The sequence below is a fragment of the Elaeis guineensis genome, chromosome 11 (genome assembly GCF_000442705.2).
Source record: "Elaeis guineensis isolate ETL-2024a chromosome 11, EG11, whole genome shotgun sequence".
In the NCBI taxonomy this organism is placed as follows: domain Eukaryota; kingdom Viridiplantae; phylum Streptophyta; class Magnoliopsida; order Arecales; family Arecaceae; genus Elaeis; species Elaeis guineensis.
In genome coordinates, this window is record NC_026003.2 from 116,941,180 (window position 1) to 117,004,639 (window position 63,460).

Sequence of the window (63,460 nt, forward strand, 5' to 3'; positions counted from 1 at the left end):
CTTAGTAAAAGAAGAGCTAATAGATCATAAGCATGAATTATATAACAACTCGAATTACCTTCTTTAGGATGTAGTGAAAATCTTAATATCCGAAAGAGTAATTATAATGATAATAAAAAAATAAAAAAAAAAAATTAGCATAATGGCTCAACATATAGATAAAAAGTAAAGTATTTTCTATTATATAAAATAAAATAATATTTTTATCAAAATAACAAATATAGGAGTAAATTTTAGATAGAAATTTTATACCTTAATCATTATGATATTTTTTTTGATTATATAGAATATCTTCAGCTAAATCAGTCCAGCAAGTTTTTCAAATATGCTCAAGTTTACTCAAATAATTTGATATTAATAAAATAGCAAATAATTTTTTAAGATAAGCTGCACTTGTCCATCAATTTGCTTCCTTGACGCCATCAATATATTTCTTATCATCATCCAATAATCGTAATGCATAGCATGCATCCTTAAAAATTAGGTAAACAACATGGTCAACTGTTCTAATATCTTCATGACATATACAATCCCTTTGGATGTTCAATAATAGCCATAAATAATAATTTTTCCCCCTTTCTGGAGGTATGTGCATGATTCGGCCAATAGCAAAGCCTTGCTTTCTAGGTTTCCATTTGAATAGATTTTTTTATGCACGAATTTTTGAGGAAACTCTGCATATATTAGATTCTTGGCTTCTGAATACTGCTTATTTGCCTCAAATCAAGCTAAGAACATTGATTTTCTAACAGAAGGCTTGTTCAAAATATTTTATAATAGCTCATTATCTTTGAAGATCACTGTTTGTTCATCTAGAAGATGAAAGGATAATCTCATCACAGAAAGATCTTTATAATGGATGTCAAAACTCAAAATTCTCCAAGTAGCCTCACATAGTGAAAGATATATGCAGTCGTAATACATCTTTATCCCATCATAAAACTGTTGACAATCATCGTTGCTTTGAGATTGAAAAAATATTACAGTCACCCTGTCATAACCTTTGTTCACATATTTGAACAAATACTTGATTGATCTATTCTGATTATATAATTCAATATTTATGTGAGCTTTATATTTGAGTAGCAGAGAAAGATTGTAAGGAACCACAAACCTATTGTCCAATGCAACTTTCTTTTTTATAACAATCCTTCCATCATTCCTTCTTCTGTGTAAAGGATAGCCTTCTTCATCAGTTGTTGTCTTTTCAATAAACTTCTTTGGAAAGTGTTTGGAGTAACTTTCATTTTTCATGCACGGGGACTTCACATTTGCTTGACCACATGGTCCATAAATCATATATTTTTTCACTAATTTAAACAACTTTCTATCCATTGTTTTGTCAAAAATTTCAACAGAGATAATCTTATTAATGTTCTTTACATTCACTGATTTATCCTCATCATGCAACCATATCAAAATATGAGCATAAGGCAATCTACATTTCTGAAATTCAATCGTACATACATCTGTCAAGAAATTCATGACAATGTAATGGCAGTTAGAGAGATTCATTGTACTTAAGTCAAGCTATAATATAGAACTATGAATTAATAGGAATAAAATAAAAAAAGAGCAATCTTTCTAAAAATAAAAAATAAAGGATCATATATCTCATATAAAAAATTCATATAAAATTATTTCAATTTTTTTAACCTAGATAAAGTAAATGTAAGAATAAAATAATTAAGCAAATATTTATTACACCTGTGAATTCTTACATACTTTAAGTTTATCAAAAATATGAATATTCTTCAAATCTTTCATCAGCATATCAAGTTTCATCTTGAATACTCGACAAAAGATATCTGGACGATCTTCAAATGTTAAATTTTTTTCTTTCAAGAACCTTTGAATTTCAGATCATTTAGGATTGCAAGTTATAGTGATAAATAAAGAAGAAAAATCAGCCCAATGATAAATTTACAAAGCATCAACAAAATTATTAAACATATATCTTGGACCTCCTGTGAAACTTGCTGGTAAAATAATGCGTATGCCAATAGATGAAGTATTATTATCTTTTCTCAAAATTGCTTCATGAATACCCTTATATATATCCACTCTTAGTTGGTCTTGATTATTTCTAATGAAGTTTAATTTCAACGATTCAATCATTGAATATGCATCAATCATAAATTGTTGAAATAATTTTCTTGAATTCAAGAGAACTGTTGAGTCATTAAGTCTCTTCTGTATTCTATATGAGAAAAACTCCTTCATGGATAATTTTATTTTATTTTTTGATTTTTTACCAACACAATCTCTTAAAGGAATGTCATCCCTAAACCTATCTTCACCATATGAAAATAACAAAGGATATTATAAAGGTAAACAAAGAGGATGTAACTCACTTATACGCTGTAATTGTTTAGATTGGGTCTCAACTATAATGTCGCTCACACCTTCTCGAGTGTCAAAGTCACCAACAATGAGTGCTGCTACTTCACTGACATTTGAAAGATTATATGTTCTCCCATCAGTGCTCTGACTTTTAATCAATCTTAATCTAATTGCTCTTAATTCATCTTCACTTATACGATCCCTAGCAGCTCTATGGGACTGAGCAAAGACATTGAATTCATCAATCATATCTTTTAAGAAATTAACAATCTCAGAATCTAAGTCATTGAGATTATTTCGAGATCTAAAATAACAATAAATATGTAAGATAAATAATTATAAGTAAATAATTAAGAAATATTATTCAAAATAATAAATCAATTTTGTTACAAACTATAGAGTCATACCTAACAGAATTAATCCTGTTTTGAATTTTATTTTCAGTGTCAAAGATATACAATTGAGAAAATTTAGGAGTAGCTCCTTCCTCTGGTAATAAACTTCCTATCAAATGATAATTTTGCCCATACAATAAAAAAAATGTAAGGATCAGAACCATTATTTATGCCAGTCTCTATTTTTCCACCAAAAGATGTAATGAAAATATCATGTTGTAAAATCTAATATTCTGTTGAAAGTGTTTATTCCGTTCATCATTCCCAAACAGAAGATTCAAAAGTAATTTTGGAGCTTCTTTTACATTTGGCAACTGAACCTTTTCATTTAGACAGTATATTGAATATTCAGGTTTAGATGTGTTCATATCTTTTCGTATTCATTCATCATACCACATCATTGTACCATATTTTTTACATATATATGTGGGATCTCCAATATCATGGTATTCTAAAAAAAAATATGATAAAAAAAATAATTTAAAATATAAAAATATAATATTAATGAATAACTTTAATAACATGATGTTTAATATAACTTTAAGACTATAGTGAGCAATTATTACCATTATCATCTTCAGAATTATCACTGGTATCATCATTATTAAAAAAATCAAAATCTATAAATCAAAAAGAAAATAAAAAATAAATATAGACTTAATATTGTTAATTAAGAATGATGTGAAACACATAAGATAACGATAAAGATTGAATAAATTTTTACTTGGAGTGTGTGAATCAGTATCTATTATTTCTTCTATTTTCACTGGATTATCATTTTTTATTGATGGGATATCTGATTCTACTTCGATATTTGATCCGTCTCATGCAGCAGATCCTATCCTTCTCCTACTTTTAGAGATTTACTTTTTAGCTCTTACAGAAATATTAATAATTACAAAGTTATGATTATGACTAAGATATAATATAAATATAAATTAATTAATATAATAAATTTTATTATATTCATGTATTATGCATGTACCTTCTATTCAAATTGACGTCAGATGTAACACTTAAAATTGATGCAATATTTGAACTTTGATTAGGTGCATTGCTCAAAAGTTCAGATGCTAGAGAAATATCTGTTAATTAATCGAGTACATGTTATTTCATATTTTTATTAATTTAATATGAATATATAAAAAAATAATAATGCTAATATCACCTTCATAACCAATCACTGCACCAGTTTGCCTCTTCTTGAAAGATATTCTTTGATGATTTGAAACATAAGTCATAGAAGTTCTATTAGGTATTTTTATATCCATATCCATAGATTGAACACCAGTGTATCTCTCCTTGGAAGATATTCTTTGATGATTTGAAATATTAATCATTGGAGTTCTATTAGATGTTCTCATATCCACATTCATAGACTGAATAATATTGCTTTCTATTATCAAATAAAGATCAAAATTAGGTAAATAGTATATGAACAAAAGAGAAAAAAAATGAAGATAAATATCATGAAGTAATTTTACTGATCATTTGCTTGTTCAGATAAAGATGTTACATTTGCTGATTGTTCACTCATTTATGCATCAATTATTTATAAGCATATTGTTCTTCTACTATGCATCATTTTTTTTCTTCTTTCTCTTATGGCTTTTTTTGCAAAGCTATTAATTTGATCATTGAAAGCTGAAGTATGACACACTAAATTAAGAAAAAATAATTAGTAAGTTTCTTTTTTTATATATAGAAATAAATAAAAATTAATGTTCAATATTAAAAGTTAATTATACAAACTCACTATTAGATATATCTGTAAGAACATAATTTTTTGAAGAAAGTATTTCATTCATATTTATATTTTGCCCCAATGATATCTCCCTACTACGTCTTTCACTCATTATAGCACATCTTTTCAGTCTTGCTTGTTTACCGGCTATTTCATCCATTTTAACATTCGTTCTCTTTATATAACAATAAAAATACTAATAAGTTAATCCATAACATGCAAAAATCACTTATTTGTGCGTTATAACTAAAAGTAAAAAATAACAACTAAAAAAATATCAAAAAGATTTTATAATAAAATTCTTGTATCCTATTTTTCATAGATGAGCAAGCATAGTAGATTAGAATAAATGAAATAAAGTCTGATCTATCTTTAGTTCTTTGTAATTTGATCAGAATGCTTTAATTCTTTGAAGAATATTGCCTTACATACTATGTTCTTGAAAGAATATTTTTGGTTATATATAATTTCAAGTATTAATTTTTGCATCAATTTTGATGGTTTTGATATTCAACATCCCCTTTTTCAATTTTAATTTATTTCTAGCACGTCTCAGATTGAGTAGTTTTTTGAATTACAGATTTTACTTTGTAAGAGTGTAGTATATCATATGGTAAGCATATGATTCAAATATTATTTTTTGATTAAAAAAAGATATGCAGCTTTTCTTACTTTGTGGGGCTCTCTTTTAAGCAATAAGAGAAGCCTATTTTTGTTTCTTAAATAAGAATTATTGTTATGCATTCTATTGCATCCAAGCTAATCATCTAAAAGAAAATGAGTACATACCAAAATTAAATTTTTCTATTTTTAACAAGAAGATAAGTTTCTGATTTTATCTCAGAGTACTAAAGAAGTGTTGATACCAATTATATGCCACCTACTGATATGACTGAATTTTTAAGTACTAACACTTCATAGCCCAACATAATTCTGATTGAGTAAGGCTATATTTCATGATATATTTTACATAGAAGCTAGACACATAAGACCTAGCTCTTATATTTATTATTATCAATATTCTTTTATGCTTAACTAGACTCTACAAATATATATTCTATAGAAATAATTTAATCTTGACAATACACGATACAAAGAGCATTGGAATATGATATTGATCAAAATCATGATCAAGACTATTTGCATCCAAAGTAAGACCAATAACATAACAGAATTTATATGACCCCAGATACTGGTACACATCAAAAAATCATAAACAACAATAGCAAACATGGCAGCAACAATTTATATTTTTTCAAAATATGAAAAGTGCCATATGGAATACTTAAACAGAGTTTACTTAATCTCCAAAAACAAAACATGGACAGAAAATATCTTAAAGACTTGCAAAACAATATCATTATTAGACTTATTTTTTCTTCTTGATAGTCTTCAATACCTTCGTTGAGGAATGCTGGATATTTGTATCTGCTTCTAGTTCAGCTTGGTTTTGTTCCATATGCCTTTTTGTAGGAGTATGATTACCCAATGATGTATAGTCAACATCATAATCATTATTTTGAGAGAATAAATTTAGAAAAAATTATAAAAATAAAATACTAATAATATAAGATATGAACAAATATGACTGTATTTATTAATTAGATAATAAAATAATCTTCAAGACTCTTTCACTGACATCAGTCTGGTCATTCACGCTAAGGCAAGAAGATTCATCATTTGCTTTCTACATAATTCAAAAATTATCAATTAAAGTTCAGTCAAAATCATCTTAATATGTAAAAAATTATTGATAAATTGAATGACAACAAATATACCTCATTCAAATTATAAATTTTAATAAAAGAGTCAATAATCTTTTTATCTATGCAAACTTTTTGCACATGGTAGGTTGTTTCATCAGGATTTTGAAAATTATTGTCTTTGATATGAACCTTGAATAGAACTGTCTTTTCCATTAGTTCATTCAGTTCATCTAGATAGTCATGAAGATCACCACCCTATAGCAACAAAAAAATATATATTACAAAAAATTGATATAATAAAAAATTAAATAACCAAATTACGTCTTATCCTTTCTTCAATACGGCGAATTAAGTCATTCACAGTAAAGCTCATAAGTTTGTCAGCTTCTTTAGAAAATGCAAGAAATGAAGCAATTCTTGTATGATTCATGACAATCATTTATAATTTATACCTGAAAGTAAAAGAATTCTTAAGAGAATTAGCCACTCAAGTATAGACAATAAAATATTAAAAATTATATGGCTAAGGTTTAAAAATAACAATACATTGGTATGGTTGAAGGTCAATGCTTTACACGACTTTTACAATATCATTTTTCAGAGTCCGAAATGATACCGGTTGTGCACTTTGCATTGGGACAACCATTGTACCACCATCTGTAAGTTTTCACTAAATTCTTTATGGTTTTCAAAATAATACATTTTTTCACCTACGAAAATATTTAGCATCCATTAAATTCAAAGTAAAAAAAAAAAACTCAACTCATGTCTTAAAATCATATTAAAATAGATTTGCATAGTCTTTTTTGAGACCTTTTTAGTCTCTTTCAATTCATCAATACTCTTCCTACTTGTCTGGCGTAGAAAATCATCTTCCAATAAGTATGAAGATTGAGAGGACAACTGACTCAAGACATGACTGCTTGCTTGATCCCTAATCGGAATCCTAACAAATGAATTGCAAGCTTATTAAGAAGAATAATAATTTGTTTAAATTAGAAAAAAATATATTAAACTAAAATAAATGGTATATACCTTGCTCTAAACTCAGCCACTTCTGAAATGTTAGTATTTATTAACAACCTTGAACAATATTTAGTGTTTGACACTTTCATTTCACCTATCAATCACTAGAGGTAAATATAATACTCATAATTTTTTTAATTAGCTTATGAAAAATATTAATATTATGAAGCCAAAAAAGAAACATATCGTATTGACGCTTCATCTTTGCAAACTGCAAAATAATAATATAAGATCCAATTTTATATTCTTCAATATATTTTAGAATTTATTCAGAGAATTTTTCTCAAAGAGTGTATTTCACTTTTTCTCCACTACAAAAAAAAAATATAAAATAGGTAAATCTTAAAAAATAAATGTTTAATAAAGATTTTGTGTTAGTGAACTTAATATATCTGAAATCATCAAGCTCAACTATAATATTCTTACTATATACCCCATCCTTATGAAACTCTTTCGATTGCCCAATAGAGGTCCTTAAGCCAATAAAATCTAACAGCAATTTAATAATTAAATTAGAATATATCAAAATAAATAAATAATTTTAAAATAAAATAAAGAAAGATTAATATTTATCAACTAAAAAAGCTTGGTCATTTAGAAAATCTTGAATACTTTTGAACGAAGTAAAATCAAAATCATACATTGAAATTGTTGGATCATCACATGCACGTACAGTTGTAGTAAGCTAAAAATACAAACGATACTCATGGGTACAGAGCTTATATTTTTGTAAGCTAATCGCCACTCCAACATTCGAAATGATCATAACACGACCTTCCTCCACCTTGTCTTCAAACTTGCACACTTGAATGCTCTTTGTAGTAGCTTGAATCCTCCCACCCTAAGACTCAAACATTTTGTTATATACAAATTTTAAACACATATTAATCAAGCAGAATTGAAATTCATAATATTTAAAGCAAAGATCATACCTTCTCATCAACAATAATCATCTTTAGGGTATCACTCAAGGAGGGTTTAAAAAAATTAGATTGTTTCCAAAGACGCACAACCCTAACTTTTAATTTTCAAGTCTTTTGTTGGACATAGATATCTTAGATAAAATCATAATTGCCATCTAAGAGGAGGAGAGTTTAGAATATCATACAATATTCGATGAACATTTAAATATTTGATCGTACTAAATCTAAACATGCTAGCAAAAATTTTATCCAATATATTCACATAAGCAAATTATCGAATCTATTCACATAAGCAATGCAAACATAAACGCTATTAGAAATTAATTGTCATAGGCCAACCAACAGACAGTTGACATACAATTTGTAGAAATACTTGGAGAGCCAAAACAGAGATGCTTACCTGTAACTAGGCGAATCGACAATATACCAACTCTCGTTGATCAAAAAGTGATTGAGGGATGGATTTTGCCTATGCAAAGAAGCATTATAAAAGATCAAAACTCTCAAAACAATACAATCTCAAAAACTCATAACCAGCCATAAACTGGAGCACCACATACAATTTAAGCTGGAAATGGAACCAAGAAGCTCTGATAAACGAACGAATATATATAAACAATGCCAAATGGTTTGTAGCTGGCCGTAGTAAATAGATAATTAGAAGCTTTCCTTTTTTTTTTTTTTTTATTCTTCTTTCATAAAAAAGTTCATTAACTTTTCATGAATAAAAAATTACCAATGCCAAATGATTTGTAGCTGACCGCAGTAAACAGGCAATTAGAAGCTTTCTTTTTTCTTTTATTCTTCTTTCATAAAAAAACCCATTAACTTTCTATGAATAAATTTCACAATGAAAATTGAGGACCCACTTATACTGCCACGATTGTTCTCTCTCTTAGTTATATAGGATACCTCAAGAAGGAGGATAAAAAATTATCGGCTTTTTTTTTTTTTTATTCTTCTTTCATAAAAAAGCTCATTAACTTTTCATGAATAAAAAATTATCAATGCCAAATGATTTTGTCATATCCCCGATCCGAAATTGTGAATCGAGGGTCATGACAACCGCAGCATACTCATAGAAAACTCTTCCCATAAGCATGCAAGGTATCTTATCATACTATTTTAAAACAACAGCGGAATAATTAGATAATAATTTAAATCCAAAATATAACGATCTAAATTTCTTCTTTAATGTCTCAGTAAATTCAACAATGATTCATAGTCCTTACATCAAATTCAATAAGATTTTCAACCGAAAATAAAAGTATAGAGATTCTGCTTTTGATCACTCTTCCATTCATATCTTGTATCATCTTACTTCCTCAACATCTGTAAAAATAGTAAAATAGGAGGTAATGAGCTAGACAGCCCAGTAAGCAATGATCACTTCTCAACAGATTTCATCAGGCATTTAAGTAAATAATCATTTATAGAAAATAAGCATATAGAGTTCATCAATTCGAAATCAATTTCAATTATACAATATAATTCATGCCAAATTCATTTCTTTTTCAAAAATTCAAGTTTCTTTCCAGATTTCAATTTTTTTGTTCTTCAATTCTTTTCGTCAACCATGAGCTATGACCATATTTTTTCTGCAGCAGGATCATAACACCGCGTATCTTCTTGCAGTGAGCTGCGAATCATCTGGCAGCAAAGTCTTTCAGAACCGCTGGTCTCTCTGGCAGTTTGTCGCTGGTCTCTTTGGCGATATGAACCTTCAGGACAAATCAATTACCAACGTATATGTCCCCATTGGCAGGGTCCTTTACATAGTCAGGTTGTCAATTCATAATGTTTCTTATATCATAATTCTTCATATATCATATTTCATATTCTAATTTCGATAATAAAAACATATAATCATGTAGTATCGAAATAAATCAATATAATGCATCATGGAATCAATATGTTCAATCATGCTTCATCATAACATTTCAAATAAGATATTTTCATAACAAAATACCATTCATCCAATTCATGCATCGTTTCACAAATCATGTCAGAAAAATATATTATAATTTATCGATAAATCTAAAAAAAGTAAGATATTACTTACCTCAAACGCATTCCAATAAACCCACATAATTCTATAAATTTTCTTTCAAAAATTTTGTTCGTAGATCATATCGCGATATCCCATGATCAAACATCCACAATCCTATACAGAATCAATTTCAATAATTAGAAAGAATACGAATACCATATTTCAACGGTTTAGATTGGGTCCGATCATCTAATTTCATCTAATCAAAATCTAATTAGGACATAAACGATCCAAAGTTTGACTATCAGATCAAATCGGATAAGAAGTAATAGGACCGAGGTTTCTTCATCGATTTCATAAAATCAAGTGGAGAGAAAAAATCAGGAGAGAGAGAATTCATGAGGTACAATTCGAATTGATCAAGTGACACAATCCAATATTACGATTGGTCCAATATCTCGATTGGTGAAATCAACATGATCAAATCAAGTCATGGCTAGATCGAAATCATGGATGATCAAATCTAAAGATTCATGTCTGATCAAGGTGGGTGCCAGTACGCTGTCTGACAATCATGGATCAGAATTTTTCATTAGAATTAGATCAGGACTATTAAAAAAAATTTCTTCATTCACTAACCTTTTTAGAAAGAGAATCAATCAAGAGAGAGAATATTTTAGAAAGAGAAAATTCTAGAGAGAGAAAATTTTAGAGAGAGAAAACTCATCTTGAATTCTTCAGACAATATGATTCAACAAATCCGATCGATCAGATCAAATCATGCTGAAATTATCATGTGGACAATTCAATAAGATCATGAGAAATAAAATTTAAAAATACCTGATCTGATCAAAGTGGATGTCGGTGTACCGTCCGACGATCACAGATCAAAAATCCATCACGAAGATCATTTAAATTCATCATCATTCTTCTCAAAATTTTAAAAATCTTAGGAGAGAGAAATAATCTAGAGAGAGGATTTTAGAGAGAGAAAGTAGAGAGAGAAAATTTAATTCTAGAGAGAGAAAATACTAGTTCAGGCTGAAGAGAGAGAGAAGAGAGAGAAACTCTCTTTCTCACATTTTATTATTTATATCATTATTTATTAATTTATTTTATTTTTTTTCTTTCTTCTTTTTTTTCTTTTTTTTTTCCTTTTTCTTCACGGAAGAGAGAGGAGAGAAAATCCTATTTATTATATTATTATATTATTATTATTTTATTTTTCTTCTCTCTTTTTTTTTTTTTCTTTTTCTTTTCTTTTTCTTCTTTTTCTTTTCATTTTCTTTTCTTTTCCTTCTTCTTCTTTTCTTTTTCTTTTTCTTTTCCTCCTTCTTCTTCTTCTTTTCTTCTTTCCCGTGGGTTCCTTTGGGCCAAAACAGGAGACCGTGAGGTCCCCTCATTGGAGTTCCGACCAGCGGTGCAGCCGGCGTGGGGCGGCCGTCGGCAGGAGGAGGGCCAAACCGATGGTCGACGGTGACTACCGGCGTCAGAAAAATCGAAGAAAAACGGGCAAAAATAGAGGTTCTTCTGCAACAAAATCCGGCGACTCCGGTCACCGACAAGCGTACACACCAGCACGGAAAGGAAAGGGGAGAAGAGAGGAAGGAGAGGAGGCTTACCTCCGACGTCGGCGAGGCTTTTCCGACGAGCAATTGGACGGCACAGGGACGGTCTTCCATGATGGATTTTCCGGCGATGGCCGTCGACTAGGTTTAGGATTTTCGGTGAAAATGAGAGAGGAGGGATCTCCTCCTTAAATAGGGTCGGAGGGAGCTCGTTTCCGACTCCGATTGGGAGCCGGCGAGAGGAGGGAGAAGACTTCTCCCCTGTTTTCTTTCTTTCTTTTTTTTTTTTTTTTGTTTTGGATTTTGGTGGGCTGAGATTTTTATTCGGGCCGGACCACCACAGGTTTATAGTTGGCCACAGCAAACAAGGCAATTAGAAGCTTCCATTTTTCTTTTATTCTTCTTTCATAAAAAAGCCTATTAACTTTCCATGAATAAATTCCACAATGAAAACTAAGGACCCACTTATACTGCCATGATTGTTCTCTCTCTTAGTTATATAAGATACCTCAAGGAGGAGGATAAAAAAATATCGGCTTCTTTTTTTTTTATTTTTCTTTCATAAAAAGCCGCATTAATTTTTTATGAATAAAATATTATCAATGCTAAATAATTTGTAGCTGGCCACAGTAAACAGGCAATTAGAAGCTTTCCTTTTTATTTTATTCTTCTTTCATTGAAGAGCCCATTAACTTTCTATGAATAAATTTCAAAATGAAAAATTAGGACACATTTGTACCACCATAATTATTCTCTCTCTTAGTTATATAAGATACCTCCAGCGTCAAGAGAACAAAAAAAATATGGACATAACTGTGCATCCTTACTTACCATTATAAATCAATTATCTCAGAATATCACTTGTTAGAAAACTCACAATGCCATTTGTCAAAAGGTCACGAATGCCGTTTATCAAATGCTCAGAAAGTTCACCAACCCGATCCTTCTCTTTATATATCATATTAAATGAGATTGAATTACTTATTAAATAAAATATTTTTCAATTAAAAAAATAAAATATTTGAATTTGAATTTAAATTTTTATCTATTTAATAAATTAATTAATTTTAATTTAAACAGCTTTTGATCTATCCTGTATCCAACTCGTTTTGATTGCCACCGCTTGATCCAGGCCAAGTTAGGGATCAGGGTGGGGGTGCATCGCTGGAATTAATAGCCTATTTGTGATGCGGAAAAAGATGAGAGTAGATGGACACATTATGGGAAGCGGAACCCATCACAATACTACACCTTTTGTATGAGAAAAAACTTTTATATATATATATATATATATATATATATATATATATATATATATATATATATATATATATATGTTGCGGTCAATCCCCTCGTTGTCTGGTCGCCGGAAACGAGCGCCTGCAAAAGAAAGTCCACGCTGATCGGAGGCGGCTCCGGCGGGGACCCTCCGACAGTCAAGTCAGAGAGGAGACTAGGCAATAGTAAAAAAAAGACAAGGAGCTCTACGGGGAGAGGGAGAGAGGTTGGGCGGTCTGGAAGTCAACGTCGTTCGAGGACTTTTGCCCGTCCACCTGCAACTGGACAAGCCGATGGTCGATCTCGTCGAACCTGCGTTCGTAGTCATCGATCCACCGGTGCTGAGAGACCCCAGGAGTGGAGTCTCCAGAGGAGTCCGAGAGAGAGGCGGACGGCGTTCGCGGTCGCTTCTCCTTCCTTGCTCATTCCAGTTGGGAAGGGGAGGGCCGTCGAGACCGACGGGCGTCACGCCATGGGCGCTCCTCCTCCTTCCGGTGGGAGCGGCGTGACAGGGGCTCCGGAGAAGGCGACGGCGATCGGTGCGGGCATCGGTGGCTGCTCCTGGAGGGTATCGGACGTGCCGCCGATTGCTTGCCCGGGGAAGACGGCAGCCGGATCGGTTGTTGCTGAAGGCTTTTGACCGCATCCGTCAGCACGGTCATCTGCCGAACTATTGCCGCGATCTGTTCCTCCACGGTCACTGCGGGATGCGGAGAGCTGGGCTCCGCCCTGGAGGGTGGAGGGGAGGCCTCTTCCCGGTGGGAAGAGCGCCTCGCCGATCCAGTGACCCTCGATCGTTGAGTTCTTGTCTTTGTCATCTCAAATTTCATGGGGATAGTGTACCGTTACGAGAACCCGTAACGTCTGCACCCCCTACCTGGCGCGCCAACCAATCTGTTGCGGCCAATCCCCTCGTCGCCTGGTCGTCGGGAACGAGCGCCTGCAAAAGAAAGTCCACGCTGACCGGAGGCGGCTCCGGCGGGGACCCTCCGACGGTCAAGTCAGAGAGGAGACTAGGCAACAGTAAAAACGGAGATAAGGAGCTCTACGGGGAGAGGGAGAGAGAGAGGGAAAGCCTGAGCCTTTTTTTCTGGAGGAGACCTCTAGCACTGTTGCCTTCCCCGATTTAGAGTAGGAGGTGGTATGACCTCGCCGTCGGTGATGTAGACAACTGGAGAGTTGTCAAATCGTCGGAGGTTGTCACGTCGTTGATAAAGTTGACAGATCCTAGGAATTAATTCTCGTCCTTAGCAGGACAGCGCCCCAGGCTTCCTGACAGGGTAATGACCCCTGGCGTTCGTACGGCGTTTACTTGATGGAACTGCAGCCCATGCCGCTCATCCGGCATCTAGGAGGGCCTGTAGAGGTGGGACGTCAGTCATCCAAACTGATGGTGAGTCGTCGGCGTCCCATCCGATAGGAAGTCGGTGGCGGGGGGTCGGTCCTCAGGCGATCGGAGACGACGTCGGGTCGTTAGGCCGATCCGCTCCGGTCGAGACACAATCGGTAGTCGCTCGCCGTCGGTCGGAGGGAGTCGGTCGGTCGGATGGAGCCGATCGGTATATCCCAACAATATATATATATATATATATATATATATATATATATATAGTGCCGTGTGTTATGATAATGAAAAATAAAGTCATCGATCTTTTTTTTAATAAATCTTTTCTATTTTCAAATCAATTAAGATGTTGTGATTTGTTCGATTCTTAGACTAAGACAGTTTTTATCTCCAGAAATGAGAATGTTAATTTGTAGAGTTTTGTTTATCATTTTTTAGTTATATTATGCTATCCAAGCAAGACTAATTAAGAAGATTAATGTCAGGACTTCCTTGCATGTATGATGGGTCCTTAGGCATGGAGGCCCATGAGCCTTATCTTCGGTGTTTGGAAGAAATTGTCTTGAAGAAATGAAGATTATTTCCACGAAAGTTGCAGGCATTTGTTGAAACTTACGCTAGAGTATCAAAAAGATGATTATTGCTAATTATCATAGACTATCAAAAAGATAATTGCCGTCAAAAAATTTTATGGAACAAAATTATCCTAATTTTTTTATGGAATAAGATACCTGTCCCATCTCATGTTGACAGCAGCTCCGACCAAAAGTCCCATGGATACCCTCCATCTCTTTTCTCCTCTTCTTCTTTTCATTTTATTTTTTTATTTTTTTCATTTTGTTCCTTTTTTCTTTCCAATTTTTTCTTTATATATTTTTTTTTATCTCTTATATTTATTATTCTTTTCTTTTCTATTTCTTTTTTTCTCTTTTTTTCTTTTTTCTTATTTCTGTCTCTTCATTTTTTTCTTCTTCATTTTTTTTCTTTCTTTCCTTTCAGCTTTTTCGTATCTTCATCTTTTATTTCTTTATTTTTTTCCTTTCTTCTTCTTTTTCACATAGATAGATTCAAAGTTTCAACCCTATTTCGATTCCATTTTCTTATAAGAATAAATCGAAATAACTAAAATACATCCCATATTTTTGAGACCTAAAATCTTGATGGCCATGAACTATCCAAAAAGTAGTTATCAAAAGCAATCAAAGAGAAAATTATCTTAGTTGCCACATAGTATCAAAGAGAACTTAGGTTAGTTTATCATTAAATAACATTGATACTAGTTAAATTATTTTGTTGACAAGGTTGTTTGTCATGGACTAATAAGCCATCCGAGCGAGTGAAAAATCTCGTTGAGGATTTGGTGCTCACAGATAGCAATCCAAAGTTTTTCCCAAAGACATGATGGTTATAGATGAAATTGCCGAAGATGGTTGTAGATGAAGTGACCAAAAATATTAAAATATGAGTCACGAACTGAATCATCAAAATATCAAAGGTATCGTTGGTCGAAGAAGCCCACTTAACGTAGTTGTCGAAAACGAGCATTATGGACGAATTTGCTGGAGCAAACTTCAAGTTAGCGTTGAAACAATTGGCTTTGAAGGGGCTCATCAAAGGATAAGAGCATCAATGTCGAACACTGATAGAACCATCAGAGACAACAGCCCTTCTCATGGTGAGAAATGACTTTCCAAAGGTATTTGAGATTCGTGATTGACACCAATTCTGGAAAACTTCACCAAAACAACAGTCCTTACTGAAGCTAAGCTTAGTTTGGCAAGTAGGAGGTGGCAATGTTAAGCTATCCCTATTCTAATTAGATTGGTATTATAGTGACCATAAATCTCCAATATATGCTTGTATACGTTATATTGGTATTACATAAGTTCCAATATACTTTGATGACCATATTAAATAGCCTTTATGAGTTTTTCTTTTGGTGTCCCCTATGGTATGGTTTAAACTAATACCCTTGGTCAATAATATGGTTCAATTGAAACTTGAAATGAGTAACTTGATGAGCCTACACTAGCCATCCTCGATCAACTTGGATTTAATTTGATGTGACAAACATACATGCATGTGTGCATATGTGTGTATGTGAGGGCGTGCGCATGAGTGCTTATTTTATTATGTCTTTATATGTAAATGATATACCATGCACATGGATTGATTCAGTCCCTGGATCTAGGTTACTGAATCTCCTAAATCAAATCCGAAACAATATGATTAGGTTATTTTTTTTTGGAAGAAAAAGATGATTAGGTTATTGAAAATTAAAATCAAAATCATTCTGATTCTATTTCAAAATATAACCAAATAGATCCAATAAGACTGATTTTGTTTGACTCTTAGGTCGACCCAAATCCATATGAACTCTAACAAAAGTAACACAATAGCAAGGAGAATAATTAGATGACATAAACAAGAAAATTCAAAATGGTCAAAAATATGAGATTCACGTAGTAAATGAGATTATACATATTTTAATCCTCTCTAATTTGGGATTAAACTAAAAAGGCCCAGCTTTACCAAGTCAATGTATTGCATAATGCTTGGTGCTTGTGCAGGTCAGGGATGAGATAGATCACATGCTATGGGTCTTACTAAATCACTAGCCATTTTGTAACAGTAAAAAGCATGTGCCAATTGATAACTGGATCTCTCTGGTCCAATCCTAGTAAAACTCCAAGTCTAAGATACTTATACGCACATTACATTAAATATAGAAACCGATTTAACTTGCCACTGTAGGTGAGCTTAATTTGATATCAACAGTGATGGAGTCCTGAGCTTGTGATTGTCAGCTCCCTCCATGTTCAGCACTTAGAGCACATGCTTCCTCCCCGGCCAAAAGACTATTGTTGAAGTCATCACTTAGTGGAGCAAATCGCCTCTATGACATCTGGAAGTTGCTTCGTATCCCCATCGCAATGTTTGTTCGGAACATTTTTTGAGAGGCAAACAACACCGCAGATTGGATAGCATCTCTTATCATCGAGCATACTAATGACTGGATCTGACGTCAAGGCATTGACTACTCATGAGCATCACATGACACTTTATATTCTGATTTTCTGGACTGTACTCACTTTAGAACAATGTGATCACCCGCTTGTATCAAAAAAAAAAAAAAAAGTAAAGCAAATCATCACTTAAATATTGCACTCGTTTGAATTTGTTAATCCTATTATCTTATAGATTCCAAACAAATGACGAGAGAAGTCCATAAGAAACCTATATTTACATTTATATCGGATAACTTCTCTAGTGTTGCTACGCCTCTCCGTGGCTGCCGTGATGTGGTAGGAGTGACCGAACCTAGTGGTGCTGGCTCTCACCATGCTGGAGTAGTTGGTCTACAATCGAAGCACTGCGGACTTGCAAGAAGATTCCACGAATGCCGGAAAAGAAGGTGAGGGTTCTTCGGCTGAAAATCCTCTGATGATTAAATCAGTATCAATCGAAGAAGGAGAACAGTAAAAATAAAAGATAGTGAGAATGCCCCCGAGAAAGAGACCTCCTGTAGCATCGGTCTGAATCTCTTTTATGAGGGGAGGACTGTCGGGTAATTGATCGCCGCTCGTCGGAGATGTGGTTGTCAGAGTCAAAGTAGTGGATATCAGCCGATCCTGACAGGATCAGTCTTTCACGAGTAGAAAAAAACTGTTAATATTGTTGGCTGTCAATTTAGGACATCCCGTGCATGGCTCATGGAGGGCTAGGGTAGAGACCGAGTACAATTGAAGATTGTCTGACAATGTAGATCTCATCGAGCTGCCGACCTGATCCCTTGAGTGGCCGGATAAGAACTAAGATCTGTGGAGCTTTTTGAGGTGCCAGGTGATGTCGTTTGGATCATACGGTTTGAGTTGCCAGGTCATAATACCATATGCTCGCCATATCTTCATGTGTCGGACACATCATCGGCGGACAGAATATGATCCAACACCTAATATTATAAGCAACAATCTTTGTATCAGTACACACTCATTCCAACCCAACATTCTATTTTGGCTTGCACGCTTATTTGGCTCTTTTCTATGTTTAGCAAGTCAACACATATTCATATTTGGCTGGCACTCCTATTTGGTCTTTCTCCTTGTTTAGCTATTCTACATTTGGTTTCTCTTTACTTAGTATATAATCGAGATATTCCTTCTTCTTGTAATTGCTACAATAGCTAGACCTTGTAATCTATATATACTCCTATTGGAGAATAATGAAATGCAAGAATCAGAAATTATCCTCAATAAAGATATTACCTTCTATATGGTATCAGAGCCTTGAAGCTTCAACGAGCATCTCTTCTTCTTCCTCCTTCTGTGCTCTCTCATGGCCACCAGTTCATCTATCTCCACCTCCTCCAATCCCTCTTCTCCTCCTCCACCCAACACAACGACCCCTCTCACCTTTCCATTGGCACAGCATTTTCTATCTATCAAATTAAATGCATCCAATTTTTTGATCTAGAGAAAGCAAATTACTCCCTTCTTAAAGGGTCAAGGCCTGTTTGGGTTCCTTGATGGCTCTCACCCACAGCCCACCGATCCGATTGCCGCTACTGCTTGGCAACAACAAGATGCCCAACTCGTAAGCTTTCTTGTTGCTTCATTATCTGAAGATTTGGTTCTTCTTCTTCTTGACAAAGAGACTAGTTTTGAGTGCTGGACCACTCTTCATGAAGCCTTTGGTTCAGCATCTCCTACCAGGCTCATGTCTCTGCATCTAGAGTTGCAGAATCTACGTCAAAAATCAGATGAGACCGTCACCTCTCTGTCCGACGTGCCAAAGCTGTTGCTGATGAACTTTCTGCCTCTGGTAATGCCCTCAAGCCAACCGAATTTAATCTTCATGTATTGCGTGCTCTATGTGATGATCTACAAGATGCGGTCCCTGGCATTCTCAACCGACACACCCCTCCGACATACACTGAACTTCATGGGCTATTACTTAGCCATGAAAGCATGCGGACATTTAGAAAATTAACTGTTGCTGATGCCACACCTACCAATCCTACCGTCAATACTGCTCAACGATTCATCCATTCTTCTAATGACCCTAGGCCCTTTATTGGCCGTGGCTTTACTCGAGGTCGTGGAGGACGTGGCAAGTTTGGTCGAGATCGTGGTCGTTTTGGTCCACCTGGTGGCCGTGGTTTTCAATGGTGTTCGTTTTGCAATCGTAACAACCACTCTAATGCCATCTGCTTCTATCGCCCTCAGCAACCATATCCATACTTTCTCTCTCCACAACCTAATGCCAATTTCTCATATTTACCATATCCAAATCCAAATCCATCTCAATGTCACCCTAATCCACCACTTCTCCCTACCTCTCACCCCTCCACTGCCCTCACTTGGTACCCAGATACAGGAGCATCTCACCATATCACTCCTGACATTCATTCTATGTCCTCCTATGATGAGTACACTGGTCCTGATCAGATGCATGTAGGTAATGGTAAGGGATTACATATATCACATATTGGTCATGGTTCTTTTTCCTCTCCCTACTCTTCTCTTTCTTTTCAGTTATCTAACATCTTACACGTTCCTTCTATTTCTAAAAATTTACTTTCCGTACAACAGTTTGCAAAAGACAACAATGTCTTTTTTGAATTTCACCCCTCTCATTTTCTTGTGAAGGATCGAACTACCAAGACCATAGTGTTATCCGGTCCGAGTAAAGGAGGATTATACACTCTCCATTCCAGCCCTTCTCTGTTGTTTGCATCTATTCACGTAGCCGAGAGCACCACTCTTGATGGCTAGCACAACCGTTTGGGCCATCCCCATTATCGCTTGCTTTGCTTCATGGTGAAGACCAATAATCTATCCTGCAAGTCTGCACATCTTCGTCCCCTTTGTCCCTCATGTCAATTAGGCAAGTCTAGTAAGTTGCATTTACCTCCGTCCCATCGTCGCAGTCAGTTTCCATTAGATCTTATTTATAGTGATGTTTGGGGTCCTTCTCCTACTCCATCTTTGTTAGGACACCGCTACTACATAATTTTTGTTGATGATCAAAGTAAATATATTTGATTTTATCCATTAATGTGCAAATCTGATGTATTCTCTACTTTCTTACAATTTCAAGCCTTGGTTGAACGGCATTTCTCTCGTACTATTAAATCAATCCAAACTGACTGGGGAGGAGAATTTCGCTCTCTTCCTTAATTTTTTCGTAAAATTGGCATTACCCATCGTGTTGCTGCTCCTCACACCCACGAGCAACAAGAGGCTATCGAACGTCGTCACCGTCATATTACGGAAACCGACCTATCTCTTCTTGCTCATGGATCCGTGCCCATGTCATACTGGCACTATGCCTTTGAAACGGCTATTTTTCTCATTAATAGGATGCCATCTAAAGTCTCTAGTGATGTATCCCCCTTCGAACTCATTCACAACAAACCACCATCCTATGCCTTCCTACGAATTTTTGGATGTCTTTGCTATCCTCTTCTTCGTCCTTACACTCGGCATAAAATGAAGTATCGGTCTCAATCGTGTGTGTTTCTCGGCTATAGTCTCTCTCATAGTGCCTATCGATGTCTCGATTTAAAAATAAATCGTACATATATCGCTAGGCACGTTCGCTTCAACGAAATCTACCTTTCCTTTTCAATCTCAGTCTTCATTAACTTGTCCACCACCATCATCTCCCTCTTCCCCACCTTGGGGCATTACATTACTTCAACCTCTACAAGAGGCCACCCCACTACCATCCGTTCCTCCACCGATTCCACATTCTCCTTTGCATCGTCTGTCCAACTCATCATCGACTACATCCCCCTTTTCTCGGTCTGCCTCAACACCTTCTCCTATGACCGATCCCACTCCAAGCCCTTTTAGCATTAATGACTCTACACCTGTTTGGACCAGATTACTTACTGACCTCTATTGCAATTCCTCATCAGCAAAACCTTCCCTTCCTACGCCTTCCCCCACAACTAGCTCCCAGCAAGACAAAACCTCCCCTGACCCACCTGCCCAACCCACCCGTACACATTTCATGGTACTTCGACCCCGTTCCAACCAGCCATCCGCCCTCACCACCACTATCCTTACCATAGAACCTACTTGCTTTACTCAAGCCTCTAAACACTCTAAGTGGCGTGCTGCAATGACTGAAGAATTTAATGCCTTAATTCACAATGGTACGTGGTCTCTTGTTCCACGTTCATCTCATCAAAAAAATTTAGTCGGGTGTAAATGGGTGTACAGGATCAAGAGAAAAGCTGATGGGTCTCTCGAGCGTTACAAAGCGCGTCTAGTTGCTAAAGGGTTCCATCAGCAACTTGGCCACGACTACAACGAGACATTCAGTTCGGTTATCAAATCTACCGACATTCGGTCTATTCTAAGTATTGCAATCTCTCAAGGTTGGTCCATCTGGCAATTAGATGTTCATAATGCCTTTTTACATGGCAACCTAACAGAAGAAGTCTACATGTCCCAACCGCCAGGGTTTGAGGACCGCGACCATCCAGATTATGTCTGTCATCTCCATAAATCTTTATATGGGTTAAAATAAGCACCCCGTGCCTGGTTTCATCGTCTCTCCCAGTTTCTTCTCCGACTAGGGTTTGTTGCCAGCAAAACTGATCCTTCATTATTTATTTTAAGGATGAGGTCTCATGTCCTCTATGTGCTCATCTATGTTGATGATATTTTGGTAACCAGCAATGACTCCAGTCAGATCTCTCTTCTCCTTCAACAGCTTGCTAAGGAATTTTCTATTAAGGATCTTGGTGATCTTCATTTTTTCTTAGGAATTGAGGTTGTTCGAAACTCTACTAGATTATTATTATCTCAAAACCGCTACATTAAAGATCTTCTTTTAAAGGCAGGCATGGTTGATTGTAAACCTGTTCAGACCCCAATGGCCATGACAAAGGATTCTAATTCAGGGGGTGCTCCCCATCCGGACCCCACACAGTATCGCTCCATTGTTGGGGCTCTTCAGTATGTTACATTGACGCGTCCGGATATTTTCTTTGCAGTGAATAAAGTATGTCAGTTTATGCCGTCTCCTAATACTGATCACTGGATTATGGTCAAATGCATCTTACGGTACCTTCAAGCTACAGCTGATCATGGGTTACACATTCGCCGATCCACCTCTCGCTCTCTCCAAGCTTTCTCGGATGCAGATTGGGCGGGTAGTGGGACTGATAGGCGTTCCACTGGGGGCTATGCAATCTTTTTCGATCCCAACCTCATTTCTTGGGCATCATGTAAACAGAAAACAGTTGCCCGCTCGTCCACAGAGTCTGAATATAAAGCCTTAGCAGATGCATCAGCTGAACTTATCTGGCTTGAGTCATTGTTTCAGGAACTTGGCCATCCCTTACATGGTCCCCCGATTCTATGGTGTGACAATATTGGTGCCACTTATCTGTCGGCCAATCCTGTTTTCCATGCTCGCACGAAGCATGTCGAAATTGATTTTCATTTTGTTCGTGAACGTGTTGCAAGACATCAACTATTTGTTCAGTTCATCTCTACCCAAGATCAGCTTGCCGATATTCTCACCAAACCCTTGGGTACCTCCCGTTTTAGGTTCCTAAGGGACAAGCTGAAGATTCGTGCTCCCGATTCTTCATCTTGAGGGGGTGTATCAGCACACACTCATTCCAACCCAACATTCTATTTTGGCTTGCATGCTTATTTGGCTCTTTTCTATGTTTAGCAAGTCAACACATATTCATATTTGGCTGGCACTCCTATTTGATCTTTCTCCTTGTTTAGCTATTGTACATTTGGTTTCTCTTTACTTAGTATGTAATCGAGATATTCCTTCTTCTTGTAATTGCTACAATAGCTAGACCTTGTAATCTATATATATTCCTATTGGAGAACAATGAAATGCAAGAATCAGAAATTATCCTCAATAAAGATATTACCTTCTATACTTTGTATGCTAGAAAATAAAATTAGATTTTACAACTTCGTCAAAGATAGGTGGAGTTTTCGTGCCATCAAAATCTATTTGAATTGCAACTCTGGCTCAATTTCTTGAGCTCAGTTCAGTTCACAATCTTGTCGCGGTATTATATTTATAATTCTTGCGAACCCGGTTTATTGGAAGAAGAGAGTGAGACTATAGCATTGCATAGCGATCGCAGACAGTTTTTTTTTTTTTTTTTGGATAACGATCGCAGATAGTTAAAATGAGGAACTTACTAAATTTTTTTTTTGGTAAAAATGAAACTTACTAATTACCGTATTGTAGATATGCATGGAGGAACTTACCAATTGCCGCAACGGAGATATGCTGAAAGCTAAACTGAGATACGCTGACGGCTTCTATATAACTCTAAGCTCGAGACCAATTCTTGTCATCCTTCCACCAAACAATTCCTTCTCTACAATATTTTTCTGCTCTTTTCTCCTTTCCATTGGGATCTAGTTGTTCACAGAAAGCATATGAAGAGCTGTTCCCAACTTCCATTCTTTCCATCTAATATTTCGCAATATTGTGTTCTATTGTATGCTATGGCTATTACTTGTTTTAAGATTACATGTTTTTTTTTTTTTTGTTGCTAAAATAAAATGAGAGTTGGAAGGAGGAAATTCGGTGCATCTACCTCCCCTATGTCCGCTGTAACTCAATTCCGGATTACACTATTGGAAACAAAGGCCCATTCTACTGGGATGCCACCTCAATGGCTAAGATTACATGATATTTAGTATTACTTTCTCGTATGAACCAACCAAATTTTGCAGTACCGTTGAATAATGGTTTCACATAGATGCTACTGATCAGAGGAAATGAAACTTTTCATCTTATTTCTACATCACATGGCAGGGAGTGACATGTTTCATCATACCATGGTAGACCGAAAGATAGAGTCCACAAATCTTAATTTTATTGATTGATAATTAATTATCTACTCTTCCAAGTCTTGTATCACATTCGTGACCAACTATCAACATGTTTCACTTTTTGCTTAACGATCAGATGGGGATCCAATAGGAAATGAAATGGATGGACCAACGGTGTGACCCGGGTTCGACCGGGCGCGATTACAGAAACCTTACATAAAAGGGTCATGAGTTGTTTGGGTTAATTGAGTCTCCTCAATACCTACCAGCCTCTTTGATTGGTGTAATACTCAATATTTTCTTGGATTATGTTAGTTGTCTACACACACATACACACACACAGCCTCTTTCCTAGTCTCACTCTTTGGATTTCTTTTTGCTTGCATTCTGAACTGAATATTAGGGGCTTAGAACATGTGGCATCACCTAGGGACAAAAGGATTGCAATGCCAATTTTTGGTGGTCTGGAAAATCATGAAACTATTTTGGCTTTGGAATTTTTGGCTGTATAATCATTTCTTCATATTTAGATTAGGGTTCAGTAAGTGCATTTTTACCTAATTAAAGTTTACTAACCATTCTTGGCCATTATAGGACATTGGTTATGTTCAAGTATATAAACTTGTCATAAGGAAAAACGAATCTTAATTATTTGGGTCTTACCAACATCTTTAGGCCTTCTACTTGGGTCATCGTTAATGAGATGATCAGCATTATTTTATGCCCAATATTATACAATTTGCTCATCGCATTTGCACTTTGTTAGATTTCACTGAGCATGTTTGGTCTTATACAGGATATTGGCCAGGTTCAAATATAAAAACTTCTTATATCGGAGAAATGAGAACTTTTTATAATTTGAGCCTCGCCAATATCTCGAAGCCTTTTGCTTGGTGCTATCTTTAATAGATGCTCTATATTCTTGTCGGGTTAGTGCCGCATGGTTTTTCATTATGTTTAAAAATATAAACTTGTCAGAAGGAAAAAATGAGCTCTTTTATCATTCGAGTCTTACCAATATTTTTAGGCCTCATACTCAGGTCATCTTTGATGAGATGATCGATATTATTTTATGCCCAGTATTATACAATTTGGTCATCATATTTGTACTTTGTTAAAGTTCACTGAACATGCTTGGCCTTATACAGGATGTTGGCCAGGTTCAAATATAAAAACTTCTCATATCGGAAAAAAATGAGAACCTTTTATTATTTGAGCCTCGCCAATATCCTGAAGCCTTTTGCTCACTGCTATCTTTAATAAGGTGCTCAATAATGTTTTCGTGTTAGTACCATGCAGCTTTTTGGTTGGTCTGATAGGCTGGTGATTAAGTATACACTTGGTTAAAATTCACTAAGCAGGTTTGGCCTTATATAGCACATTGATTAGGTTTCATATAAAAATTTTTTTAGAATCTATTTTTTTATGAGTAAATATTATAAAAAAATTGATCAACTTTTTTATTGATCAACTTATCCATATTCTCATACTTTTTAAGATAGATAAGTTATTTTCTCATAGATAGTATTTACCTATGAAATAAGAAAAAATCTTATCTAGCTAAGAGGTGCCTAAATTATTTTTCTATCAACAAAAAAAATAATTATTTTTAATTCATTCCTAATATATTCTTAATCTTATAATAATAATATAATATAATGATATAATATAATATAATATAATATAATATTATATAATATTATATATAATAATATTTATATATTATATTTTATTTTAATATATTATATTATAATATAACATAGAATATTCTATTATAATGTAATATAATATACTATATTATAATACTATAATAATATAAAAATATAATATATTATTATATATAATAATATATATTATATTATATTAGTATAAGATATTAATATAATATATTATAATATACTATAATGTATTATAATAACAATATATAACAATATAATATAATATATTATTATATATAATAATATTTATATAATAAGATAATAATATAATATGTTTTATATATATACTAATATATTATATTATATTATTATATATAATAATATTATTAATATATTAATATATTAAATATATTGTGGTATATTATAATATAATAATATATTATATTATATTATTATGTACTATATTATTATAATATATTATAATAATATTAATATTATAATATTGTAATATGATATATTATGATATAATATATCATATTATACTATTATATATGATAATATTTATATAATACTATAATAATATAAAAATAATATATTATATTATATTATTATATATAATAATATTTATATAATAAAGAGTATTATGAAAAATATGGATAGATCTTAGCAACTTATCCCGAAAATTAGTAATATAAAAGAACATAGGTAACGGATTCTCAAATCATTTTTCAAAACATAAAAAAATATGAACAAATTATTTTTTTGTTTAAATATTATCTAAAAAATATTTATCTAGAAAAATACAGATTTCTGGATAAATCTTTTACCCTCAAAATAACAGGCTCTTAAGTAGATAAGATTTTTCCTTATTTGATGGGTAAATATTACCCATAGAAAAATAATTTACCTATCTTAAAATGTATGAGAACATGCGTAACTTGATTAATGAGAAAGTTGATTAACTTTTCTATAATATTTATCCATAAAAGAACACGTCCTAAAGAAAAAATGAGATATTTTTATCATTTAAGCTTGACTAATATCATTAGATCTTATGCATGGTGATATCTTCAATCATATTAGATCTTGCATGGGCACTTGTTTGCATGGCTCAATCATAGAAACTTCTTGTGAGTGGAATAGTGGTATAAGTAAATTAGAGAAAATCCAAAATCTAAATCGATCTAAACTGAACTAGAGGATTTGATCGGATTTTTGGACTTTGATTTTGGATTTAAAGTCAATTTTTAAAAATTTTGAATTTTGTATTTGAATTTGAATTTAATGTTATAAAATACAAATCCAATCCATAGTTCAAACTATGGGTCCAAACTATATCCAATCCATTTTTCTAGTTTGAACTTTGGATTATATATATATATATATATATATATATACGCACGCGTGCACGTGTCAAGCTTAGTTTCTTTTAAATATGTTATGAAACTTATTATATTTTGACGATGTAATTTTTTTTGAAAATCTAAAACTTAAAATTTTTTTTATGGTAGAACTAAAATTTATATTTTTGAATAATGCTATTATAGCACGGCTTATTGAGAACTTTAGTATTAAAATTTATATTTTTTATTTCTTATCCATTAATTGTTAGACGTAGGATGATATTATAGACTACCTATAAATAATATATGTTTCGAATTTATATAACTTGTTTTTGAATTATGATCTAAATTACAGTCTAATATATATAAAAATCTCAAAATCTAGTCCAATTTAATCCAAACTTTTTAGACTGGATTGGATTAGACTAGTAGAGTATTTAGTTCAATTTTGGATCTAAATTTTTAAATCTAAAATATTTTGAATTGAAGTTGGATTCAAGTATAACCCAATCCAATCCATTTATACCCCTACAGTGAAACTTTAGAAGAAGAGAACTTATATTGATTCATGCTAATTTCCCTGCACTTTCTTCCGATCGATGTTACTAATAACAAGTTGATTTACATTTTTTAGTGCTGCATTTGCCCTCTCCAGCACCATTCAGACATTGATTTGTTTAAACTATAGGAACAAAGTTTAAACTTCTTGTGACTAGAAAAGAAAACTTTTCATCAATAAAGTCATACCAATATCACAATCTTTCTTCCAGTTACCCTAATAATAATAAGATGAAAAGAAACAGAGGAGAGAAATTTCAGAGGGAGAGCAAAACTCTCCCTTTATTTTCTGGAAAGATTTTTCACATTTTAACAAGTGGAAACCACCAGCGCAAAATTTTTCTTTTAGAAATTGAGGAGTTTGTTTCAATAGTTGTTTTCACAGTTCCTCAGCACAGCATTTTAAGAAAGAGAAGTAAAAACAGTGGGAGGCAAGCTTCTCATATATAGGCAAATCAGAAACTCAGAACAGCTTGCAGATAAAACATTATGGACCAAAGGATAAAAAAACACCCATGGAATAAATTAGAAGACACCCTTACAACTGAAGTAATCGCCTTTAATCATAAACTTCTAAAAGAACTCGAAGTCCAGGTACTTGCCTCCAGACTTCATGTCTGCCCCTACCATTCTCTTACTGCTGCTCCCTACTGCTTCTACCACCCCAAACTTCAGTGGCAGCTCAGTTTCAACCGGCCTTGGCACCTCCGGTGGCGTGCTGCACCGAATGAGTGCCCAGTTCACACCCTCAAAGAAGGGATGTTGTTTTATCTCAGTGGCTCCCCTCTTCACTCCCAGACGATGCTGCGGCTCTTTCACTAAAAGACCTCTGATCAAATCTCTACTCGCATAACTGGTTGATGGAGATTCTGGGAATCTAAGTTGCTGACCGACTACATTAAACAATGTCGCCCTGTTGCCTGAGCCTTTGAAAGGTGTCTTGCCATACAAGAGCTCATGCAAGAAGATACCAAAGGTCCACCAGTCAACTGCGCTTCCATGGCCTTCACCTTTGATGATCTCAGGGGCTAGGTACTCATGGGTCCCAACAAAGGACATTGATCGGGCGGTTGTGGGCTCAGCCACAAGCTCAGGCAGGGTGACCTGCTGCCCTAGCTCGGCCCTTGGCTTCCTTGTCTTTTTCTTGCTTTTCTGAGGAAAGAGTTTGGGCATGAAGCATGCAGGCTGAATGCAGACTGATGAAGGCTCGATGCAGGCAGGTTGGATGCAGAATGCACCACCAGCCCGTCTAGAAGGATCAGAGTCCAGAGATGATGTTTTTATGAGGGTAGGTGAGACTGCGCATCTAAGTGAAAGATCAAAATCTGAAAGCATGATGTGACCATCATCACGGACAAGAACATTTTCTGGCTTCAGATCTCTGTAGACGACTCCCAGCATGTGTAGATACTCTAAAGCCAGTAGTACTTCTGCAGCGTAAAATCTGTTCAAATAAGAAAAGGAATCTTAAGTTACATACTATCTTTCAGATATAGAAATTGGTGTATTCATGAAGTGCAGTTAACAAAACAGCAGATGCCCAAGCTTTGAAGACTCGGATGATTCAGATTATAGACATAGCAAATTTTAAGATTTGAAGACTCAGATGGTTCAGGTTGTGCATACAGAAAACATGAATATGAAATTAGTTGCATATATGCTCGTAATGAATAATAACTACAGATAAGTTCACTCTCACTGTAATACTTTATCAACGCCTTGTTCAAAAGAGAGGTCTAGTTCTAGATAGTGGTAATGCAGATGACGCTCAACTTGTTAAAAGGAGACTCGAGTATCCGTATTTTTATTGCAGGTAACTACAAATTAAGAAGAAGAGAAGAAAAGAGAAGGTGACGAAAATAAAAAGGCTTCACAACATCTTGCACAGTTCACCATCTCATTCTATTTTATCTGGGATTAGATATGCACACCTCAACATTAAGACACATGTAAAATAATTTTCATTACAGCTATAAATGAATCACTAAGCATGAAGGATTTCCCACAAACTGTTCAAATAATTTTGTCTGCCTGTGGGTTTGATAGTGCTTAGGGAAGCTAAAGCATCATGAACTGTTTGAGCTCCACCAAGGATTATTTCAAAATTTAATCAACAGCCAAGTTTCTTGCACTATGTATGTTGTATATCATAATTCTAAGGCATGCCAAAAGAAATACTAGAAATGAAAACATGGTCATGTAAACTTTTCATCAATTGTAGGTCAGTGTTACAATATGTTATTCTCAGTAGAGGCTATGACAATCAACTAAAAAGCAATGAGAACTAGTTCACAGGAAAAAAAGTGAGCACATCTTTACTTAAATCTCCTTCTTTACTTCAGTGAGTTCAATAAAGAACTGAGAGGTGATCCTTTGTTGGGAAGGACAAACATGGAATGCGCCAGCTATGTTTGGTCTAGGAGAATGGGATAATCACAAAAGCGGATGTTGATGTTTTGATGATTAGAGGTAAAAAATGCTTTAGCTCATGCGATGCAGAAGATATGAATTAGAATTTAATTCTAAGAAGTAACAGCAGGATGGGCAGTGAAATTGGGGACAAATTTATGGAAGCAACAATCCTCAAAAATGACACAAGAAGAAGCACCTATAAATCGTACAGATCATATGCAAGTGCATTTATGGATGAATTTACCAAAGGGGCAAATCTTGAAAGTGGGAGCGCTTACAAAGCATATAGATGATATGCTATGTCCCTGAATAATGGAAGATAATTCAGTGACTGTTTTTAGTAAAAATATTGATACTTAATTGGTCCAAAATAAATGGAGAAACTATTAGTTAATTCAAAACTTCTGTACAAGTCAATGAGTCATCCTTGACCATGAAAACTTTAAGGAACTAGAATGAGATGCTTAAGTGGTTTTCAGTGCAGGTGCAGCATCAAAGCCACACAATTTCTGCAACTGAGTCAAGCCAATTGTTTGGACAAAAGAGAAGGCCCTCAGAAACTTGCATAAATATAAATTTCTATTTGAGTCTTGAAAACCAGTATAGATAGCATCAGTCAATAAATTGGAATACTTAGGGATCTCCTTTCCATAACTTGTTTACACAAAAAAAACACTATAGAACTGTTCATAAATATATGAGCATCCTAGCACAATGTCCACCATTTTTATGTGGTTAATTTGCTAGGGAACTCAATACATGGACCCTTCCAAAGTATCATTACACAAATTGTAACATGGAATTGTCACCAAAACTGCCAATCACAATTAGATATATGGGTTTCTGATTCCAGTTTTGATGTTTAAATCGTAAAGAAGATGATTACAGAAACTATTAAAAATACAACCGGACAATCTAAACTGGCAGTATGAAAACAATAAACCCCATGATTCAATTACTGGCTGTACCGCAGACCCCATAGATTGAAAGGAATATGGGACCGATCCTCTTAATTATGAAAGTTTTTGCAAGTTCATTAAAAATTTTAGAAAGTTATCCCTTCCTTTTGTTTGGTGTAATTAGACCTGGTTGGTGAAGACATATCCTACTTCCCTCACTAGGATTATTTATTAAAGGTACCTATTGGGGGCAATTCTACTGGTTGAACATGCATTTATGGTCAGAGCTCTGCATACCCTGTCACTGAACAAGACTCATACGGCCCCGGAAAATCAATATAAATCCAGCAAATAAAAACCACAAGGCAGTTTGCATGCTCAAAACCTAACATTGAGAACAAAGTTTGGTAAACAAATTCAGCGAACAACCCCCACTCTGATGTATAAATTAATACACATCACATATATGTGAAGCAGTCTTCCTTAAAAACCCAATGCACAGATTTCAAGAAACCGAAGAAGAGAGCAACAGTTTTCTCCTTTTGATCAATCGGATAGAAAAGCTAAAATAGAACAAGAAAGACCTTATCCAACATGTTATTTCTGCATGTTCTGCTACACTATGTTTTAACTTTGGAACCTTTAATTATATGCATACTCAGAATTGCATGAAATTACTTGAACTTTCGTGTCATATATCAGTACACAGATGAGCAAACTGATAAAGGGGGCATATAGGCAATAACCAATCTTATAAGTTCAGAATGAAGACAACAACTCCTGAATTATTTTTATAATGAAAAGGATGTATTGAAGAGGCATCAAAATGTGCTTTTATGAACAATCCCAAACAGAATCAAAATGATAGGCATCTAACTTCTCAACAGAACAACTAATGAAATAAAAAATAATTAGAGCCAACATCAACTGCAAAAATAATCTTCCTTTTAGGATTTTGCCAAGAAGCAAGAAGGTTGCAATCCAAGCTTGGAACGCATGAAAACAGAGAGTAATATATCCACACCAATTATGCCTTATTGCTTTACCAACAAAAGGCACCAAGGAAAACACTGTGGTTTTCAATGGTCATTGTTGTGCAAAGAACAAAAGGTGAAAGTGGAAGCTCAGAAAGTCAAGATCAATATAAAGAAATTACCGACACAAGTAGATGGGTAATCAATTTGCTAAAACAGTGATTCTTGTCTTAAACTCTACCTTGCTGCATACTCGGAGAAGTGCTTTCCTGGTTGCCGCTGCCTCAATGTGTGCAGATCACCACCTGGACAGAACTCCATGACCAAGCATGAGAACCTGTCAGTCTCAAAATGTGTATACAAAGTCGGCAAGAAGGGGTGATCGAGAAGTTGGAGGATTTCCCTTTCAGTCTGAGCCCTTGTCAACTTCTTCCTGCTTGCCAAGGATGCCTTGTCCATCACTTTCATTGCAAAGTAGCATCTGGTCCCACTCAACTCAGACAGATAAACACTACCAATGTCACCACATCCAAGCCGTTTGAGCAGTCTAAAATGGCTCATCCCCAGTATACCATCCCGAGCCCGAACAGCAAGAATAGCCTTCCATCTTGGGTCGTTACCCTTGTGAGGCTTACTAGCACTTCCTGTAATATTACTCCAGTTACTATCATCACTTATACCACTGCTATCACTCGCTCTACTCATACTAGTTTTCGCACTCTCAAGTGAGTCTCCTCTAACGCTTCCCTTGCCACTTTCACAGTTTCTTTCCACACTAAGCATTCCATCACTAGTAATCCCTTCACTTCTATAAGTGCTCGTGCAGCTGTTCACAACACTCATAGCAGTCACCACACCTGTGCTGTCGATGCTACTGTGAGGACTCACATTGCCACTTGGAGGGAGGGAAGCATCCCACACACACTCCTTCTCTTCGGAGTCCGGAGGTAAGAATGCATTCTCCATGGACTGTGATCCGCGTGGAACAGAGAATGGAGAAGATCCTGTGCCCGATTCGGTGGCCTCTTCAGCCAAACTTTCAACCGGTGAGACAACCGCCGCATTTGGCTTCGTCCCCGAAACTCGGATTGAAAGATCTTCTATAAAGGGACCTTTGACAGTCAAGCCTTTTACCAAGCACCCTGTTTCGGACTTACCTTGGTCTATTGCTACATATACCGTCCTCATGAGGTCTGTATCAATTGGCTCTGGGGGATGACTTGCCCCAGAGAAAGAACCTCGCCCTCCTTCTTCATAAGAGTCGACACTCCTGAAGCTATCAGCCTCAGGTGCTAGTTCCTTCTCTTCTGTCAAAGAACCCTTCCCTTTCCATGCCTTTATGGGTATAGGTGGATCTAAATTCCCAGATTTTTGAACACTAGATACACTTTCTTCACCTCTCAAACTGTTCCCATGGGTACACAATGCCTGATCAACTGCAGGGAGTTGCCCAGACGCCATCTTCGACTCAGAAACCCTTTCCATCTCTGGCAAATATTTACCATCACCCAGCTTCAATCCAATAACGTGCTACCCCTGAGCCCAGAAGCTTGTAATAAACCAATCAAATGGCGGCATATCCGCATCGTGGACTGGACAGCAGGCATCTCGAGATGAAGCTTCTTGTAGATTCGCGAATTAGACTAGCTCATAAATTTCACCAACTTTAAGATTACGTTCATCTCCTCTTGTGCTACAATGGCCCTTTCTCTTCTTTCCACAGACCTAAAAGACCACAAAAAAAGAACACTCATTAGACCAAAGTGCCGGAGCTGCTAGTATCCATCCCCCAACACCAACAGTACAGGCAACATGATTGGAAAGATCTTTCGAAGAACAAGAACAAATCCATAGATCTTTACCAAAATCCCCACCAAGCACCGCAAACCGACATTTTGTAACGGTTAAAACTACAAAATATCAAACAAAGGAAACGAAAATTTATTTTTTCTATAAACTAAAAAAAAAAAAAATCAAACCAACTCCTTGGAACTCTACCAAAAAACCCATGAAAAAAAAAAAAGCGAGATTTTTTTTAAAAAAAGGAAAAAATTTTAGGAATTCAAGAACTACGACATTCTCGCAACTCCTCATCCCGGTTTGAAACACACCCATCCTTCCAATCCACGCCATAATCGAGGGATTAAAAAAAAAAAAAAAAAGAAAGAAACCCTCCAAGGCGGAAATCGCACCCAAAAAAAAACTCCAAGATCTGAAGCCAAACGGAGAAAAAAAGAAAAAAAATCGATCTTTCAGACAACGACGGCCGAATTAGATGCTCTCACCTCCAAATACGAGACGGGAAAGATGCATCGGGAGCGAGCGCAAGGCTAGGGTTTTCGGAGCACAAGCGTGGTTTTCCCACTCGTCCGACCTCCCACTACCTCCTGTCCCTCTCTCTCTCTCTGCGTTCTTCCCTACAGAAAGAAGTAAAGGGAAAGAAGAGTGGCAGAGGACGCGTGAGATCGGAGAGCAGCAGCCAGAATTTTTTTTTTCTTAATTAATTATTATTATTATTATTATTATTTTATTCCTCTCTTTTTCCGCCTTTACTTTTGGGATTGGTCGATTTAACGTTGCTAACCGTAATTAAAGTTTAATTAATCAAGTGGTTTAGCCACGGAGTGAAAGCGACAAGCGTAGGCCATTGGGTGGGCCCGGGGTTGCGCCCCTTCTGCGCTACACCCGCCTACCCTTCGCCATCGCTCATTGGCATCGCGCTGTGCTCATAATACCCACTCGTACGGACCTCGACACGCGCCCTCCCGCCGTTGGATCTCCGTCAGACGTCAGGGCCAGGCTTTGACTAGATGTCTGGGAGGACCTCGACTCGGAGCGAGGAACCGCAGCCGTTGGATTGGATGATGCGGATGATATAAATGGACACGTCAGATAATGATCGGTGGGATCTGCGGGAATTACAATCGTTGGTGGTGTCTGCGGAAGGAGACAAGACGTCGTTTCGTCGTCACAGCCTCATTCTTTCTCTCTCCCAGTGGAGCGGTAACATGCTGTCCCCTTTTGTTGTCTCTGCTTGTTGTGGGAGAGTCCGCATAAAGGTTTCTATGAATACCGCTTATGAGGAGGCGGTCTGATGGTGGCGTGTGCGGTCTCGTAGAAGATGATGTCTGCCACCGTCTTTTGAACCGCTTTCCATTGTCAGAAAAAATTGGGTAGATATAATCTATAATGAGCAAATTTATAAAAAAATATTATATAAATATTTTAAATTAAAAAATTTTATAACCATCTCAATACATCACTATTTAACCACCTCATCATCTATGTAATTATAAAATTTTTTAATTTAAAATACTTATATAATATTTTTTTATTAATTTTATCTACAGCACATATCGTAAATTTAAATTTATTTAAAAATTTCTCATCCATCTTTGACCAGCATGTTGAAGTAAGTCATTTCACTATGATAGCAAATGAATTATATGTTGAGTTGAAAAATTATTTTCATGCAAAATATTAGATATCTAAGGATCCATTTGTTTCAAAAGTCCGGTTAACAAAAAATAAAAAATATATCTTGATTTTAATTAGATATTTCAAACAAGAGAACTGGCAAGGTATATTTTTTATAAAAATAATTTTTTATATTTTATAGAAAAAAACTTTATATAGGATATCTAAAGCTACATTCTGATATTTTTTTTCTAAAAATTACTTGTTTTTTTTGCTTGTAGTCCTTTCATTTATCCATGATATGTGTTCTATATAATTTTTCAAAAAATATATATATTCAATAAATCAGTCAAAAAATATATTATGTTTTTTTATAATTAATTAAATATATATTTTTTTTAATATGATATATATTCATGCAATAATTTTTTATAAGTGGGATAAATTTTTTTTGGTGAATCAAACAAATAGCAAGTAGTTGTTGATGAAGTTAATTTCTAGAATATGGAGGATGATTCTTCATGGCCAATGACGAGGCCTTAAAAAAAAAAAAAAGGTTTGTTTGAATTGTGATATGAAGTGATAATGGTGTTGAATAAGACAATAGCTAGGTTGCGACAAAGAATTAAAAGTATATTTTTATCAATATCTTTCTGGTGGAATAATTATGGGTTTTCATACAGAAATATACTAATAAATTATAGATATCACAAGACTTTAATGCGTAATCAATTATAAACCATGTATCAACATCTCTGCTGGATTAGATTCCATCCATGCTATTGAGACTTGTCATGTCTCATATGGAATCAATTTCCAAAATCAACAGTCAAATTGACTCAAACCCATCCCTCATTGACCACCAAACAGAGTCTATGTTAGGTATATTGGGATCGGTGACTTGTACAATACCTCGATTAAACAAAATACAGTAGGTTATAGCTACGAGCGAGAGCCTTGCCAAACCCACTTGCAGCTCACCCTACGACTATAGGGTTCTACTTGGGCTATTGCAATGATACCTGTAGGTCCTCCGGAGGGCAGGAATTCCGAGAGAATGCTGCATTTGATGTGGATCACAGATGGTCCTATCTATAAGATGACGATGGTAATGATGATAATAATAGTGATACAAATAGGATTTGACAAGATTGGAAAAAGGAAGCATGGCTATCTGGTGATTGAATGATTAGGTTAGATCTTCTTTTTTATTTTTTTCACTAATTTTGTTAGCCTAGGGATCCTCCCATTCAAACCTAGTTCCTTTGTTTTTTCTTTTATAACGGCTAGGAATAGGGGAAGTGACTCACTTTTTCCATTTACCCTAAAAAATTACGAGGGTGGGCATAGTTTTTGAAGCATGTGATGTTGGAATTAGGAAAAGGTTGCTGCTGGTGCGGGCCTCTGTCATGATTCTTTCCACTTTAATCTAATAAAGCCTGGGTTTGGTGGTGGTGGGCTTCATTACCAGTCCACCATACAAAGGTAGGGTCTCATGTCTTTTTCCTTTTTGTCATGTGAATGAAGGGATCATTCACTCTCTTGAAAGTATGCATAGTCTGTGTTCTTTGACCTTGACTTCACAAATTAGCAAATTTGTAGCTTATAATGAGAGAGATCAAGGAAAAATATTACAGGAGCATCCAAATTACGATCGACTGATGCTGAACTAGACCACACTTAAAGTTTTGGCTCCCTAAAATGAACTTTTGATCATAAGTTTTATCTAGATATCAACTGCTCGAGCATTAATATTGTCGGTTTCGGACTTGTAATGCATCAAAGCAGGATAAAAGACACCTAAGGCTGCAAGGGGTACCTCTGAAAGCATAATAATAAACATCAAAGGGCTAAGGCCACTATCTTTCTTTTTTTTCTTTTTTTAAAAGCAACATGAGGACTTTCCAAGGGTAGTCGATCCTAGTATCTACTCTGGTCCAATATCAAGAGCTTTTTCACTCTTCTTTATCCTGCTGCAGCAATAATTAATGATAAAATAACTACTTAGTCTTATCCAATCAACATGAGCTTGATTAAACCAACTGATAACCTGCCCCTTTTTGATATCAAAATTGAATTCATTAGGCTTGGATGCCAAACTGAAACCTAAAATCTAGTTGGCTTAAAAAATTATGCAAGAAAATACATCTGGCTAAGGTATCCAATTGTTCTGATCGAATCCAACGAAAACCAACTAAAAGGCTCATGTCCAGTCAATACAAATCATATGGGCTGGATTTATGTTGCGGTGGTGAATTTATTCCAATTGGTACTTTAGTTTCAGTACAAAGTTAACTTCAAATTTATTCAACATTAATGATTATCAGAGCTCTGATAGTGAAATGAAGCTGTGGATGTCATTGTAAATTTTGTATCCATAAGCAACTTGCTTCCTCTGTTCCACTTGACTGAGAGAGAGAGATTCTCAAATATCCTGCAGGACTGCAGAGTGGATTTTTATTTATTTTTTTTGGTAGGACAGCAAAGGGGATTGCCTGAGACTCCCAGTGAAGGCTGTTTTTTTTTTGGTATAATCAGTGAAGGCTTTTTGATGACGTTGTTGCAGGCTTGCAGCATGGCAGTTGCCTTGATATATATATTCTTTAATGTCCATGTGAGGTGAAGGCCAGATGTGTCTCGATTTCACCTTCATTAGCATTAATTAATGACCCAAATGAGGCATGTACAATTTGTTTATGTGGAGAATCTATAACATAATTTCTTAAATGTTAATTTCTCAGAAAATAATAAACGATAATCCTGGTTTTACATTTTGCTGCAATTTTAACAGGGTTGGAGAACGGACAGATTTTGATAATTGTTCGGAATGTTTAGTTACAGGAACGTCGGTCCCAACTTATAATATCTGACACGGACTTTATCGTTTTGAAATGACTACCCTTTGGTATAATTGCTATATATTATAATTATTTGATTTTTAATAATAAAACGGATGACATGGCCGATCGCTATATTACGGACTACTGAACCAAAATATTCCTTTTGATTTCTTGCATATTTTAATGTTTGGTTCCTATAATTACAAACATACACTGGATTGGTATAATAAATTTAATTTATTAAAAAAAATAACTTTCAACATAATATATAACAGTTCTAAAGACGTCCTACTGAAAATATATCAATATATTAATTATTACGGCGAAAATCCATTTCGAACCGAAGCTGGTGGAGTAAAGTGGCTTTCAATGGTGACGATAATGATCAGATTTGCAAAATAAATTTTGGATTGGAGACGGCTCCGGTGAGATTTTTCAATATTCGAGTTAGCTTTTCGCAACAGATGGAGAAGAGAAGTGCTCGGGAGGGAGAGAGATTATATATTTTTTGAGATCTCTGAATTATCTCTTTTTATAGATAAAATTGAAGTCATGAAAAGAGGAAGAGACTATAAGAGACTTTTTTGCCCTTCATTAGGTCCTTGAAAATCATTCGATGGTCACTCCCATTGATGGTAAGGGTTGACAATCAGGAGCCTTAAGAATAATTTTTTAATAAAATAATATGATCGGACTATAGAAAGGCTTCCTGAAGTCATCATGACAAGCTGCTATCTTTAATGATTCGATCTGTCAGTTGTACAGAGATTTCGGATGGATGCCATCGAATGCGACGATCGAACCGAAGATCTGAAGGAATGGGCCTCAGAGGCCGGTTATATGCCGTCGGGTGGCGAAGTTGGTGCTAATGTCTGAGTCGAAGCCGACCGTCGGTTGAAGGAAGAGGTAATCAGTATGTATAGGAATTGACGATTTGAGGATGATAAAACTGACGAAAAGTCAGGAGGTCCGTGAGTAGGTTGACAGTCGGTGCGAGGGCCGAAGCCGTCATAGGACTCATAGGCCAAGGTGTGTGGTTAGCTCATCCAAAGTCCACTTGCGTCTTTGGATTAGGTGCTGGATTTACACCCCCAATACGAATAATATAATTAAAACGATGAATGAGCTTTGCTTCCATACTTTTTTCTAGGCATCCATTCAGTCCAAATCAATGGTATACATTTACCAGATATACCTCACATTTAAGCAGCTAAAAATTGGGAAGTATCTGTAAAATTTTACGTTGTTTGGGGTGTTTCGTCCAGCATTAGATTCCCAGTAAAGAAGCAATATAAATAAATAAATAAATCAGATTAGAAAATTAGACATAGTAGAGAGAGAAAGAGAAAAAAATTATCGCATGCATCAGGCCGAAGTGAACCAGAGCAAATCTCGAAACATATGCACGATAGATAGCAAGCAAGATGAAATGCAAGGGTAGCATGGCGTGTTATCCACCGTGGCATTTGACGCAGTCTATTTGCACTTGGTGTATGCAATATGGACACTTTGTGGAGGAGGGCATCCTTAAAAGGAATTGAACTTGCAGTTTCCTCAATCTAGTTCAACTAAGGTGTTTGGGATGAAAAAGTAAACACAGAAAGTGAGAAAAAAAAAATATCCTCTTTCAAATTCTAGAGTTGATTAGTTTGTAGCATTCTTTGAAGTGCAATTATCTTGTGCGACTTGTATGGGTGTGTATTTCGTCCCACGTCAATTTATATTGGATAGATCTTGAGTATTTATATGGGATGAAAAAAATCCAAATAACATCTTTCAACTCATCTTTTTGGGATAAGATTTTATGCTGTGCAAATGTTATCAATCTATTAGAGCAAACCTAACTCACAATATATATGAACTAGAGGATACTATAATATAAGACCATTTGAATAGATTACAAGCTGATCATCATATTTATAATTAAATTTATAAAATTTATAATTAAATTTAAATATATTTGGATGCTTAGCCCGATGAAGATACCAGAATTAAATGTAATAGTTATGTAAGGACTCCTATGAGCATGTGTCAGCCCTATATCGATTATGCATCAAATAGTCCTTAATATTTATACGGAATCGAAGAATCTAAATAATATTTTTCGGTTAATCTTCTTTGAATGTGATCATGAGTTGTTACATAATTGATAGGATATGATACAAAAATACCAATTGTACCTTTCTATTTTAGGGGTTTATGTTTGATTTGGTTTAGCCAAGTCAAAACATAAATATAAATAATCACCCTTTTCAAAAAAAATAAAAAAAAAAATAAAAAGAGGTTGGTAACTGTTGCGGCCAATCCCCTCGTCGTCCGATTGTCGGGGTCGCACACCTGCAAAAAAAATTCTCACTGATCGGAGATGCCTCCGGCGGAGATCTTCCGATGGTCAAGTCAAAGAGGAGACTAGACAACAGTAGAACTCAGCGAGAGGGAGAGAGAGCTAGAGAGCTCAAGAGCTTAGAGGCGCTTACCCACGCTTGAGAAAGCTTATCAAGACTGTTGCCTTACCCCATTTTATAGTAGAATGCGGTATGATCCCGCCATTAATGATGCAGACAACTGAAGAGTTATCAAATCGTCGGAGGCTGTCAAATCGGTGTGGGTTGTCAGGACATTAACCCCATGTCTTTAGCAGGACAATGCTCCAGGGCGGCCATACCGCATGTTCTTGACAGGACAACTGCCCATAGCGGTCGCACGTCGTTTGGGCGGGCTGGTCGACTATATGTCGGTATTCGACTGTCGGATCATTGGGTGGTGACTCGGAGACACCGTCGGCTGATCTGGTGTCTTGTGGAAGTCGGACGTCAGCTGCCACCCCCGACAGTGAGTCGGTGATGTGAGTTCGGCCGCTCGATCGATCGAAAATAGTATGGGTCTGTTCGGCCAGCATATCTTCAATCAGATATGATCAGCAGTCATTGTCGGCAGTCATTGTCGGAGTCGTTGTTGGAGTCATCCGTCGGTCCAGTTGGTAGAGTCGGACGTCGGTCGGATCGGTTCGAGGGTAAGTCGGCGTACAGGGGTCAGTCGGTATATTCCAACAGTTGCCCCCCCCACTCTTGAGTCGGATGTCATGTTGGCCCGCGTGAACATGTGGGCGACGACTTTGGACGAAAGGAGTGGTTTTCCGTCACGTCTTGCTCCGACTCTGACGACCGTATCAACGAACAATCCGATGTCAGACATCCCATTGGGAATGCAAACCGTCGTCTCTTTGGGAACGCGAATCGCCGCCTCCTTGGGAATGCAAACCGCCGTCTCCTTGGGAACACGAACCGTCGTCTCCTTGGGAACACGAACCACCGTCGGTTAATGAATTTTGAAACGCGATTTTTTTTGCCACGTGTCAGGAGGCTATTGGGCCAGAACCGTTCACGCGGATGGAGGCGATGTGGCTCGATCTGGGGGCAGATGCATCGAACCGTCAGACTGAAGAAGGGCCCAGCCGCTACCATGTGTCGACATCTGGAAAACCTTCGTTCGACACGCTTTCATCTCGACCGTCGAAAGGCCTTATATATATGCGGTCACTTACATCCAAAACTTCACTTTTTACTACCCTGTTTCTGGCGCTGAGGCTCTATCAAGTTGTCCCCCAGTTCCAGGTAGTTGTTTCCGTCCTCTTCCTTTGAAAGCTCTTCTCGAAGTTTTTTTCATTCTTGTCTCCTTGCATCCTTTCTCCTTTGGCATTTTTTTTTGTCCTTCTTTTTGGGGCTAGCGTTATGGCTAGAACCTCTCCTCGAGGAAGTCAGTCGGGAAACCCGATCGATGATTTTCGGTCGACCCCGGAGGTGGAGGTTTCTTCACTTTCGGGATAGAATGTCGAACGGCTCAGGGAGCAGTACGGTATCCCGAAGTAGTTCGAACTCTTCGCCCCTGGGGTTGAGGGTCGGGTTAACAACCCGCCTTCGGGTCAGGTGGCCTTTTATGTCGAGGACCTTCGGGCAAGTCTTCGCTTTCTGATTCTGGAGTTCGTCCGGAACGTCTTGGATTATTACGGACTTTGCCCGGTACAACTGGTGCCGAACTCAGTCCGGTTGATAATCAGTTTTGCTTTGTTGTGTCAGCTTTTGCCGACCTTTCCCCGCATCTCTCTCTTTCGGGCGTTCTTCATCCTCCGACCCCATCCGAAAGTCCGAGGGTAGTGATTCTTCAATCCCCGGAAGGGTCTCTCTTTCATCACCGATCTTCCATCGTCGATCCACGGATGGAAGAATTAATTTTTTTTTGCTTCTTCTCCGCTACCTTGGGGGTTCCCTTCTCGCTGGGGTGACCCTCGGACTCAGCCGAACGAAAATAGTTGGGTGGAGGCTGGAGATCAAGAGGACTTTCACCGACTGAAGGATGTGTCGGTGCCGAAGCAGAGAGAGCTCGTCACCGAGCAAGCTCTGTACGACGCCGACCTGAGTTCGGTTCCTTGCTTAGGTACTGTTCGGTCTGTCGGTCGTCTTTTGGTTTTTTCATCCGTCTTCGGACTTGTGCTAATCCTTTGTTGAAATTGCAGGCATGCCGTCGAGAGTGAGACTGACAGATGCCGACATTCGGCAGCATGCGGCGAGGAAGAGACTGGCGTCCGGGGCCGGACCTTCGCGGCCCCCCAAGAGGCCTCAGTCATCATCCTCGATCGATGTTGTGACGACGGCAGCATAGCCCGACATCGAACAGACATCGAGCTTCGAGCCGGTAATCACCCTGTCGGTACCGGCGGTGCCACCCGAGGTGATGTCAGAGGAAGGGGCGGCAGAGGGGGCAGCTGAAGGAGTGTCGGCTCCCCCACCTGTGGAAGAGGTTCGAATCGAAGCAAGTGAGCCCGAACGACCTGCGGCGACTCCCATCGCACCCTCGGGAGGAACTCAGTCGAGTTCGAGTTTTCCGTCCCTCTCCGATCTTCAGGCCTGGGCGATAGATCGGGGGAAGGCTCTGATGGCACCGGCGGACAACTCTAGGTCGGCGGGCTGCGCCGCATCATCCGACGTTCGAGTCTCCGAGGGAGCGTCGGCCCTGGCCAACCACGACTTGGCAAGGAGGTTGTGTCAGGCAACCATTCTCCCGACCGATCGGGAGCTCTTGAGGAGTCGGTCGGTGATCGAGATGCTCTCTTCCTTTTACCCAACCATGATCCGGGTGAGCTCTTCTTCTTCTTCTTTTTTCATTATTATTTTCGTCATTTCATTTTTCTGACGATCGGCCTTCTACTTGTAGCTGATCCACAATATGTCCGAGCTGGAGGCCGGGGCACCAGGCCCTGGCAGCTTTACGAAGCGTGACGGGGAAGCCGATGCAGAGGAGGACATCGGTTGTCCCCTGAATTGTTATGAGAGCCTTGTAGCTCTCCAGATGGTCAACTGGATCGGTGGAGCCGTCGTAAGGCTCCACATGAGGCATCTTGAACCGACTAGGGATCGGTTCGTCGAGGATAAATCGGAAGAGAGGTTGGATGGTCTGGAAGTCGATGTCGTTTGAAGACTTCTGGCCATCCGCCTGGAGCTGGACAAGTCGATGGTCGATTTCTTCGAACTTGCGTTCGTAGTCGTCGCAAAGGAGGGGCCTCTTTCCGACGGGAAGAGTGCCTCACCGATCTGGTAGCTCTCGATCGCTGAGCCCTGATTTTCGTCATCTCGAGAGATTTTTCAAGCTCTATGGAGCTCGTTGTCTTACCTCTGTCGACCCCTACCTGGCGCGCCAAATCTGTTGCGGCCAATCCCCCGTCGTCCGATCACCGGAGTCGTGCACCTGCAAGAAAAGTCCTCACTGACCGGAGATGCCTCTGGCGGGGACCCTTCAACGGTCAAGTCAGAGAGGAGACTAGGCAACAGTGAAACTCAGCGAGAGGGAGAGAGAGCTCAAGAGCTTAGAGGCGCTTACCCACGCTTGAGAAAGCTTACCAAGACTGTTGCCTTATCCCGTTTTATAGTAGAATGCGGTATGGTCCCGTCATTAATGGTGCAGACAACTGAGGAGTTGTCAAATCATCGGGGGCTGTCAAATCGACGTGGGTTGTCAGGTCATTAACCCATGTCTTTAGTAGGACAATGCTCCAGAGCGGCCATACCGCATGTCCTTGACAGGACAACTGCCCATAGCGGTCGTACGTCGTTTGGACGGGCTGGCCGACTATATGTCGGTATTCGACTGCCGGATCATCGGGTGGTGACTCGGAGACACCATTGGCTGATCTGGTGTCTTGTGAAAGTCGGACATCGGCTGTCACTCCCGACAGTGAGTCGGTGATATGGATTCGGCCGCTCGACCGGTCGGGAATAGTATGGATCTGTTCGACCGACATACCTTCGATCGGATATGGTCGGCAGCCATTGTCGGCAGTCATTGTTGGAGTCATTGTCGGAGTCGTCCGTCGGTCCGATTAGTAGAATCGGACATTGATCGGATCGGTCCGAGGATAAGTCGGCGTACAGAGATCAGTCTGTATATTCCAACAGTAACACATGATTAACCTGCCACTAACGTGTTAAGAACGAAATTTTCCTCACATACCCTTGTCTATTGGATGGTCAAGATATCTTCTACTTTCTTATAAAATTTTTATACTATAAAAGTGTACAATAACTAAGCCAATGAGATTTAATGCTTATGTTGCAACAAAGAAAAATGGACATAGCTCTGATTTGAGTTAGCCGTGGCACAGGCTCCAATGGTCCAAGGGAAGTCTTCCAACAAATGATGGCTTGGGGGTGGGACCTGTCCTCAGTCGGCCATCAAAACTTCTGCGGACTGAGAATTAGGATCCCGCCGAACTTTTTATTCACTGATGCTTTGTCGCCACTTTCAATCATCGCTCTATTGCTCCACCTTTTCAATTTTCCCCATCAAAGGCAAAGTCTAAGTAATTTCATTCAAATTTAGAGAGCACGACAACCAGAAAAAGCTTCACAAAGGTCAAACAATAGTTATGGAACACAACCACTGGAGTGCTTAGAAGATACAGACAATGACCTTTTTAAGAGCCAATCAACAAGCTGATTGGCCTCTCTTTCCACAAGGGATTGAAATCCTGAGAAGATAACAGGAGTCATTTAAAAGTGGACAAGAGAAACAAATGGTATATTTACACTGCTGCAACCAAGGGATAAAGATTTCGGAATTGCCTTCCTTCAATCCAATAATCTTAAGATTGGAATAGAAGCACAGTTTTTTTGTGTGGAAAAGAAAGAAAGCAAAGTGCTTCCCTTATTTTTATTAAACAACAAATCTAAGAGACAAAATTACAGAGGTAAGAAGAGATGTATGGAGTGATACAGTAACAATACGGACAATCCAACACCACAAAGGAAAAAAAGCACAGTTGGACTTTCAGATACTAATTTCATGTAGGTGGGGACCCCCTGTAAACATTTTTCTTCTTGTATGTAGTAGAGCATCACATTAATCTGGGGCCTCCCTGTTGAGGGGTTTTGAATAGTTTAGATTAGTTGAAGGCAGGTTTAGACCGCACGTGTGCAGTTGTCATCATTTGCATGCATTCGTATGTTTGACACTCTTTCATTTTCTTCGGGTGTCAACAAATTAATACTACCAAACAAAAGAAATCATATGCTCCATTTCGTCATTTTTTTCAAATTTACGACAGGGGCAAACCATCATGTATCCAAATAACATGAATTCCACTTCCATTCTGTCACATAGGGATTTAATCCATTGATTTCTTGATCTGTCCATTTCGACAATTATAAGATGGCAAAGGAGGTTTTAAAAGAGCAGATGGACTATTTTTGAGTTTAAGAATCAAATTAACTATCAATGCTTTTAAATATAGGGATAACTAGCCATCAACACTTCCTCTTTCCTACATTGCACAAGCTCAAGAACAATTCTTTCTTCATACCATCGAACCTAAATCCTCTAATAACCATAGGCCTTGGATTTCAGCAGCCAATTTTAGCTTCAACAATTCCTACAGGTTCCAAAGAACAAATTTCACGACCAACACTTTCCTAAACCAGTATCTCTAACCAATGCTTTCCTTTCAAGTGGCAATCAATCAAAGTTTGATCCTCGTCATCTTCCAAGCAAAAGAACCATCTAAACATGAGTAGTAACCACCTTGAGATCAGCTCCAGCACAGAAAACCCTAGGAACCGAACTGGAGACCCTGACCACAAGACTCATTGATCACCTCAAGTGCACCCTGCAATGCTTTCATTGCCTACCCAATTGCATTCTTGACCTCCCCCTTATCCAACTTCCTCCATAATCCCTGATCCACATTACACCCAATCTTGCTAAATAGGGTAAACAATAGGAGAAAAAAGAATCCATGAATCGTAACATTTAAGGTGGCGCTATGTGAGGATCCATGTAAATATATATTTAGTCCCACATTAGTTATTCACTGAGAAGATTTTAGATACTTATATAGAGCTAATGAATCTAAATAATATCTTCTGACTAATTTTTTTAGATAAAATCTTGAATTATTACAAATGGTATCAGATTCGATCTAGCCCATAGTCTATATGGATTGGGAGATACTGTAGCATGGGTTCAATGAGATTGACCACAGGCCGATCGTGATGTTTACGAATAGATGTATAGATTTACATTCTTAGTTTGACAAGGATGTCGGGATTTAAATAGAGAAAATTATATAAAAACCTATGTGGGTGTATATTTACTAAGATAGTATGGAGAAGTTGAGAAGAAGATGCGGGAGATGAAGATATGGAAGTGATGCATCACCCCCCCGACAATAGTGAAGCTAAAAATACAATGGAGACAATTGAACTAACGATGGATGGACCACATGGGATGAGAGTAAGTGGCACCATCGGTCAGAGAAGGAGGGGGCCATCCTGATGGTTGATCTAGGAGAGTCAGAGATGTGGTACCACCATATTACCATCAAATATCAATTATCAATTTTTTGTTATTTACTATCTTTTAAGTAATTAATTATTATGTTACAAAAGAAATCACAATGACAATATTCTATAATTTGATATTGACTTAGCCCTGAGATTTGACATAATTTCTTTTCAAAATTTTGAATAACTCAAATTTATGAAAATTTAATTTAAGAAAAATTGGGCATAGAATTCAAGAATATGTAGTCTAGTAATTTCATTGAAATAAATTAGCTTCCACAAAATTTATGTTAGTAATATTTAGTATTCCAAAAAAAAATACAATTTAGCCTGTTGACAATAAATATAAAGACAACATCTTGCCGCATCAAAGAAAACTGGATTAAATAACAAAATAATGAAAGAGATTTTCTATCAAAGATATTTCAAAAAATATTAATAGAAAATCTATTTCAGAAAATATTATTTTGTATGTCTTAGTGCATATATCAGAGGAAACTTAATTATAATGGCCGACTGCCATTCTCCTAAAATTATTCAACTGTGGTTGATTGAGTGCTATTCTTCTACAAAGAGTGACTGAATGAATGCATAGATTTTTAATCGACCTCTTTTTATATTCAGAATACTATCATCAAAGCACATTAATAATAGATCGTAGTAAGTAAAATGTGTATGGATTCAAATTCGTCAAAACGGGATGGTACCAATAGTTCGGTCCCATTTAAACATGAAATCGATATTTTTAAAGCTATCAATTTTGGTATGCATCAATGATGGTACTGTACCATGCTAACGGTAAAATGATACAGGTTTGATATAGGCATTTAAAACCTTGGAAATGCAATTGCATGTGTCAGCTTCTAATCCACTTCAAAAGCCCTAAGCACCGACTAGGGATGGTACTACAGGGCGACAGAACCATACTCATTTTTATGTCCATTGCTGAAGCCCTTAAGTATCAAAAGGCACAAGACCTCCCAGAAATCTGAAGGATTCCTCAAATAGAACAACAATGGCATCAGTTCTACGCAATTTGGAGATTTTCCACACCTTGATGAGTCTCTTAAGAACAAAAAGGTCTAGGGCTAAGAAGATATCTTTTAAAAACAACAAATCAGCAATAATAGATTTTATGAATTTTTACCAGTACCATTGGTCAATGAATCACCACCAACTTTGGTACAGCTTGTTTTCTATCATGTGATTAAGTGCTACATTCATCACCTGATCCCAGCAATACATACAATGATGGAAACCCAGAAATTGCTTTTGTGCAAATTCTTTAACATCTAGTCATGATAAACAAATGTAACAAAAGGCATGCAGCTTGGGAGTTCCAAAATTAGGAACATGACTAATACACGATCCCTAATTTGTACAGGCTTAAAAACAAAAATACTAGAAAGAATGAAATTATACCAACAGTTTCTAAAGAACACAGCATAGAGCATCATTATGGATAAAGCAACAGCTAGTATCTGCAATTGACTGACTTAAGACGAGCAGCAGGTGGTCTTCTGATTGACAGGCTGCCCACGGATTTGCACTGTTGGTGGCCTGGCATTGTTCATTGCTGGTTGGCTGGCCATCCTGAAAGCACAAAATATATATTTGTTAGTAACACAAGAAGGCATGAAATGAATATAACAATTCAATATCTAAATTTGTCAAAACCAAAATACCTGTCCTTGATCGCAGCAGCCATGGCCATGAATGCCTGCTCTACGTTAGTGGCATCTTTTGCACTAGTCTCCATGAATGGGATACCCATTTCATCAGCAAATGCCTGAAAAGAATGCATATGACTTAGTGCTTGAATGCACACAAGCAGGGGACAGAAAAGAGCATAGTTAATCCGAAACAATATTTAATGCAAAGGATGTTAACGATCACAAAATTCTCTGTAGGTACATATTCTCAAAGATCCATGACTAATGGTCTTGATTATAATGATTGAATTTCTAATATTTTTAATGGTCAAACTCGTTTGCCATTCCAAAGATAGCAGTCACTGCACTACAATTTCAGCTATTGAAGAGACTATTAATGATTGATGAATCACCTTAGCTGTCTCAGAAGAGATGACTTTGTTTGCAGTAAGATCACACTTATTTCCAACAAGAAGCTTGTTCACGTTTTCACTTGCATAACGGTCAATCTCATTTAACCATTGCTTTACATTATTGAAGCTCTCCTGGTCTGTCACATCATAAACCACCTGCAATCAGGAGTACAAGGATACCTCTGAACTCATTAACTTTACCAAAGTTAAACATGAAATATTGATGGGAGGTGTGAAAATGAAACTTACAATAATACCATGAGCACCTCTATAGTAGCTGCTAGTAATCGTCCTGAAACGTTCTTGCCCAGCAGTATCCCACTGTAACCCACAAAAGAAAGAAGCTCATGATGAAGGAAAAGACACTATTTGTTACAGTTCATGACACTAGAACCAATAATCATCAAAGTATAGTATTTGAGGGTGTTGAGGGATAATTCAATAGAAATTCACATTTAAAAAAAAAAAAAAAAGCTCCTGGGAGTTAATGCCGGCTAAATTTAAGAACTTGACTGACAGCTAGCAAATAATTTCTTAAGATCATTAACCATCTCTTTTGGATCATCAACAGGACCAGCGCAAGGATTACAACCTTTGTTGGATCATCAACTGGGCTGGAGCAAGGAATTTTAAGTAGAGTGCCATCATAAATGGATGAAGCATATATATGCCCATGCATGCCATCTCATGTTTGCGGTCTCATATGCACAAACTTCCACATTAATAAGGAATGGGTGATTGGCCATGCATGGATCATTCACTGCACAGATCGGCAATCACATTCCATAACATCTATACACAAGAGTCTGAACTCTTCATTCATGGTGAAAATATTTCTCTAATGGATGATTTTGAACATTAACCGAAACTATGTTACATAAGAAATCACAATAGAGAGCTTTTTGTTTTTGCCATGCATCACATTAAACACAGAGCAACTAAGAATTAAGGTAACTATTTTGCAAAACAAGGTAAATTAAGTAGAAAAATTAACCACTCTATGTAAATTAAGTACATTTTGTATTGTTGGAGCCACCTTATATTCATACTTTTGATAAAATAAGGAAACCTAGAAGGACAGCACTCTACATAAACAGGGAGAATAAACAATATCCTGTCATAGATCTAGATATAAAGAATTAATCATGAAACCAAACTTAAGTGGCTTCATCATTTTACCATTACATTTGGGACCATAATGAAGAGGAACAGAAGACCAAAGCATCAAATATTACTTAGGAACATGATATAATTTCAACAAGCAAGTGTTCGACACTTTTCTTGCTTGAATATCAACAACCTCTTAATCTTTCTCACTTTTTTGATATTCCTCTATAAATGAGAATCACCCGCGGATTCCATCCGCAAAAGCCCTAAATCCATGAAAAGCTTGGTAAATTTAGGACAAGTCAATGGTACTGTCTATATTGGTCCTGCATGCACAAGAAAAACTAGATTTCTTAACTTCCAGTGCTTCAGAGTGGAACTTGTGGGAGGAGAGGGAGTGTAATTATCCAGTGGAGCAGGGCTTGGGACCCAACAGTACTAGGAAAACTCCATTTTATTCCATCTGCTCCTGAACTAATGGAATACATGGACGAGGAACCCTTTGTGTATCTTCTTCTTTTTCCTGATTCAACAGGGCACATGATCAGGAGAATCCCATTATTTATTTATTTATTTATTTTTGTCCTTCTCCTGACTTGATGGGTTACATGAAAAGGGACCCTTCAAGCTCCAGCCAACCTACAGACTGAAAAACAATGACCATAAGCTAGCATGGTCACATGAACTCTAGGATCTTGGTGATCAGGCTTATTCTAGTCTTTCAGAAAAAAAATCCAGTATCTTTCTTGTCAAGAGAAACAACTTCCAAGAATAGCAGCTAATATTTAAATGAAATAAAATGTATTCGGTTAGCAATGGCATAACATGCTTATATCTAGCATGAAAAGAAATTCATATCCAAAACTCAAATCTAAAAAATATCTGATGGCTTAGAAACTCACAATTTGAAGTTTAATGGTCTTCCCGTCCTGCTCCACAGTGCGTATTTTCTACAGGGAAAAGAAATCAAATACTATCAGTGTTTCCATACTTCAGTCAAAAAAGTTATTGACCTTGCATCTGAAAAATAAAAGTTCTTACAAAATCAACTCCAATGGTGCTGATGTAACTCTCCAAGTACGAATCGTCCTAACCATGGGAAGCAAAGAAATAGTCAAGGCTCTAAATTCTGCTAAAAGAAGAGTTCTATGCAGACATCATTTTGCACATTAAAATTCCATAAAACATCTCAACATACATATGAGTTTATATCAGTGTTGACTATGCTGGTGCTGCAACCCGTATTGGTCCACTGATGGCATGGTTCGGTACGGCCCCATGCGGGGTTTGAACCAATATAACAAAGAGGCAAAGAGGGAGAAGGAAAGAGAGGAAAGAGAGAGGGGGACTGAAGGAGAGGGAGAGACGGCCTCCGGAGGGCTGCCGAGGTGGTAGATGTCCGGATTGAAATAGGGACTTTGGCCCTTGTTTCATTTTTTATTTTGGTTTTATCAAGCAAGTTAGCAACGGCTGTTCTTCTTCTTCTTCTTCTTCCTTTTTTTCCGATTTTCAGGGGAAGTTGGCCCCAAAAATCGTAGAAAAAAAAAGAATAGTGAAGTTGGCAATGCCAATAAAGCCAAAATAAAAATGAAACAATGACTGAAACATCTGTTTCAATCGATCTAGACATCCACTATCTCGACAGCGGCAGCGATAGCCTTGGCGGCCCTCCAAAGGCTGTCTCTCCCTCTCCTTCCCTCCCCATCTCTCTCTTTTCCTCTCTTTCCTTTTCGCTGCCCCCATCCTCACCGATGTCTCGTTTTGAAGGCAAGAACCGTGCCAGTATGGTTCGGAACACCCTGAACCGGATGGTTCAAGATGGTTTCACAGACCATGGTTTATATATATATCACAAACTGACAATTTGTTAGATACACATAAACTGAGAGATTCATTATAAACCAAATGAGAAGCAACTTCTGAGACTAAAGATTGGTGAAGGATTTGTTCCACAACAAGTTCACACATGATATGTACCCACTATATTACATCCTGCTGCAGAACAGATACAGCGGCTCAACACATGCAAACATAAAGTGTAATAAATATGACATAAACTCTCCAACAGAAGGAAAAAAAAGGAATTTTCTTCAATCAGCACTTTGGTTCATGCTCCGAAACACGCCAGCAGGATGCTAAATTATATCTCAAAATGCATAAACTTTTTTGGCAGGTCATATGCTAATAGCTAAACATATCGTTATGCTACAGAACCTTTCTACACGTCTCAGTACTTTGCAAGAGATATATAAATGGGAAGCTCGTAAAGAAGTTGCCTGTCCAAGGCCTGCCAAGTTTCCAGGTCTCCCATAAAACACATGGAACTCTCAACATTTCAGCTAATAATTCATGCATAATATATAAACTTTGTTCATTCCCAATAGGCTTTGTGGAAACACACTATACATATCGAGGTAATGCTTCAATCTTTTATGATGTGGGATATAACAAGCTATGGTACAAGTGTCTTACTAAAACAGAGTATCCGGCATTTTTTGAAGAAGAAAAACAGATAATGGGAGAACAAGACAAATCAATTAATTTATGCTGCAAAAATCTCACTTCACAACCATAGGTACCTGATGTATGCTTGAGGTAGACACTATAAGCTTTGCAAGTTTTAAATGCTGACACTTTTGGACATTCGGACATGATATGACACAGCATGAGGCTCCATAAAACTCCAAAAATGAAGTGTCCTTGAATCAGCCAAAAGTGCCAGTGCTTGGGAACTATGTAAAATATCATCTTCTTGCAGTTGGGAACACTTGAACTTCTTCTCATATTGCCACCAATCAATAACAGCAAAATGTGGCAGACAATTTGAGATAAGTGTCACATTTGTTTGCTTTTTTAATTGAACATGCTATTGACTAGTCAAGTTGCCAAGCCATCAATATATCTTAACACATTTATATATGATTTTACTTTTATAATTTGTATTTAAAATTCTATATTAGTGTCCCTGTATTGAGATTTTTGGGAGTCGATGTGTTGGACACCATAGCATACCTGGAGACTTGGCATGCATGGGAACTTTCGGAGGTCCAAGTGCTGGGAAACTCAGGAAACAAGGGCACTTGCACTTGTGCCAAGTGTTAGCTAAAGAAGCCCATCCTAATGACATGACTAACATTACCACCACCTTCAACCAGCAATTTTACAACATATCATATCATGCCCCGGTATGCTATTCTCATATACCAAGGCACCAATAAAACCCCTCAATATTTATCAGAATATTCATTATAGTTGCAGGCACAAGTTAAAAGCACAGCCTCATGAAATATATAAATAAGGTAAACTTAAAAAATATATATATATATATATATTCTTGCTCCTTACTGCAAATCTTAGTAGGAGACACGATTTGCCAACCCCTGAATCTCCAATAAGCAAAAGTTTGAACAAATAGTCACTGCAAAATTTTAAAAAAATGAGGTTAGAATTTTCATTGACAATCAATCTCAATATTCAAAGATGAAACTAATTTGATATGCTGCTTTTAGTCTGAATTCTATTAAAACAAAAAAAAAAAAAAAAGAAAGTAAAAGCAGATTTTGTACAAACAGATTTTAAGACATGATTGCTACATTTTAAAGAATTCATTTTTCAAGCTTCTTGAGCTGTAAGTTTCTTCAAAATGGATTCTATAGCAAGCAAACAAATGGTGCTTTAGAGCCAATTTATTTTAGGTTTGCATAAACCAATTTTAATAAAACCTGGAAAATGAAGAGCTCCATCAGAGTATATATTTGTTATTTCCATAAAAAATGACAACTGCAAAGGAAAAGGTCCCTATAATATCCATATTTAGGATCCCCCAGCTTTCCAGACAACCTACAGCAGAACCTACTCGTGCCTGTTCAGGATCTGACAAGTCTAGTTGCTTATGCCTTCACAAGAAGGTAACCAAAACAGATCCAGTGGACTCAGCATGCATGGAACAATATGTCACGACTAAACTGAATCCAGAAAATGCTCAGGAGAACAATATGTCAGTATTGAAACAATACAATTTGCGCCATCATTCAAATGGGTCAAACAACTTACAACTGATTTGTAATACTTTTCTCTACCATCGTTTGGTCCAACAAAATAAAACAATATATCATTGTCAAAGTATGCTTCAACATTTGGTAATTCCATATACAAGTAGACTTTTAAAAGGAGAATTATAAATGATCAACAAAATGACACCTCAGCTCTTGGAATGAACTTAAACTGTCACTGAGTAAGCGGATACAGGTCAGTCTAAGAACAGCCAATAATTCTCCTACAGCTAATAACTTAAACTGTCACTGAGTAAGCGGATAAAGGCAACAACTACAAAACTGGTACTTATCTAATCACCCATCTTATTATCCTATATCAAGGTATCCCGATACTAAGAAATAAGCTAAGCACTATGATACCCAACATGAAATTGGTTCAAAAATTAAAACAATAAAGGTCACTTTATCTGGGACAGATATACCATTAGGTATCAATAACACTGACACGAAATATGATCCAAAGAGTTCACACCAATATAGAAAATTTAAGGCCTGAAAAACCAGCACTCCACGGATATGTCATGTTCATACAAATTCACGGCAAGACACATATGACTGCATATGCTTTCGTGTCAATGACTCATTTTTTTTCACAAAACAGGATGGATCAAAAGAAAGGGCATCTAAAATGCACAGAACAAATACTAAAATGGGAAGGAAAGGAGAGGATTTCTTGGCCATACGGAAGATTAAACAGTTTCAGTAGTTATATTTTTACTTCTGCTAAATATACAAAATTTCAGAATCAGCCAGATATCAAAGAGAACACCATTGCAAAATAATTATCATTAATCTCCTCTAAGATGGACCACAACATGAACATTGCCCGCATATGATCACATGCTCTAACAGCATGCCGGCCCGTAGTCAAGAACACAAATAAAAAAAAATGTCTTCCTGATGCAGTTGAAAACCATAAATTGAGAGTAAAGTGCCTTGGCAGCCATAGAGTAAAAAAAACATACACACCACAAAAATAAGAAAATAAATTAATATCAATAAAAATAAAAACAATCATCTCATAGACATGAGGTTCCTAAACTAAAAATAACCATTATATTCTAATCATGGAATGCTGTACCGCCCGAGCCATCCGGTACACCTGGTATCATTCCGGTCTCGTACGTATAGTATAGTGTCTCGTACCATACCAATATTTGGTATACCATCTTGTATCATACCGAAGCGCATGTTGACTCGATAATAAGATGGTACTGGTACAGGATCCGATATGGCGAATATTGATTTCAACCAACCACCCATCCACCCACTAGAGCACTTAAATTGAAACACCTCGTGGTCACATGTGATGTTGTAATATTATAAAAGATTCATTCTACAGCGACATGTTCTTTTTTTTTTGGTGACTTACAGTGGCATGTTCTCTTATCCCAATGACTAGGAATTAGATCCTAGCTTTCTAGCAAACAAAAGATTATATTAAAAGATACAAAAAACCCAAAACCCAGATCCAAAATTTTACCGGTCTGCTTGTCAGATTTCAAATCGACTACGGATCTAGTCCGCATGACCGCTCAACATCACCAATATAATCTGATTTTTTTGGGTAAGAACTAAGGAGAACGCAAAAGGGGATTCCTTCTAGAACTACTGGTTTACGAGGAAATTCACCAGAGGATCCCGCGAGATCTCATCATAAATCCTAGCCGATCGATCTAGAACCATAAAGACAACAAATTGACCAAGAAAAATAACAATTTCCCAATGGAGCACTACAATAGAATTCTTGAGAAGATCTATTTCAAATTCAGGAACTCACTACTCCGGATTCATGGCGGGCGATCGACGGAACTGCTGCTCCGGCGGTGGTGCGGTGGTTTTCGGGCGGAACTATCGGCGGGCTTTCGTCGAGAAAGCAAACCAAGAACAATAGATTGGAGGCGATAAATCCCTCCTATTCTAGGGTTTCAAACAAGCCAACGGAACCGAACCAAGAACGAAGATAGATGGGGAAGAAAAGAAAGAGAGGAAGAGGATTCAGAAAGAGAGATCGCCGGGCTTAATTGAAATAAATAGGCGAGAGGTGGAGAAATTATGCCGTGGGGAAGGCGAGAGGGCTTTGAGACCGCGTTTGACGGGAGGCTAAAATTACGTAAATAGCCGGCATCCTTCTGTTCAAGGCCGTGTTTAGTATCGTGTCGGTGACGGCTATCACAGAGAAGTTTGCGCCCATGGCAGACCACACAAATGCGGCGTTCTACTTTGACTTCAACCCGCCAAGCAAGCCAACGCCAACAGCAGCAAGCATAAGATGATATCAAATGACTGATATGCCACTTGGATTCCACCGCACCGCGAATTTCGAGATTCGTGCATCCTATCCACACCGTCGAGCCAGGCACCGGCCGACCGCAACCGCATCATTGGCATTAACAAATCGCAAAGGCCTGCATGAAAGATATCCCACCGCACGATTGGCACGACCATTTGGAACCCTGCAAGGCATCACCTATTCTTCTGTTTTTTTTATCCATCAACTGTGACTAATTTTATGCCAAATAGACCTGAAATTATCAAGATCTAACCTAGTCTCGTTATTTATATAGTGATGTCATTGTTAAACATTATATAATTTTTGTTACTAAAGAAACATTATATAATTTTGAATAGCCTAAAATATTCTAAATGGAGAACATAATTCGAAGTCATTATAAAACATATCATTATTAAATGATCATTTTTGATTTGTATGACCAGCCTAAACTAATTTATTAAACACAGTCAATTTTCATATAAATTTTTAACTACGGAAGAGTACCAAATGCAATTTGATGACATGCGGCTTATAGCTAGGTTGGGCTATATGTACCATACATATGACCTTATTGATATTTAAATTGAAAGTGGGTTTGATGTTATTATTTAGTTGCACCTTGGGTTGGCTCTGATTTGATTTTGATTTACGAACCATCATAGCTCATATTCTTATAAAATAGATTGAAAATAATAGAATTATAACTCAACCTTAGCTGATCAACTTAAAGTTAGCTTAGAATAAAGTTAGAACAACTCACGACTAGATTAGACCGTCTAACTCTTTTGCCACACTCTCATAGTATTGAAATAACTTCCAAAGAATCAATATTTGACTCAAAATAATTCAATGAAATCGACCAAAATCGGTAATATAAAACATAATACAATCTAACTCACCTTAATTGACCAACATTATGTCTTTGTGCAATAAAAAATATGCAGATGAATAAGAAGAAGTGTAAAAGATATCAAGAACTATTTAATCCTTGGTATATAAAAAATTCAAATATTAAACAAAAATATGTAGGAGATAGGAAATGTAGGTCAGGAAAAAATAGTGTGAAACTATAACAACACTACTTGTGAAAACCAATATAGCTCAAAATTATTTAATAAATAAATTGGCCAATAGAATGAAGTCAATTAGGAATAGAAAGAATAAAATTATTGTATTGGATACTCATGTAGAAAATACAGAAGATTGATTTGATTAACAAAATATTCTAAAATCATAAGTGTCATCAAACTATGAATGGAAAATGAAACTGAATGAAGCATGTTATAAATTGATAGAAAAAATTAATTAGTATAGGAATTATATCATCTTTGCATTTTAAGTTTTCATTAAATTAGTTAGAGGTGTATATCGAATATCCACACCCATGCAAAATATAATCTTAAGATTTAAGATTTGTATTATTGTAAATTAAATATGAACTAAAATCTATTCAATTACTTAGTAAATTGGTTTATTTCTTTAGGGCTCTAGGTGAAACACTATCATTCAATAATCATACCACGATGAATTGGTTGGATTATGGTGGTGCAGTGGAATATCTATATGTTAAAAATTTTTATTCAAAACACCTAAATACACCAAAATCCTAATGTCCAGGATACCTTGATAATGGCAATCAAAGCATAATCTTATAAGAAGTAATAAGAAGCAAACGTATTAAATTCTGATTTGGTGATGATCAATTTTCATGAGGTACCCAAGCGTTCGTCCTCTAATGGTGATCCATACAAAAATTGGTTCAAAAAAATGCTCTTTTTAAATCCAAACATCGGATTCGAGTTCACCCTAACTCGATTTGGTCGAACCGCTTTTTGAACCTGATTCGAACCTCTTTTGGCTTCTTGACTACTTAGCTAGTCTTTTTAGGATCCTCTAGAGCTTTGTCCTAAACATAATCAGACTTGTATTAGGCTAGAAAGGCTTGTCCTAAAAGGCTAAGGATGTAGGAAGAGAGGGAGAGGAATTCTTGTTTTAAAAAGACAAGATAAGGCAACCTGCTTCGAATGACTTCCTCCTATCTGCCACCCTGTATTTATACTTGAAGAGGGGATGCCAGAAGCAACCCTATGCTCATCCTAATCGTCCCACAAGAAGACGTATCTGAAAATTAAGAGACTTATAAGATAAGGTCTCTTTGGGATGAAACATCGGTTCGTAGCCTTTCCCACACGCACGCCTACATCAGAGGTTAGCCCAAATTAATGTTCAATTAATTTGACTCATAAATTAAATCAGATTCGAACTAAATTTGATCAAAAATAGGAGCTAGGGTTAGCCACATGTACTAGCATGCTCACCGGCTAACCAATTGGATCAATTGGTCTAATCAATCTTATTAAATCAACTTTTTGATCAATTTTCTTATATGTGTGACCTATTGGGCTCTACATCTAACCAACAATAGGTCTGGATGCATCTTGACCTAATTGGATTAGATCCGTTCTTAACTGATTAAGGTCCAATTTATGCCGACCCAAATTCAGCAATTAGAAAACTTTCTAATTGAAGAATAAATTAAAACTATTAATTTTTTTAAACCTACAAGTCAAGATGGATATCTAGCAATGTATCATGACTATCCAGAAGATATAAAATTTGATGAAAATATCAAATATACCTTTTAGTGATAAGTTATCGTATAATTCAATCCTTCAATCATCCTGCATCCTGAATATATTTATGACTATGGATTTATATCAAACTCAAACACATATTTTTGTCGATGCCCCATCAATCAGTGATAACTCTAATGAAGCATTAGAAATTCTATCTAATCTTCATACTGCTTTGGCCAAAGATTTTTTGAGTTATTTAGAGATGAGAATATATAGGATGTTATCTCTTCTTACTAGAAGTGATTAATTCTTTATTGACCTACTTACAACCTTCATACATATTTTATCATATCCAGAACATCCCATTCATGATTTAATGCTGTGATTGAGTACGAACCAAAATACAGATTCATGTGCACAAGATTTTATTATGGTCTTAGATCTAAGGATCACTTGCATAACTTTCACTTAAAGAATTATTTTTTGACATGCATGTAAGGTTGCATAAGATATTTTCTGTTGGTGAGTCAATTCAGTGAACTCACTCCTTAATGAGTACTATATCTTTGTATTAGTGTCCCCACAAATGGCTTGTGAGATCAGCTACTCTTTCTATCGAGCATATATAGGATCATGTGCTTGTCTATCCTGAACATTGATTTTTGACACAATGCTCCCACGATCAGAAATATTTAAGATTAGAATTTTAGGATTTTAGATCTCACAGGTATGACCCATTCATGTCCTCTAAAAGAATTGTCCTAGTCTTTGGGGTTCATCATAATCTTTAACATAAAAAGATGCAACTGAAATGATGAATCATAATGCCTCATTTCATAAATATCATAACAAATGCTATTACATAAATTGGAAGATGTTACAGAAAAGTCCTATCACACCATTTTTGTGATTGGTTTGTAGGACACTTATTCTTTCGAAATTTAGTGCTCATGAATCCATCTATGATCATCTGCATAGGAGTTGCATGATTTGTCAACATCCAATCCCATTTGGATATATTTGGGATATTGAAATACACAACAAGTTGGGTAATTGTCCTAGTCCAAATATGTCTCTTGTATATTATAAAAGTTAATATGTGTTGAAAATTAAAATATATGTTAATTTCAATTTGTAGTGTTTTACAAAGCTAGGTGTTAAGTGGGAGGGTTTTTTTTTTCTTTTTTTGGATAGGAGTTAGATAGGAAGCTAACAATATTGTTAATACATGGTTATTACAAAATTATCCTTCTACAATTAATGTATCATAGTGGTCATTTTTTAGATTGGGCTTAGCCAAATGTACACCCTAACTCTCTAATTAGGTAGGTTGAGAAACTCTTTGTGCACTACGGGCGATGTAGAAAATTCGACGTGGAGTGCATCACTTAATGTGATTGATCTATATAGCTCCTGTTTTTCAACGTATATTTAATACCTACAGTTTTATTTTTTCATTTAAAAATTTTGAATGATGAAAAATCTCTGCTATTTAGAAGAAATTATTACATTTTATATCCATATTATGACATTCTGCATGCAAAAAGTTATAATTTTGATGTAGGATGTCATAATATGGCACAGGATGTCATAATTTTTTTTAAGGAGTAGAAGTATTTTCATCATTTAAAATTTTCAAATAAAAAAATGGTACTGTAGGAATTAAATGCGCATTGAAAAGTGATTAAATAAAAATATTCCTTCTGTATTATAATATCATAGAGCATATTATGATATCCTATATACAGGAAGTCATCATTTGATGCAGGATATCATAATATGCATAGGATATTATAATTTTTTAAGCCATATTATGACATCCTATGCAAAAAATTATAATTTGATGCATGATGTCATAATATACCATAGAATATCATAATTTTTTTCAAAGAGCAGAGATATTTTTGTCATTCAAAATTTTCAAATGAAAAAGCAGAACTGTAGGCATTATGTGTATTGGAAGATGGTGGCTACGTGGAAATCACATAAAATAATATGCTTCATGTCCAATTTTCTACACCACTCGCAGTGCACAAAGAATTTTTTTAGGTAGGTCCAGGCTTGAGGTTTTATATAGCTAGGTTGGGCTTGGGCTGGAGGTTGCATAAATTTAGATCAGGCTTATGCTTACAAACCCCAACTTCAGCTGAAGTAGCATTGTGTTAGAGTGGAGCCAACATGAATTGGCTGATATATACATTGGGGTGTTGATAGAGATAGATAACCCACAAACTTAATTAGCATCCACCCCAAATTATGAGGTTTGGGTTTAAAAGATAGACCTGGTAAGCTATAAGTTGAGATTTGACTCTCAAAATTAGATTCAAAGTGCACTACTATTTTTGTGCATATTTTTACTACAACAAAAATAATTTTTAATAGTAAATTACTTGTGGCATTTCTTATTATATATTACTAATTTTTTTTACTATATTTTAATAAAAATATTGCTATCTTTCAATAAGTATTTTTTTTATTAGTGGCATTTTATCATAAATATTACTATAAATTTATAATTTATGACATTAAATTTATTATAAATGCTACTATAAATTTATATTTTATAGTATTTTATTATAAATATCACTATAAAATTATATTTTATAGTATTTAACAAATATGTCAATAAATAATATCATAGTTTATAGGATTTTAAAAAATTATCACTAAATTTTAAATTACTAATTTTATATAGAGCTTGATTTAGTTATACTGATCTCATAAAATATGTTACTATACATATATATTCTTAATATTACTCATTTAATGGCATGAATGTATTTTAATAAGTTAAATAAATTATTTTTATATATTGATAATATAAGTTATAGTTTGGTGGTTATGAGCTTATTATTCAAATAAAAGATCATTGGTTTGAATCTTACTTTCTAGGATATATAGTTTATTTTTTGATAATTTTTATCAATATATAAAAAATATTGATATTAAAATTTTAAAGGCACTTATATATGTCACTAAAATAAAAATTTTTATCGATATTTTTTTAAAAATATCGATAATTAATTATCAAAATTTTTTATAGATATTTTTTAAAATATCGATAATTGATTACTAATACCATCTTAAGACAACACATAACAAAATGCCATTAAAAATATTTATGATATTTTTTTTATCTATAGCGATACTTAAGAATGCCGCTAATAATTATTTTTATTATAGTATTCACAAAATCATGCATCATCAACCATGGATTTCCCAATCAAACCTTGCCTTAAAAGAGAATGGGCAAGCATATCCCCTACCATATGTCTTCTTCTTCTTTTTTTGTTTTTTGCTTTTCTACCATATTTCATGGAAGCTACTAAGTTGTTGGTTCCATGATCTCACATTACCGCATGTGAGGAAGGACAAGATTAAGGGTTGAGTAGTTAAATTTTCAAAATAAAAAAAAAATTTTAAGAAAAGATCTAGGTTGTATTTGGTGCATTGTCAGACAGTGGAATCTAGATTATCTGCAATCTAGATAGATTACCATTAATATTGATTACTATATTTAGTATACGTAGGTAATATTGCAGTAAAATTACTAAAAATCTTGATTGACATGTTTGGTATGATAATCAGATAACTGGTAATATAATATCAAATTTTTAAAATATTCTTAAATCAAATTTATTAAATCAAATAATCAAATAATAATCAAATAATAAATCAGATAGTCTTATAATTCTCCATATAACAATCAAATATTTTAAAATAATATTACTAATCACATAATAATAATAATAGTTTATTATTACTCAAATAATATTTTTTATTATTAATAAAATAAAAATATTTTATTATTTATCTTTTTTATTTTTTTTTAAATTTTTTCCTCGTTTCTCCCTTCCCTTCCTCCCACCACCCCACTTTGGTCGATCCCCACGCCTGTTCCTCCCCGCCACACCTTGGCCGATTTCCAGCTATCGGTGCCGCACCGACCCCCCTCCATCACGCCACCCGTAGCCTTGCCCCAATGCCATCCTCTGCCGCGGCCATCCACGCTCATTCCATCCCTCTGCCGCGCCCGTTCTACCCCTCTGCCATCCTCTATCGCGGCTGTTCGCCCCTCTATTGCGACCGTCTGTGTCGCACTCGGGCCGTCCGCCCCTAGTTTCGTGAGACCACCACCCCCTCCCCTCCCCTATGGCCGTTTATGCTCGTTCCGCCTCTCTATCGTGGCTGTCCGTACTACACTCACCGTCTGCCCCTGGCTCCATGAGACCACCACCACCTTTTTCCTCCCTCTGGCCATTCACGTCTGTTCTACCCTTTGCCACGGCCGTCCGCGCC

At 36.3% G+C, this 63,460-nt stretch overlaps 2 protein-coding genes across 3 annotated transcripts; both read right to left on the reverse strand.

Moving 5' to 3' along the window:
• Positions 1-28,126: 28,126 nt before the first annotated feature.
• On the reverse strand, positions 28,127-34,436 carry LOC105053948 (serine/threonine-protein kinase D6PK). Its single transcript, XM_010935294.4, has 3 exons — positions 34,281-34,436; positions 32,237-33,720; positions 28,127-29,154 (listed from the first exon to the last, which is right to left on the reverse strand). The coding sequence occupies exons 2-3, from the start codon at positions 33,478-33,480 to the stop codon at positions 28,284-28,286; spliced, it is 2,115 nt and encodes a 704-aa protein (XP_010933596.1). The 5' UTR covers positions 33,481-33,720; positions 34,281-34,436; the 3' UTR covers positions 28,127-28,283.
• A 13,766-nt stretch (positions 34,437-48,202) lies between these two features.
• Positions 48,203-56,369, reverse strand: LOC105053946 (GTP-binding protein YPTM2). Of its 2 annotated transcripts, XM_010935292.4 has the most exons (8): positions 56,091-56,369; positions 53,601-53,673; positions 51,297-51,344; positions 51,158-51,205; positions 49,398-49,469; positions 49,149-49,304; positions 48,769-48,872; positions 48,203-48,676 (listed from the first exon to the last, which is right to left on the reverse strand). In XM_010935292.4, exons 1-8 carry the CDS (start codon positions 56,102-56,104, stop codon positions 48,580-48,582), a joined length of 612 nt encoding a protein of 203 aa, XP_010933594.1. In that variant the 5' UTR covers positions 56,105-56,369; the 3' UTR covers positions 48,203-48,579. The 2 variants fall into 2 exon arrangements, with proteins under 2 accessions (XP_010933594.1, XP_073101527.1); XM_073245426.1 differs by lacking the exons at positions 53,601-53,673; positions 56,091-56,369 and adding an exon at positions 51,454-51,957 and having other exon boundaries at positions 48,338-48,676.
• Positions 56,370-63,460: the final 7,091 nt, after the last annotated feature.

Bases quoted from the DNA above. Each gene is read 5' to 3' on its own strand.
- LOC105053948 (XM_010935294.4), bottom strand. From the start codon at position 33,480: ATGGAAAGGGTTTCTGAGTCGAAGATGGCGTCTGGGCAACTCCCTGCA. The intron at 29,155-32,236 runs GTAGAGTTTAAG...TTATTTGAACAG, and splicing joins TTCTCCGAGTATGCAGCAAG to ATTTTACGCTGCAGAAGTAC.
- LOC105053946 (XM_073245426.1), bottom strand. From the start codon at position 51,885: ATGTCTAGATCGATTGAAACAGATGTTTCAGTCATTGTTTCATTTTTA. The intron at 49,470-51,157 runs GTGAGTTTCTAA...TGTGGGTTACAG, and splicing joins AGACCATTAAACTTCAAATT to TGGGATACTGCTGGGCAAGA. The intron at 48,677-48,768 runs GTATTTTGGTTT...TTGTGCTTTCAG, and splicing joins GCTGCTGCGATCAAGGACAG to GATGGCCAGCCAACCAGCAA.